Source organism: Mustela putorius, unplaced genomic scaffold (genome assembly GCF_011764305.1).
Source record: "Mustela putorius furo isolate JIRA1106 unplaced genomic scaffold, ASM1176430v1.1 tig00000077_pilon_pilon_pilon, whole genome shotgun sequence".
Taxonomy (NCBI): Eukaryota; Metazoa; Chordata; class Mammalia; order Carnivora; family Mustelidae; genus Mustela; species Mustela putorius.
Window position 1 is genome coordinate 1 of NW_025421269.1, and position 66,283 is coordinate 66,283.

The following is a 66,283-nucleotide window of genomic DNA, read 5'->3' on the forward strand; positions in this document are numbered from 1 at the left end:
CAGGTCACAGGCCACCTACATCCAGGCAGAGAAATCTCTCATGAGAGAAATCAAGGAATTCTCCTCTTTTGCTTTTTCACTTCTCTTGCACATGTATTGACCACCTTTTACTTTTCATACCTGACTTCGGCGGGCCTAAGTTATAGAAATCCTCAGAAGAGCCTTTCAGGGGAGTGGGGGACATTTTTCCCAGGAGTAGGGGCTCCATGCATATCATGCAAGTTTTTTGCCCTTTGATACACAGAAGCAATAAAGGATGCCAAACGCCGAGGAGCCCGGGAAGCGCGAGGAACGGTTTTTGTCCATGATGTGACCAAGTACGCGGGCCTACAACACCTTCCCACCACTGCGAGCAATGCCAGCCAGTACAATGGGACTTCACCTCTGCCTCCCAGGTGCTGGCCCCTTGTCCTTGCCTGGTCGCCCAACGTGGATCTTGTGAGTCAGGACTGAAAAATACGGCTCCCAGTCTGGGGGGGGCCGTATTGATTTATAGACTGGGGCCGAGATGGAGCCGCTCATTTGTGAACAGAATGTGGGAAGCATTTAAATTAACATTCCTGTGAGCTTATTAGGATGGTGGGGCAGGGGGAGAAGAGGGAGAGAAAGAAGCTTGAGTTTTAGCCTCTGAAGTCATTTCCATGGAAATGTTTCCATGTGTCCCGTTGAGGTTAGCTGTTATCTGTGATCCTGAAAAGATTGGTTGAGAGGGTTGTTGACAAAAAAAATGGTGCTCTTACCTAACAAGTCCACAGGGTGTGCCCTTTGAGCTGGGAACAGGTCTGCTGATCTGCACGGACAAGTCATATCCTGACTCCATGTGGAGTGATTTTGATCACTAGGCATACAGGAGGAGTCAATATTTATCTTTTATTGAGGGAGGTAGAACCACAGAAGATGAGCCAATACTCCATAGTCTTTGGCTTCTTCTTGGCCAGAGCATCTATATAAACACAAAAGGTGGGAAAGGCAGCAAATGACAGTAGTCCAGAGCCCATGTGGGGGGATAAGTTCTATGTTCCTTTCTCCCACTTTACGTTCTGATTTTTATGGCTTGGTTCTGAATGCCTAGAGAAGCTCTTCCCTCCCATAGGACATGCTGATGAGACTTCCCCCAAATTTGCTTCTGGTCTGAAGGATCAGGTCTTTACCTTTTTCCCAAAAGTGCTAGAAGGGATATACTGAAAAACTGGATTGATCATTCTGCTCTTCTGATACAAGTTACCTTTTATGTCCATTAGGACATTGTCTCCCATTGGATGTCCCATTGGGCATCCCATTTTATGTCCCATTGTTTTCTTGGTGTTCTTGAAAACTTTGGTGGGCTGGTTTATAATCAACTCACAATGCTTTACAGAATAAAGAAGATTCAAGGCCCCAGTCTATCTAAATCATAGTTTTTAGAAAATTATTAAAAATCCTCCATCTGTGTAGTTAGTTTCCATGATTGTAGTAGTACTCACTAAGTAGTTATATTCCCACACTTGTGAAGCAGAAATGAACTAGAAATTTAAGGAAAGAATTACAATACTTTTTTCCTATGAAATGTAATATTTAGGTTAAAACTCTTGGGAAATCTACCTGATTTCTAGCTGCTGCTGAAAACCGATGCTGTCGTTTCATGAAGCCCAAATACTGTCATAAAGACCTTTATGTAATTATTCACTAAGATTGGGTTACTGAGAGAGTATGTGAACTTTATTCTTTTTTTTAAAGATGTATTTTATTTATTTTCAGAGGGGGGAGGGGCGCAACAGGAGAGGGTAAGACAGAATCCCAAGCAGACTCCATGCTGAGCAAACACCCCAAAGAGGGGCTCGCTCCCACAACCCTGAGATCACGACCTGAGCCAAAATCAAGAGTCTGATGTTTATCTGACTAAACTACCCGGCATCCCGAGCATTTTGAACTTTGAAGCAAAAAATAATTTATTTTTTTAACTCTACACTCAAATTGGGGGACTCGGACGCATGGCCCCAAAATCAAGAGTCACAAGCCATACTGACTGAGCCAGCCCAGGTGCCCCAACTTTCTGGCGGTTTAAAAAATAAATCAGATTTATATGTGGTCTTTTCCTGGAACCCAGAGTTCTAGGCTAAGTGACTATTCAAACTTCGTCAGCTTCTACTATAGCTAGGAAAGATGGGGTCACAGAGGCATTTTTAGTGATGTTGGCCCTAATGTTTTTACCTAGAAAAAATGTTATTTTATTTAACCTGACTCACATAAATGAAAGTGATTTTCCCCCTATAACTGGGCACCTTTGAAAATGTTCAGAGAGCAGGACATCCCATGGGGATATCTAACCTCTGCATAAAACCGAGTGGTAGCGGTTCTAAGAACATGAGGAATGCAAAGACGGTGCCAAGCAACAGAAGAAACTTCTCCACCTCAGGGAGGCTGGTTGTAGGCGGGGCAAGACGCTTGGATCTCACGTCACTGATAGTGACTAAAAGATGAAGCAGTTGCCTTTCCTGCTCTTCTGATCGTGTGGGCACCACCAGCTCTGGTGGCCTAGAGAAGATCAGCTCAGTTTGCCTCTCTTAAAAACAACCTTAATGACTGGTCTAGGAAGTTTGCAAACCATGAGCTCACATCCCTCTCTTCCTTCTTTACAACAACAACAGATGTCTGACTCCACTCTTCACGCATTCACGTTCTCTTCCTCTATGCTGGGAGAAGAGGTGCAGCTCTATTTCATCATTCCCAAGTCCAAAGAGAGTCATTTTGTCTTCAGCAAGCAGGGTAAACACCTGGAGAGCATGCGGCTGCCCCTGGTGTCAGACAAGGTGGGTGACGGTGTCTGGATGCCAATGTTGCTCTCAGACCAACAGATCCAACATACTAGACTGGGTTCTCCAAACTTCTTAAATCTAAGGGTTTTAATTTCCCTTTTTGGTCTCTGGTTCTTTTTTTTTTTTTTTTTTTCCTTTCAACAGAATTTAAATGCAGTCAAGAGCCCTATTTTCACTCCTTCCAGTGGTCGCCATGAGCACGGACTCCTAAACCTCTTTCATGCCATGGAGGGCATCAGCCACCTGCACCTTCTGGTGGTCAAAGAATACGAGATGCCTCTGTACCGCAAGTACTGGCCCAACCACATCATGCTGGTGCTCCCTGGGATGTTCAATAACGCAGGCGTGGGTAAGGGGCCCCCGGGGTGCGGAGAGGGACTGCAAGATCGAGGGACCTCCGTTCTCCGCACGGGAGACTTCCAGAGGTTCCCCAGCCTCTAGAAAGAATCCTATCCGCCGGACCAAAGGACTTTTGATTCTCCTTTAAAGTTGAGTTTTCCTTTCCCTTTATCTTCAGTTTAGCAGAATTTTAACTTCCAGGGGCTAGTAGCTGAAGAAGTCACTGCTAGATTGAGTGTTCCGGGAAGGGCTTGGGATTCTTCCCAGAGTCGGTTGCCAATCTTCCAGGACTGAGGCCCTTGTGGCAGGAGTGGAACAGTGAGGAGGAGGGGAGCTAGCACCTCACTACGGTCCGGAGGGATCTGGAGGTGTCCCCGAGTCATTGCTAATCATTTTAAAGGCACGTGGCAAGTTCTAAGAGGGGGTCCTGTACAACCAGAAATTGGAAGCATCATTACTGTGTATGGCAGTCATCTTCAAAGTACCTGGACAAAGTCCTTCCCACTTTTCCCCATGGAGTTTAAGAGCAATGGGCTGAGTCATCAAAGGAGCACATGGTTATCTGAGCGCGTGACCGAGCTGTGGAGGGAGGAGACCTCCAGTTGGATTCAGAGCTGTGTGTCTGGTCACTTCCTGCATCGTAGTTCTTAGCCGTATTCCCCATCCGCTCCTGTGAATGTCTGCAGTCTCCGTAGGACTGAAGACCAACAGTTGCTCATTGACACTTTAGAGGGATGTAGGAACATCCTGCCCAGAAACAGAGAATACAGAGGAGGCCTGAGTAGTTTCTCTAAATCTCTAAATCTACGCACCTCTCCTCTCCAGGTTCTCATCTTCTCTCGTCCCCGTGCCCGGCACCACCACCGCCCCTGCCCCACCCACCGTCTCTCCCTCCCCTGATCTGTCCACCTCTCTCCCTTCCTTCTTAAGTCTCGTCTCTTGTTCCCCCTTCCATCCCTTTTCATTTCCTTAAAGTTTAGCCTTAATATGGGATTAAAATATTTTCAAAAACTAGTTTTGAATATGATTCTGTTTTCCATTTTTTTGACCTTATATCAAGTGGATTAAGGTTTTTACATATTCCTGGTCATCTGTCCTCTCCAAAAGCACAAATCCACAAACTAACTCGAATATTTCTCCATATGAATATGATCCTCAAATTAACCCACCCCCTTCTGTGCCTTACCAGTCTTTAGGTGAATTTCCTCATCCCAGATCTGAATGAATTTGCTTAATGCCAGTTTTGCCATTTTTGCAATAATTTGAGGAGAAACTAACATATATGCCAATGACATACATGCAAACTATTTTTAATTTTTAATTTTTTATTTAGAAAAAAAGCATAAAATTTACCATCTTAGCCATTTTTAAGGGTCCAGTTCAGTAGCATTCACCATATTCATATTGTTTTGCAACTAATCTCCAGAACTCTGGTCAGCTCACAAAACTCAAACTCTGTATCACGGAAGATTAACTCCTTATTTCCCCCTTTCCTGGCAGCCACCATTCTATTTTGTGTCTGTAAATTTGCCTACTTGAAGTATGTCATGTAAGCTTGATCATACAATATTTGTTCTTTTTTAATTTAATTTTAAATATTTTATTTATTTGACAGAGAGAGATCACAAGTAGGCAGAGGCAGGCAGAGAGAGGGGGGAAGCAGGCTCCCCACTGAGCAGAGAGCCTGATGCAGGGCTTGAACCCAGGACCCTGAGACTAAGACCCGAGCCGAAGGCAGAGGCCCAACCCACTGAGCCACCCAGGCGCCCCTTTATAATATTTGTTCTTTTGTGTCTGAGTTATTCCCCTTAGCAAAATGTTCTTTTTTAATTATTAACATTAATACATTATTTGCTTCAGGGGTACAGTTCTGTGAATCATCAGTCTTACACAATTCATAGCACCCACCATAGGACATACCCTCCCCAATGTCCATCACCCAGCCATCCTATCCCTCCCCACCTCCAGCAACCCTGTTTGTTTCCTGAGATTAAGGGTCTCTTATGGTATGTCTCCCTCCCTGGTTTCATCTTTTCATCTTTTTCCTTCTGTACCCCCTATGACCCCCCTGCCTTGCCTCTCAAATTCCTCCTATCAGAGAGATGATAATTGTCTTTCTCTGATTGACTTATTTCACTCAGCATAATACACTCTAGTTCCATCCACATCATTGCAAATGGCAAGATTTCATTTCTTTTTATGGCTGCATAGTATTCCATTGTGTAGGTGTGTGTATGTATGTATACATACACATATATATGGCATATACATATATATGGTATATATATATATATACACACACACACCACAGCTTCTTTATCCATTCATCTGTTGATGGACATCTAAGTTCGTTCCATAGTTTGCCTATTGTGGACAGTTCTGCTATAAACATTCAGGTGCATGTGCCCCTTCGGATCACTACATTTGTATCTTTGGGGTAAATACCCAGTAGGTGATTGCTGGGTCGTAGGGTAGCTCTATTTTTAACTTTCTGAGGAATTTCCATGCTGTTTTCCAGAGTGGCTGCACCAGCTTGCATTCCCACCAACAGTGTAGGAGGGTTCCCCTTTATCCACATCCTCTCCAACATTTGTCATTTCCTGACTTATTAATTTTAGCCATTCTGATTGGTGTGAGGTGTCACATTGTTGTTTTGATTTTCATTTCCCTGATGCTGAGTGATGCTGAGCACTTTTTCATGTGTCTGTTGGCCATTTGGATGTATTCTTTGAAGAAATGTCTGTTCATGTCTTCTGCCCATTTCTTGATTGGATTATTTGTTCTTTGGGTGTTGAGATGGATAAGCTCTTTATAGATTTTGGATACCAGCCCTTTATCTGATATGTCATTTGCAAATATCTTCTCCCATTCTGTCAGTTGTCCTTTGGTTTTGTTGACTATTTCCTTTGCTCTGCAAAAGCTTTTGATCTTGATGAAGTCCCAATAGTTTATTTTTGCCCTTGCTTCCCTTGCCTTTGGCGATGTTTCTAGGAAGAAGTTGCTGTGGCTGAGGTCAAAGAGATTGCTGTCTGTGTTCTCCTCAAGATTTTGATGGATTCTTGTCTCACATTGAGGTCTTTCATCCATTTTGAGTCTCTTCTTGCATGTGGTGTAAGGAAATGGTCATTTCATTCTTCTGAATGTGGCTGTCCAATCTTCCCAACACCATTTGTTGAAGAGACTGTCTTTTTTCCATTGGACATTCTTCCTTGCTTTATCAAAGATTAGTTGACCATAGAGTTGAGGGTCCATTTCTGGGCTTTCTATTCCATTCTGTTTATCTATGTGTCTGTTTTTGTGCCAGTACCATACTGTCTTGATGATGACAGCTTTGTAATAGAGCTTGCAGTCCGGGACTGTGATCCCACCAGCTTTGGCTTTCTATTTCAACATTCCTTTCACTACTTGGGGACTTTTCTGGTTCCATATAACTTTTAGGATTATTTGTTCCCATTCTGTGAAAAGAAGTAGATGGTATTTTGATAGGGATTGCATTGAGTGTGTAGATTGCTCTGGAAAGCATCGACATTTTTTTATCATTATTTTTTAAAAATTTTATTTATTTGACACAGAGAGATCACAAGTAGGCAGAGAGGCAGGCAGAGAGAGAGATGGAGAAGCAGGCTCTCTCAGGCTGAGCAGAGAGCCTGATGCGGGGCTCGATCCCAGGACCCCAAGATCATGACCTGAGCCGAAGGCAGAGGCTTAACCCACTGAGCAACCCGGGTACCCCAGCATCAACATTTTAATAATGTTTGCTCTTCCAATCCATGGGCATGGAACATTTTTCCATTTCTTTGTGCCTTCCTCAATTCCTTTCATGAGTGTTCTGTAGTTGTCTGAGTATAGATCCTTTGCCTCTTTGGTTAGGTTTATTCCTAGGCATCTTATGGTTTGGGGTACAATTATAAGTGGGATCAACTCCTTAATTTCCCTTTCTTCTCTCCTTGTTGGTGTATAGGAATGTAACTGATTTCTGTGCATTGATTTTATATCCTGCCACTTTGCTGAAATCCTGTATGAGTTCTAGCAACTTTGGGGTGGAGTCTTTTGGGTTTTCCACGTAGAGTGTCATGCCATCTGCAAACAATGAGAGTTTGACTCCTTCGTTGCCAATTAGAATGTATTTTATTACTTTATGTTGTCTGATTGCTGAGGCTAGGACTTCTACTACTATGTTGAACAGCAGTGGTGATAGTGGACATCCCTGCCATGTTCCTGATCTTAAGGGAAAAGCTCTCAGTTTTTCCCCATTGAGGATGATATTTGCTGTGAGCTTTTCAATATGGCTTTTATGATACTGGGATGTTCCTTCTATCTCTACACTATGAAGAGTTTCGAACAAGAAAGGATGCTGTACTTTGTCAAATGCTTTTTCTACATCAGAGGATCATATGGTTCTTGTCCTTTTACTTATGTAGTATATCATATTGATTGATTTGCTGATGTTGAACTTGCAGCCTAGGAATAAATCCCACTTGGTCATGGTGAATAATCCTTTTAATGTACTATTGGATTTTATTGGTTAGTATTTTGGTTAGAATTTTTGCATCCATGTTCATCAGGGATATTGGTCTGTAATTCTCTTTTTTGGTGGGGTCTCTGTATGGTTTTGGGACCAAGGTAATGCTGGCTTTGTAGAGTTTGGAAGTTTCCCTTCCATTTCTACTTTTTGAAACAGCTTCAGAAGAATAGGAATTATTTCTTCTTTACATGTTTGGTAGAATTCCCATGGAAAGGCATCTGGCCCTGGGCTCTTTGTCTGTTGGGAGATTTTTGATTACTGCTTCTTCAATTTCCTTGCTGGTTATGGGTGCTCAGATATTTTAAATCTTGATGCAGTCCAACTATACGTTTTCTTCTTCCATTGGCTATGCTTTTGGTGTCCTATCCAACAAATCATTGCTACATACAACAGCAAGATTTTCACCTGTTTTCTTTTAACAGTTTTATAGTTTTAGCTCTTATAGTTAGATCTTTGATCCATTTTAGTTTTATATAGTCTATGGTAACGGTCCAGCTTCATTCTTTTGCATGGGAATATCAGTTTTTCTAATACCATCTGCTGAAGAAATTGTCCTTTTCCCATTGAATGGTCTTGGCACCTTTGTCAAAAATCATTTGACTGTACAGGTCCTTAGGGCTGGGCCCTTACTGCTGGGCTCTGCATTCTTATCCTCCTGGCCTATATGTCTTTCTTTATGTCACTACCATATTTTTTTGATTACTATCATTTTACAGTAAGTTTTGAAATCAGCCAACTATGAGATTTCCAACTTTGTTCTTTTTTCAACATTATTTTGGCTATTGAAGGTCCCTTAAGATTCCACATTAATTTAAGGATGGATTCTTTTTAAATTTCTGTACACACATAAATCATTAAGATTTTGATAGGGATTGCATTAAATCTGTGGATCACTTTGAATAATATTGACATCTCAACAATATTACATCTCCCCATCCATGACCATGGATGTCTTTCCATTTACCCATGTCATGTTTACTTTTTTTCAGCAATGTTTTGTACTTTTTTATGTACATATCTTTCACATGCTTGGTTAAACATATATTCCTAAGTATTTTATTCTTTTTGATGCCATTGTAAATGGAATTGTTTTCTTAATTTCCCTTTTAGATTATTGTTAGTGTATTGAGACACAACTGATTTTTTGTTTTGTATCTGCAACTTTGCTGAATTCATGTTTATTATTTCTAACAGCTTGTATGTGTGTGTGGAATATTTATGGCTTTCTACATGTAAAGTTGTGTGCCTACAAACAGATAATTTTACTTCTTCCTTTCCAACCTCAGTGCCTTTTCTTTTTCTTGCCTAATCACTCTGGCTAGGATTTCTAGTACTGTGTTAAATACAAGTGGCAGTGGTACAATGGAATAATCCTTGTCTTGTTCTATCCTAGAGGAAAAGCTTTCAGTCTTTTACCATTACAATGTTAGTTGTGGGCTTTTCATATATGGTCCTTACTACATTGAGAATACTGAGAATACAAAGTATTACACAAATGTTCTTGGAAGGTAGATTTTCCTTAATCTCTAGTAGTACCCTTGATCTGTTCAAACTGTTTGTCTGGTTCCTCCATAGATGTAATAGCTTTGTTTAATCTCTTCATTTCATTACCTACATTTTCATTTTCAGGTAGCCCACTCATATAAAATTTGGCTGTGATGAGTATCATCTTCTTAATTTTTTTAAATTCTAATTCCAGTATAGTTAGCATATGGTGTTATGTTTTAGATGTACAATATAGTGATTCACCAATTCCATATATTATTCAGTGTTCATCAAGGTAAGTGTACTCTTAATGCACTTCACCTATTTCACCCAACCTCTACCCCTTTTCCCTGTAACCATCTGTTCTCTATAGGTAACTGTTTTTTTTTTTTTTTTGGTTTGTCTTTTTTTCTTTTTTTCTTCATTCATTTTGTTTCTTAAATTCTACCTATGAGTACAATCATGTGGTATTTGCTTTCTCTGACTGGCTTGAGTTACCATTATTTATAATAGCCAAATTACAGAAGCAACCTAAGTGTCCATTGATACGTGAAAAAGGATAACAATGTGGCATATATACACAATGGAATATCATTCAGTCATAGAAAGAATGAAATCTTGCCATTTGCAACAACATGGGTGGATCTGATGATCATCATCTTCTTAATAATCTCTAATACTAAGTACTTACCACATGTTAGACACTGTCGTGAACACCATACAACAATCCTGTGAAGTGGACATTATCATTGCCTTCTTATAGATGGAAAAGCCAAGGCATTAGGGGATTTAACTTTTTCACTGTCACACGGCTAGAAAGTGGTGGAACCAGGATTAAATGTGTTACTAGCTTGGCTCCAGTCTTTTACTATACCATACCACCTCTTGCAAAAAGCCCATCTAGGGAAAGGATGCCAGTTTCCAGAATCTTCTTCAAAGAACACTGCTGTCGATCTCCTAAAGCAGGGGATACATTAGTATAAGCAGCATACCCACTCACCGCAACCCTGGCTACTCGCTAGAGCAGGACATGCAAGTGGCTGCTTCTAGGACTGAGAGCGCATCTTATAGCTTTAAAAGGAACTAACCAGTTATACGTGTTTTTCCTCTACATGGTATCCTTTTTCCCATCAGGGAAACTGGATTCTTGTAGTACCCCTTAAAGTGTAGTGCATGAATCATCTGCATCATCAAAGACTGCTCTGGTTTTTGGCCTTTTATCAGACTTAAAGTGCAACTCTGGTGATAGGTTCCAGAATCAGCATTTTAAACAGACTCCTCCTTATTTTTACTCATTTGAGAACCACTGCTCTGAACAATTCGTTGACCCTCCCACCCTGCAGGCTCACCACTTGAACAGGCATGCCTTGGAAAGAAGGTTGTCTGGGGTGGTGGGGGCGGTGGGGGGGTGTTGGGTCAAGCCTGAGTGAAAGAGGTACAGCTGTGGTTATGTTGCCTTCCAGGTGCTGCCAGGTTTCTCATTAAGGAGCTGTCCTACCACAATCTGGAACTGGAGAGGAACCGCCTGGAAGAACTGGGAGTTAAACGCCAGTGTGTCTGGCCTTTCATCGTTGTGATGGATGACTCGTGTGTTCTGTGGAACATTCACAGTGTTCAGGATCAGAGCAGGTAGTAGTACTTGCCAAGCCGTTCTAGGGAAGTATTATCTAATGCTGTGAAGATCCTTTCCTTGGCTATAGTCATGCATGGAAGTAAATGAGAGAGGTGCAGCTTTCCAGAGCAACAATGATTCAGGAGACTACCCTCACTAGCACTCTCTTCAATTCATAGAGATTCAGTGTGCCATTACACTCCTGGGCTATTTCTGCATCATGGCTTTGGTCTGCTATAAAGTTTTATAAAGTCTACTGGCTCCTGAGTCAGACCTGCTTTTTAACCCCAGCTCTGCTCTGTAACTACCTGGATGAAAAGGGAAAGTCCTTCTCACTTCTGAAATTAGGGTTGAGCCAAAATCAGTGATTCTCCTTCCTAGGACAGTGGTGAAAATGGGTCCATGAGGACCAGGAAATGCTAAACCTGGAGAAGTCCTAAGCAATAAATGGCCCCAAAATATAAGCAGCTCCCCCGACCCCACCCCGAAACACTTCCAGGTGACCTTTAGGCCCTTCTGGCTCACACATTGTGTCTGTTTCCACTTGCGGGTATGAAGCCAGTGATGTTTTCAAATATTCCTTTGTTACACCATAATTACCAGAAGTATACTACGTGCTTCTAACCTTCAAAATGTGCTTCATTTTGAGATGGGATGGCTTTCTTTCTCTGCCTTAACATGGTAGGCCCTACCCCCAAGACAGCTCCCTTAAGTTAGCAGTAACAGGCAGCATGAAAGCTAGGATTGACCTTCTTTTCTATCCCAGTCTAATATAAAGTAAACCAGCTCATTTTATCCTTTACAGATATTAATACTGTATAGTAGTGTTAGCCCTTAATAAACAACCCTCAGTAATATTTACTGATCTTGTATTTAAACCAATTTTACATTTCATAGCCAGCCCATGGAAGCAGGAGTTTCCAGTAAGAATGTGTCCTTGAAGAGTGTCTTGCAGCATATTGAAGCAACACCAAAAATCATCCACTATGCAATCCTGGGCATACAGAAATGGAGCAGCAAGTTGAATTCTCAGAGCCTGAAAGCCCCATTTTCTAGGTGCCATGTGCATGACTTCATTCTCCTTAACATAGACTTGACTCAGAATGTACAGTATGACTTCAACAGGTAAGTCAGGCCTCCTGGAGGAAAGTAATCCTGGCACCTACTGGTTGCTTCGGTCCAACTCTGACACCTATAATGGGTCTACTCCTTTGATTTGGTCTTTGAAAAACCAAGAATCTCCTTTTATGGACAAGGAGGGGGAGTGGATCACAAGCCCCAAAGTGCCCCTTCATAATCCCTCAAACTGACCCAGACCCTTAAAAAAACAGGAATTTCAACATGAAGTGCTTACAAAACCTACTTTAGCTATCCCATTATTCAACAAGAACTAAAACAGGGGAGAAAACTACTATTACATCAACACAAATCAGTGTGTGGACCCATAATCCATTGAAGGTGAACTCTTTCATCCTCAGAACTTGGAAGTTAATCCTCTTCCCTAAATGTTAGTAAAATCCAGAGATTTGGATCCTTCAGGGAAGGGCCAACAGGCCGGAATCAGCAGGCTAGCCCTGGTCTTGCCTCCTGAATAAGTAACATCCCCATCCTAGAAAATCCAAGATGGCCAAGTGAGGAATGTCAGGGATCATTTAGTCCCTCTTAGGTCAGCCACCACCTCTGTAACTATTAGAATATGCTGGAGCTGTTTCATGTTGTTTGCAGCCAGGATTTTTAAACTGGGAGCATGTCTGTGTTCATTTCCCACAGGAGTATATAGAACGTGCAGTCCTGTTTCAGTTCAGGAATGCCTAAGGCCCCTTTGGCATCTTGGCCCCTTTATCTGGGCCAAAGCCATCTCACTTTCTCCTCCTTTTAATGACTGCAGTGCCCAATTTAGGGGGTTCACAGGCCAGTGCTAAGAGGACCAGCCAGCTCCAGAAGGCAAGGCTGATTCTGAGTCTGTCTCCTAACAGCTATGATGCATCTGTGTGTGGTGAACATGGCTGGGATGTGACAGATAGTCAAAGACCTATCCCTGTGATTATGATTCAGGTATTTCTGTGAAGATGTTGACTTTAACCTGAGAACAAACAGTAGTGGCCTGCTCATCTGCCGCTTTAATAACTTCAGTCTCATGAAGAAACATGTTCAGGTTGGAGGGCAACGGGACTTTATCATTAAACCAAAGATCATGGTAAGTTTGCAAGCTTGATTCTACTGTTGAAAGTTAAGACAGTTTCTTACCAGTACTTATGTGGCACTGGCATTAAGCCCTTGGCACTTGACTGGAAAGTGAGATAACATAAGGGAATCAGTTCTTTAAACCACTGAGCCACCCAGGCTCCCCCAGGGAACCAGTTCTTAATGCCAAGTTTGCAGTCTCATTCCCCTTATTGAGGATTCACCCAGAGCAAAATGGAACATGTGAAGTCAACAGATCTCCCTTTCTTTAGACTTAAGGCTTACCAATTCCATCAAATCTCGAGTTTCAAACTTAACATTTTCTCTTCATAAACTAGCAAAATTAACATCTTTATATTCTTTAATACATAAGTGAAATGTAAATTAAGATGCTTGTCTGTTCCTTTGCCATTTTCTAAGAAAGTAATACCAATCAGCACCTGTTGAGAGTAAATTCCATGGACCTAACCAATTCTTCTAAGAGATTTACTGGTATCTTATCATTTATAATATGTGATTTCCCCCAGTGGAGCTTAGAAACCTCTTTGCTTTTATTTTTTGGATCTGATGGGATGGGATTTAACCCGTCCACGTCCAGCAGCACTGAGAAAGGCGTCCTGTGGGCCTTCACAATGTTGCTAAATGCAGTAACCTTCAAAGAACCCTACATTTCTCCTTCCCTTGCTGTGTGTTGTTAGACCCAACCTATTCCCAAGGGGAAAGAACTTTCTCAGAACCTAGAATGACACACTTATGTTTAGCCCTACCATCTGTCACTGTGCTACTGCTCTTATTTGGGGACTGTTAGTATGCAATGCAGGTTTTCCTTGCCTGTTTCATCCAGTGACAGACATATTTCCCATGATAATCTTGGCTCTGATTTCAGGTGTCAGAGAGCTTAGCACCCATCTTGCCCCTTCAGTATGTCTGTGCTCCCGACAGTGAACATACACTACTGGCAGCCCCTGCGCAGTTTCTCCTGGAGAAGTTCCTTCAGCACGCTTCCTACAAACTCTTCCCCAAAGCCATCCATAACTTCAAGAGTCCTGTGTTGGCCATTGACTGCTACCTTAACATTGGACCAGAGGTAAAGGGAAGAGGGCTGGTACTGTGCTTTTATCTACTTCCATCCATCTCTCTCTCTCTTTTTAAGATTTTATTTGAAAGAGAGAGAGAGGGAGAAATCACAAGTAGGCAGAGAGCGAGCTGAGCAGAGAGCCTGATGCAGGGCTCAGTCTCAGAACCGTGAGTTCATGACCTGAGCCAAAGGCAGAGGCTTGACCCACTGAGCCACCCAGGCACCCCAACTTCTATTTCTTTCCCATTTTAAATTCTAAGTGGAGACAAAAAAGGAGGCTGTGACCTACTGCAAAGGCTCACACAAGATGTGATGGCAACTGTCCCTCCCCATCCCTCACTAGCTCCACAGTGAGCTAGTGAAGACGCACAGCTTAGCTCAAAGGTCAGTTCCACTGAGCAGCCTACCCATGACTTTGGACAGAAGCAGTTATCAGACCATCTTATAATCACATGATGTTTCTCCACAAGACACAGTTCTTCAGAGGTACACAGTGTCTTAGCCACTGTTTTAAGCAGAAGAGGAGCTCCGTGACTGTTGAACAACTTAGGGGATCACAGGAGACCTTTAGAGCTGTCACTTCACTACTTTCTATTCCTGAATTTTTCTTTTCCATTGTTTCCTCATTTTCCACTCTTTTTCTTGTCTATCTCAAGTTCTCCATCAGTTTTAGTTTTTTTAAAAATCTGTCGCTTACACCTTTAGACCACCGATGGCCTTTGGAACTTTAAGGACTTCCACCACTAAGCTTTCCTCTATGACTATTAGTATTGTTTTAAAAGTATTTTATTCTATTCATTAACATAATATACTCTTTGTAAGGAATTTTTTTTTAAAAAATGAAAGGTATAAAGGAAAAAAATCACTTGTAATGGGAACAGTAATATTTTGGTAGACTATTATTTCCTCTTTGGCTTTTTTGGTGCGTGTATTGACATACACAATTTTTCAAACTGAAATACAACTGTATTCAATTCTGAAAACATTTTTTTTGAAGATTTTTTTTAATTTTAAATTTTATTTTATTTTTTTATTTTTTATAATGTATTTTTATCCCCAGGGGTACAGGTCTGTGAATCCCCAGGTTTACACACTTCACAGCACTCACCATAGCACATACCCTCCCCAGTGTCCATAACCCCACCCCCCTCTCCTAACCGCCCCCCTCCCCCCAGCAACCCTCAGTTTGTTTTGTGTGGTTAAGAGTCACTTATGGTTTGTCTCCTGAGGATTTTTTTTATTCATTTGAGAGAGAGCATAAGTTGAGGGCAGGGGAAGCAGGGAGAAACAGGCTCCCTGCTGGGCAGGGAGCCTAACGTGGAGTTCAATCCCAGGACCCTAGGATCATGACCTAAGCCAACGGCAGAAGCTTAACTGAGCCACCCAGGCATCCCCTGTGAACTGATTTTTTTTTTTTTAAGATTTTATTTATTTGACAGAGAGAGATCACAAGTAGACAGAGAGGCAGGCAGAGAGAGAGAGGGAAGCAGGCTCCCCACTGAGAAGAGAGCCCGATGCGGGACTCAATTCCAGGACCCTGAGATCATGACCTGAGCCGAAGGTAGCAGCTTAACCCACTGAGCCACCCAGGTGCCCCCGTGTGAACTGATTTTGAATTCAAATAGCATAAACACTTTACATTCTTATTCTTATGAAATTTCAGTAATCTACACTGTGGGTTGGACCATGAATTGTAGAATTTTAGAGGCAGGAGGAACCTTAAAAACCATCAGGTGTAATAGTGCCTTTAATGGTATCTCCAAAATCCTCTACCCCAGGGTCCAGGGCTCTAGATGTTATTACGTATTAAAGACTGCGTTGTGTAACAACAGCTAACACTCACTGAATACCTACTTAACATCTTAACAGTATTTATTCCACAAAACAGTCCTATGAAACAGGTACTACTGTTCTCTCCCCAGACAAGGGACTGACGTATGGTAAATGAAGGAAGCTGCTCAAGGTCTCCTACTAGCTACGAAGCAGTGAAACCTGTATTTGGAGCCAAATGGTCAGGTCCACATATTAAGCCATTTCATTGTTCTCAAGGTCTCCCCAACTATCTTATTAACCCTGTAATTTCTGTAAAGTTATATTCTGTACATGCAAGCCATACTGAACTAAATTTTAAATATCACCTACCCAGGGGCACCTGGTGGCTCAGTTAAGCATCTGTCTTTGGATCAAGTCATGGTCCTAGGGTCCTGGGATTGAGCCCCACATTGGTTCCTCCTCTCCCTCTGCCTGCCGCTCCCCCTACTTGTGCTCTCTCTCTCTCGCTGTCTCTCCCAAATAAATAAAAAATTATGCACTCTTGGGGGTGCCTGGGTGGCTCAGTCAGTTAGGCATCCAAGTCTTGATTTCAGCTCAGGTCTTGATCTCAGGGTTTTGAGTTCAAGCCCCACACTGGGATCCACACTAGGTGTGGAGCCTACTTAAAATCATGTACCATTTGAAGCTTCTGTCTGATTGAAAATTGAAGTTCATGTAAATGAAAAGCTGATTACCTTATTGATGAGAATAAACAATTTCTAATCAAAACATTTAAATCTTAAGTATGTCTTTGTGTGGAAGGCAGTTAACATGGAGAGGCCTGTTTTGTTTCTTACTACTAATCCTAACTGTCCTTCATTAAGAGAAACAAGACTTAAATAGATTAAAACTTGGCACATTAAATAAAAGAGCTACAGAGTTTAAATAACCAATCTATTTAAATTTCAATAAAAGAATTTACCTCCTTTACCTTACCCTGAAATAGCTAAAACGGAAGGTACTGGCTCACTCAGCTAAAGCATAGATGTTTTGCTTGCTTTTTGAAATGCCCATGCTATGTCTGCTTGATGATTCCAGGTGGCCATATGCTACGTCAGCTCCAGGCCCCACTCCAGCAATGTCAGCTGTGAAGGGGTGTTTTTCAGTGGACTTCTCTTGTACCTCTGTGACTCTTTTGTAGGTGCTGATCTTCTGAAGAAATTTAAGTTTCTAAAAGGTAAGTCAAATTTAGTGCCTTTTGCTTATGAATGCCATTGTTCCCCCAGAAGAAACAGGGAGGTGAAACATATAAAAAAGCACATTCACAATAATTTTTGCCACCTTGCTTTTAAACCAGGGCCACAATTTTCTTACCTGGGGCAGGGGTGGAATCAAGTTGTGGTTAAGTCAGGGCAAAAACGCAGACACAAAGCCAGAAATGTGACCACATTAAGTGGTTTTTACCACTATTAATTTCAGAAAGGAATGATGCGATGTAAGCAGAAATAATGCTTCTCAAATCACCTAAATTTAATAAAAATTAGGGTAATGAGTTGTAATTCTGGTATAGAAGCTAAAGTTGCTTCAACAGGTGTGTACAATACAAAAGAGATCTGCCTAAGAACAAACTGCAGATTAAGCACCACAAATAATCATGACAGGATGACCTCTGAGGTCAGTGAAGAAAGTTAAGACCCAGAATACTGTGCACAGGCCAATGTGGAAAAACAGTTTAGAGTTTCCTCAAAAACTGAAGACAGGATTAAACATATATCCATTAATTCCAGTACTGGGTACTCCCCCAAAGAAAATGAAAACATTACCTCAAAAAGATACATGCACCCCAATGTTTATTGCAGCATTACTCACAACAGGTAATATATGTAAGCAACCCAAGCATCCCACCATAGATGAATGAATAAGGAAGATGTATTTATATACAATGGGTTAACTCCACCATAAAAAAGGGATCTTGCCATCTGCAGCAGCATGAGTGGGCCTACAGGGTATATAATGCTAAGTGAAATAAGTCAGAGAAGAGACAAATACTGTATGATTTTACTCTTATGTACAATTTCAGAACAGAGGATATTGTGTATGTATGCATAAAATGTGCCTGGAGCAGTGTGGGGCAAGGGGGCTGCCTCCCAGGGGACATCTGGCAACAGTGGGACACATTTTAGGTTGCCGCACTGGAGGGCGCTGCTGACATCTAGTGAGTAGAGCCAAGGATGCTGCTAGACCACCCTACAGGAACAGAACAGCATCCCCCCACCCCCCCCACCCCCCCACCCCCGTAACAAGATTACCCAGTGTTGCTAAGGCAGAGAAGCGCTACACTAGAGACACAGTACACTAGTTTTACCATTGGTTACCAGAGGGCAAGGATTTTTCACTTTACACTCTTAAACTGAATTTGTAATACTACTTACTCAAATGGAAAATAAAATTATTATGAATGATTGTGATAGGCCACTTACCTACATGTTGGTTCTCAGATGTGTTAGCTTAGAGGATATAATCAGGAAAAAATGGTAGGTTCTTTATATTTCAATCCCTGAGCCTAACATGCATTTCTGCGTTTCTTCTGAAGGTGCTACCCTATGTGTCATCTGCCAAGACAGAAGCTCCTTACGCCAAACAATTGTCCGCTTAGAGCTAGAGGATGAGTGGCAGTTCCGCCTCCGGGACGAGTTTCAAACCGCTAACAGCAGTGATGACAAGCCCCTCTACTTTCTTACTGGCCGCCACGTATGACCTTTTGAAGAGACCAAACACAGCAAAGGGATGCCTAGGTGGGGTGGGGCAGAAACAATTACTTGGGATTTTTTTCCTTTAAGGTACAATCACTGTGGAGCAAAGTGCAACGTATTTGTTCTCCAAAGAAATCCACCCCTCCAACCCCAATCTGACCCAGGTCTTTGGGGCTATCATTCTCTTTCAGTTCCACTGTCAGGACCTTAAATTCAGGTTAACTCCACCCTAGGCAGTTATGCAATTACTTAAGACATGGTCTGCCATGGGAGCCTGAGGAGGACGTACTTGGAGAATGAACATGGAGTTTGCATTGTTTTTTCTACTACACTATGTTAGGGGGAAAACAGACTCTCGGCATTAGCTAGTCTGAATGTGTTACGAGACTCACACCGTTGGTGTGGAATTAATTGAAGATTAACGTTTGAGGCCTGAACCCTCAGTTTCTCTTCAGATCTGTACTTTGGTACAGTATTACTCAGGGGTCTGAAATGATAGAATGTAGAAGATATTTGTATTTTAAAAAAAAAAAAGAAGTAGCTTTGTCTTTCTCTGTGCAGTGTTAGTTTAAGATTTATAATCTTATATGTATTGAAACTTTTGGCAAAATTTCCACAGGAGTTAAAAGTTTACTATTTAAACTGAACAAACAAATCAGTAAATGCAGAGTAGGCGCTGTATACATTTATGCAGCTTCTCCTTGCTGAAATTCCTTTGCTTTTTACATTCTTTAAAAATGTTTCCCGTCTCTAAGCACAGTATGTCTATGAGAATATGGACCAGCGTTTAATCTTGAACAAGGAGAACCTAATTCAGTAGTTGAGCTGTTCAGTGGTCACCCCATCCCCACCGTTTGGCTGGAACGAAGTAGCCAGCACCAGGAAAGCTACACGTCAGGCTGCGGTTCTGTGTGGAGTAGAAGTAGTTCGTTTCCTTTCAGGGCCTCAACCAAAGCTTCCTTTAAAAGACACTGAATGATTATCACCTACCTTATACCGACAACACCACAAAAATTGATGAAATGGGAAACAGAGCCAGAGAGAGAGAGACATAACCAGTTTTAATCCTACCAGTGATTCTCTTGAAAGAAGAAAGAAAGATTCCATTACATAATGTCTCTGACTCCGCTAAAATCAGCAGGGGGTGTTTGTTCAATATCAGCAGTGTAAGTTTCTACAGATTTCTCACCAATATATTTTAATCAAAAACAGACTTTAAGAAAATGTCCTAGAACCAACGAAGTCTATTAGAAGTTTATGCTTAAATTACAGTTATCATTAAACAATCTCCTTCACATTTTTCTTATTAGCCCGTATATACCACTTAAAATGGCCATTTTTACTTGAATTGATGTCTTATCTGTGGCCTGAAACTACTGAAAGGGGGCTGACTAAGCCTGCATTTACTTAAAACAAATGATGTTAACTGACCAGCTTTATTAGCTTATGATAACAAGGAGTTTACAGTAGTGAAAAGATGGAATGTACTAATCTGAAAATGGTTTGCAGATCTCTTGATTTTAATATAGCTACTTATGATGCTTTAAATGTATTTTGAAATGAACAATTCCTTTAAACCCCATTTTTAAAATTGTCCTTCAAAGAGAATCTGCCTTATGTATTCTTTAAAAATACTCCTTAATTTTCGTACAGCAGAATTTTTGGTGAAGAGGTACGTTTTGAAGCAGGTTGCTTTAGAAATGAATGTATTTCAATTGTTCCTGTTTTGCTGAAAGGGCCTAATGCAGATGATATCAAGAAACCCACTGTTTGTGCAATATTCCAATAACATTTACTATATAGAGCAAATAAGATACTTGAAATAATTCCAAAACAGTGGTACCTGGGGCAGATGGCTTCTCAGGGTTTCTTCTGGCTTTAGGGCTTCAAAGTCTAAAGTGTGTTTTTTAAAGTAGTAACTTTAGATGCAGGTACTCCATGGTACTCTGAAAAATCAAGTAACTAATCTCTTAAATACTACTTAACCCTATGGAAGAGAAATGCCAGAAAAAAGCCAAAGGACCATCACCCCAATGATGAAGAATTCCAACTGACCTCCCTATTCTTTCCAATGCCTGTAATCCTAAGGTCGGGATCTTTAAAAATCACCTTAACAGTATAATTCTTTAGAAATGTTAGGTCCTTCTCCTTTAAGGATAAAATTGCACAAGCACAGGACACCATGATTTGTTAATACATACCTTGGTGTGTTCAGCTTCAAGCCTTGCCATCCTTTAGAACATTGTGGTATGAGTGTGTTTGCTAGGCCTGCATAATAACTAATCTATAAACCTGTTGAACTTTGTCATGTAAGATAGTTCACACAGGTTAATACTGAATGTAAACTAAAATTAGAATGAGAATTGTATTCAGTTATTTTGGCTGTAACTTATGCAATTGCTTTTTGTGATTTTTAGAAAAGGAGGCACCTGTGTTACTTTATTACTGTAAAGTTTTCTCAACCAAAATTTGGTGAATTTCACTAGTTGGTCTACCTCACATTTTGTTTATGATTCTAAATTGTCTTAAGTTGTGTCTACAGTATGTTGTCCTTTTGTTTAATTTGGTGAATGTATTAAAATTCTCTCCCATCCCCCTCCCCCCGCCCCCCGCAAAAAAAGAAAAAGTTTGTTTTCTTTACACTAATTCTCTGGTATGTTCAAAACTGGAATGAGCTCCCTACCACTGGCAATGTCCAAAACAGATACGAAGTCCACATATCACAAGTTGGATAACTCGAAGATTTGACAATTCTGGCCTAAGAGTTTAAGAAAAGTTTTAAATATATGTTGAATGAAAATCTGTAGCTTATACAAAGAAGATATACACACACACACATATGAAGTATCTACATACCATACCCATTTGCAGAGTCCCACATTAGGTAAGGATGACAAACATATTAGCAATACTCAGAGTTGCGGGGCGCCTGGGTGGCTCAGTGGGTTAAAGCATCTGCTTTCAGCTCAGGTCATGATCTCAGAGCCCTGGGATCGAGGCCTGAGTCAGGCTCTGCTCAGCAGGGATGCTGCTTCCCCCTCTCTCTCTGCCTGCCTCTTTACTTGTGATCTGTTAAATTAATAAATCTTTTTTAAGTGTTTTTTTTTAAAAAAAGAAAATAGAGTAGATCCACAATCTTTTATAAATGGCAACTACACTCATTCTGGTGTCCTCAGAACTTTGTGTTGCAAACTATGTAGTATGACAGGGTTAATCTCCAATTTACTTCCCAACTGCCTACTTTTAAGAATAACTTCATTATTCCAGAAAAATGCCTTTCAGTTCTATTATGTAAAGAGTGCTCAGTACAGTAGACTTTGATAAAGAACCATGAAAACACTCTTCTAGGCCAAGGACCCCTGGCCATTTACCTCAGGAGGGGGGATAAACATTTGTTAAGTGTGGTGACACATTCAGGAGCAAGCAGAAACTGCTCCTGATATATAGTGTTCCACTATATATTCCAAAGCAGCTGGTCCACTGGAAGGACCAAAAGGCCGTGAAACTCTGACTGCTGTACCTCTGAATTCAACTACCTAATGCTGGAACAACATCTAGGCAACAAATATTCCTCAGGTCTCTCTTTCGTCATGGAAACGAACCTGTGTGCTTTCTCTACAAGAACACTGCTCTAACACCAAACCCCTGGTTTTACTGAAAGAAAACATCACCCAATGTGATTTCAGAAGGGTCACTGAGGCCAAGGTTTAAAGCCAGTCACACAGTAAATTCCTTCTGCTCTTTACTGTCAAGTACTGAGCTAAGCAAAGCATCCACTTCAGAGACTATGACAGCAGATGGAGTAAGTTCTAAGAGAGAGAAAGCAAAGTAAGTTTTCTGACCACTTTTTTGTTCTGTAAGTAGTCCAGTGTATCTTATTTTTATAAGAATGGTGTGGCAGGAGGAGGGGTTATTATAAGACAGTATCCTCCCTTTATATGCCAAAAGGCCTAAGGGCCATGAGAATAGGTAGAAGACAAACTATGTCTGCAGTCACTCTCCAGAAACCAGCTCAGCAATCGTTTAAATCCTGGTGAAAATATGGCCAGATAGGACTAGATATCTGGGGCAGCCATGCGATCTAAGCAAGAACAATTAAAATGTCACTGCATGTCTACCGTACTTATTGTCCTTATGATAGTCATGCTTCACTTGTAAAATCATGATTTCTTTATAATTCTTGCAATATATAATAAAACCAATGCATGTCCATGTAGAAAAGGGCGTAACTCATAAAACCTTGTGGTTCCTATCTATACTTCTATTTCTTATGTCTATATACTATATACTAATCATTTTTTTAAAGCTTTTATTTATTTATTTGACAGATCACAAGCAGTCAGAGAGGCAGGCAGAGAGAGATGGGGGGGAAGCAGACTCCCCACTGAGCAGAGAGCCCGATGCGGGGCTCGATCCCAGTACCCTGGGATCATGACCTGAGCTGAAGGCAGAGGTTTTAACCCACTGAGCCACCCAGGCGCTCTTATATACTAATCATTTTTTTTAAAATATTTATTTTTGAGAGAGAAGGAGTGAGAGTGCATGCATGCAAATATGAGAGGGAGAGAATATCAAGCAGACTCCCCCACTAAGTGTGGGGCCCGACACAGGGCTCAATCTAACAACCCTGAGATCATGACCTGAGCCAAAATCAAGAGTCAGATGCTCAATTGACTGAGCCACCCAGGAGATCCAGACATTTTTAGAATGAACTAACAACTATTCAAGGGCAGCTGACAAATTCACAGACATCTTTATTCAATCACAATTACAGAATCACTTCTTTTGAAGTCTGACTGTGGCCATTAGTGTATACTCACTGCATCCATCACTGCCTCCACCACTCCGAAAAGATCGCTCCTTTCTTTTCTAGGGTCTTTCTTCAGCCTTCAATTGTGATGCGACAGTGCTGATCATTCTTACTATCAAACACTTCTTCTGGTATATACCACTCTCTTCTGACCCTCTTACCTCTTCTCAGGTAGTCTTCTTTGAGGCTCCTAAATGACGGTGTTCCTCACAACTCTCTCCTATCCTGTAATTTTACAAAGCCTACAGTGGGAACATCTCTTCTAAACTTCTGAATAACTATATTAATACATTTCCTTAGTTCAAACTTCTCTCAAATTCTGGATCAACATATCCAATTTCACACCAAACACTTGGAGATTCTGCAATGACCTCAAAATCTTTACCAAACGTGCACTCATCCTTTCTGGTCCAATCCTCCCAACATAATTCTCCAGAATTCCCCTTTCAGTCAATCCATCTATCCAGTTACCCAAATCAAAATTCCAAATTACCCTAGATTCTCTGCCATGATCCTTCTTCAGTTGGTTATCAACTCTTTCAATTCTTCAATTGTATCTTCTCCAAAGTTAACTGTCTCTTCCTCTTCATCAACACATCACAGCTTTAGTTCTGTGTTTCAGCATTTTTCACACTGACTGCTATAGCAGTCTTTTAAGCTTCTAAGTTCCAGATTCCTTACTTGAGTTGTCAGATAATAAAATAATCCAGCACTATACAGGTGTGACACATAGAAAACACTCAAAAGTTAGAAGTCATTAATACTACTCTTTGAGAAATACCTAGACTATAAAAGTTATTTTAGGGGCTGTGTCTTCAATATAAATGTGAAAATAATGGTTTTCCTAATAACTGTAACATTTAAACTAACCAATCAATGTATATTCTCTACTCCCAGATCCCCTTGAAACCACCAAGTTTTGCTCCACAAAGAAGCATACTATGGCTTCTGTGGAAATTGGATCTGTATTATGAAATTAAAAGTTACCAGAGCATCTATAATGTACCTGAAAATGTCATCCTCCTTTTAAAAAGTTACATTCCCTGTGGGGCACCTGGGTGGCTCAGTGGGTTAAGCCGCTGCCTTCGGCTCAGGTCATTATCTCAAGGTCCTGGGATAGAACCCCGTGTTGGGGGGGGGGGGTCGTCTCTGCTCAGCAGGGAGCCTGCTTCCCTTCCTCTCTCTCTGCCTGCCTCTTGGCCTACTTGTGATTTCTCTTTGTCAAATAAATAAATAAAATTAAAAAAAAAAAAAAGTTACACTCCCTGTCAGGCAAATGAGGACACCAGGGATGACTAGAATAGTTTCAAGTCCAAAGGGAAAGGGAGTATCAAAAGTCAGAATATCATAATGAGTCAGAGGGAAATATTTACACCCCTACAAACAGAGTACAGAGCTTTACATGGCTCTGAAAGTTTAAAAAGCATTTATCTATAGGGGGATAAAATACACATCTGCTAATTTAAAGTCCTAACTTTTAGCTGGATATGATTATTTTAGCTCATAAAAATAATCTATGTTAAAGGATAGTGGTGCTTCATTCTTGGGCTACGGCCCTTTCTTTCTGTGAAAGACCAGAAAAATTCTCATGTTAGGTAGGATTTTGCCTTTTGAAGACCAAGTTCAGAGTTGCTACAGACATACTGGTCCTTTGGCAAACTGGTGAAACTTGTAAAAAGCCGGTGTTTTAACTGTTTTAAGATATCAAACAACTCCCTGAAAAGCACAAATGACAACACACTATCATCACATTTATCACTTAGAAAAAGCTATCAAGTATTTTATTATTTTATTCTACATTATATACAGGTCATAAAAGGCCACAGCAGTTTTTCAACATATAAACCCTTTAAAAGTAGAGGGCACTATGAAGGATAGACAAGTATCAAAATGAAGTCCAGTAACGTGGGCATATACTCAGTGTAGTATTTCTGAGGAATAACAAAGCAGATACCAAGTCATCCATAGTTAGCTTACAACTATTCCACAGGTTTTTATAAACCTCTTTGGAATTTGTTAATAGCCTAAGTGTGCCCAGGTGCCATTTATTTTAAGAAATAAAACCAGAATGAAAGAATAATAAATTTTAGAGGGTATTTTCTAATTCTAGTCACTTTATAGCTCTCCAAGAAGAAAAGCCTCAATTCTTTACCACCTTCCACTTCTTCCTGCTTCAAGAATAGGAAAGAAAGAAATGGAAGAAAAAGCTCCCAAATTCTTCCTGCTAATTTGGAACTTTGCCTTTTTGCAAGGGTGCCTTCAGAATGTATTTCAGGCCATTTAAGAATTAGCTCTGAATTCCTTAACGTGCAATATTGCCCCCTCCTTGGATAAGAACCCAAAACATTGGTTTCTGCTCTGTAAAAATACAATCTTTAAAACTATAACTGGTATCAGCAGATCAATATAAAAAAATACAGTACCAAGCTACACTGGTATATTTCCATATTAAGAACTTCAAAATATACTTATCACTGAGACCATAGTCCTTGCATTAGTTTTCAGTCCACTATGAACAATTATCTGCTGCATGTAAACATGTCTAAATAACTATAGATAAAATACATCAATCATAAATTTCTGTAAAAGATAATAAAATATCTTCTTTAAAAAACAAAACAATAATAAGCTATTACTGCATTGTTTCCAATTTTATGAAAATGGAACAACCTTATGGTTGTTGCCAGTCCTGAGTTCATTGTAATAAAAATGGCCCTAGTTCCTGGTTAAAGTCAGCAACCAATCCATTCTCTTCAGTAGATGTCTTCTAGTACTGCAGGCACAAATTTGTTTTAGGTGCTATTTTGTCCATTAATAAAATTATATACCAGAAACTGACCAGTGCCACAGTACTGTGTTGCAAATAGTTTTCCATCAGGAGTGGGATCTGAGAACGCAATTTCTTCTTTACTCAAATATGAGCCATATATAAAGTTACTCCTATTCAAAAAAGAGGGGGTTGTGGAAGGGTAAAAGAAAAAGAAAAGAAATTAGTATTTTTATCATTAAAACTGGAAAAACCTATCAAGTAAAATTTGACCAGTAAAACTTTTAGGTAATGTTATATGTTCTAAAAATTGCTAAAAATAATCGCTCCTCTAGGTTATTAATAATCTAAGGTAGAAAAGTATTTATGAAAGGAACAATGGTCTTATAAACCATTTACCCAACACCCTTTCATGATAAAAATATTTAACAATTCTCAGTAGAAGGAATTTCCTCAACCAGATAAAGAGTATCAGAGAACATCAAAGTTAATGTGAAAGACTGAAAACTGTTTCCCAAAGATCAGGAACAAGGTAAGCTCTCTGTTTATACCTCTTCTATTTAACAGTCTACTTACTTACTGCAGGCTCTAGCCAGAATAGACAAGGAAAAGAAATTAAAAAGCAGATTAGGAAGGAAGAAATAAAACTACCTCTTTCTGGATGACCTTATATATACACACACAAAAATCCTAAGGAATTCACAAAAAAACTATTAGATCTAATTAAAAAAATGAGTTCAGCAAGGCTGCAGAATACAAGAGCAATATTTAAAAATTAACTGAATTTCTATATACTTGAAATTAACAATCGAAAATGAAATTTTAAAAACAATTCCATTTATAATAACATCAGGAGAATACTCAAGATTAATAAAAGAAGTGCAAGATCCAGAAACTTAGATAAATACAAAGACATGCCATGTTTATGAATCAAAAGAACTACAGCTGGCTTTCCAGAAATTAGCAAGGTGGTCCTAAATCTCATATGAAATTGGAAGAGTCACCAACAGTCAAACGAATCTTGAAAAAGAATAAAACTTAAGAACTCACACTTCCTTATTTTGCAACATACTACAAAGCTACAGAACTAAAAACAGTGTGCTATGGCATAAGAATAGACTGATGGAATAGAACTGAAGAGTCCAGATATAAATCCTCACAATCAATGATTTTTGACATGGATGCCAAGACCACTCAATGGAAAAGAACAGTCAGCTTAATAAATGGCACAGGGACGATTGGAATGAAAAAGAGAAAGTTGTTGGATCCAATCCCACATCATACACAAAAATTAACTTAAAATGGTCAAAGACCTAAATGTAAGAACTAAAATTATGAACTCCTGGAAGAAAATACAGGTATAAATCTTTGTAGCCTTGCATTAGGAAATGGCTTCTTAGGACACCAAAAACACAAGTGACAAAAGAAAAAGATACGTAATTTGGAGTTCAGAATTAAAGAACTTTGTGCGTTCAAGGACACCAAGAAGATGAAAAGACAGCTATGAAAAGGTAGAAAATATCTGCAGATCTTATATCTGATAAGGGACTTCTCTCCAGAATATATAAAAAACTATTAAAATAAGAAAAAGATAAACTAGTTTAACAACGGACATGGGATTTGAATAGGCAGTCTCCAAAGAATATCCATAAATGGCCAATAAGCACATGAAAAGATGCTCATTAGCCATTAGGAAAATGTAAATCAAACCCAAAATGAAATACCACTTCATATTCACTAGGATGACTAAAATTAAGAAGACAGACAATAACAAGTGCTAGTGAGGATGTGGAGAAATTAGAACCCTCATATATTGCTGGTGTGACTGTAAAATAGTATAGCTGCTTTGAAAAGCAGTTTGGCAGCTCCTCAAAATGTTATACATACATTTACTATATGGCCCAACAATTCTACTCCTAGGTATATACCAAGAGAAATAAAACATGCAAATGCGGGGTGCCTGGGTGGCTCAATGGGTTAAGCCTCTGCCTTCGGCTTGGGTCATGATCTCAGGGTCCTGGGATCGAGCCCCCCTCTGTCTGCCTGCTTCTTCTGCCTACTATGTGATCTCTATCAAATAAATAAATAAAATCTTTTAAAAAATGCAAATATTTCTCTACTTACAGAGGGAAATAAAAATAAACAAAAATTTGTACATGAAATGTTTACAGATTATTCCTAACAGCCAAAGAAGTGTAACCACCCCACCCCACATTCATCAACTGATGAATGGATAAATGAAATGCACATCCACACAGCAGGATTTTATCTGGCAATAAAAAAAGGGATGAAGCACACAAACACATGCTACAGCACGGATGAGCTCTGAAGCATGCTAAGAAGGAAAGAAACCAGTGACAAAGGTCATATATTACAGGAATTCGTTGTATGAAATGTTCAGAACAGGAAAATCCATTCAGACTGAAAGTAGATTCGTGACCGCCAAAAAGTAAGGGAGAGGGAAATGGGGAATGACTGCTAATGAGTGTGGGTTTGGGGGGGGGGGCAGCGATGGAAATGTTCTGGAATTAGACAGTGGTGATGGCTGCACAGCCTTGTGAATACATTAAAACCCACTGAATTATATAATTTAAAGAGATAAATCTTATGCTATGTAATTATATCAATAAAGCTGCTATTTAAAAACAATTTTTTAATTTAGCCAAGATACAGACTATTAGAATTTTCACACTGTAATCTTAACAAAGTGAGCTAGGTACATAAGAACAATAAATGAAAAAAGTAGAAACTCTGTATGAGTTTTAACAGGAAGCTTATGGGGGCATCGCATTATCGCACAGAACAAAGGCAATGGCTATCCTGTTTAACGTTTTTATAAACTTAGGATTGTCATAAGACCTAAATTTACAAGATTTAAAGGAGGAGCAATACCCTCATATATCGGACAATTATTTAAACAGCTGCATTTTCCAGGTTTAGTTCTGAAAGAGCTAAAATAAGACCCGCCTCTTGTCATGACAAGAGTGAGTAGACCTGAGCCCTCCTGGATCACTACCTATAATAAAATAAGAAGGAAAAACCAAACACATTAAGGTTCTAAGATTCCTAGAGCCTTAGTTAGGAACTTCCAACAATGATGGATTACTTTGAAAGCTGTATCTACAGATAATAGACAGGGATTCTAGGAATAAAACGTCATCTGCATTAATATGAACCTCCATTAACCCTTTGGCAAAGGTGCTTGAAAGAACAGAAAACAAAACGTGCGATTTATCTGAGTCTTCCTCTATACATTTAATTTAAAATCAAGCAACAAAAGCAAAAAGAAAAAAAACTAGTAGGAGACTTAGATAATTTACAAATGATATTCTTAATTTAAGACAAATTTTTGTAAAAGCAAATTTTTTTTTAATTCCAAAAAAACCTTCCCACATTTATTTGGTTATCTTTAAAATTCTCCAATACTGAACAGTTTGAAATAAGTGGATTATTTTGGCCTAATACCATTAGTGACAAGTAAGTAAAAATAGTTTAATAGGATTTAACTGATAGTGCTTGCGCCCCCCCCCCCCCCAGATTAAATTCACATAAAAAACAAAGATCCAATATACTGACAATCTTATGCAAATTTTGAATTAAAATAGAAGTTATACATTTAAGATTAAATGCCAATCTTGATATGAAAAATCCACTTAAATCTTAAAACTACAGAAAAGGACTTGAAGAATGACATTCAGTTACCTCAGGCATTCAATCATGCGAGAAGCAATTTTCTTCCGACGCATCATGCTGAACACCCATATCCGACTGATCCCACAGATTGCAGGCTCTGGTAATGTTGAGCAGCACCAGGCTTTCTGCCTTTCAAATCTGACTTTTTCTTCTTCTGACCTGATAACTGGATGCTTCTCTTCTATAACTCTGTACCCCTAAGGTATCAAAATTAAAGACAGAAAAATTTTAAAGTGAGAATATGAATTAGCAACTGTCTAGTACTGACCTTAGTGCAGAGGCTGCTACATTTGTCCGGCTTAACAAACTATGGGGGCCACTTATGCTTTCCTTCTTACTTCAGGAAACAGACCTGACTCTACATTCTATTCTAATTCACTTACTAGTTTTGACCACAAAAGCAGTCAACAAATTAAGATTTGGGTTCCTTATCTATAAACTAGAGATATCTACCACTTCTCTCAGAAAATTGTAGAGAAATTAAAATAAGGTAATACATACAAAATACCCTGCCCAGCAGGGCTGGTCCTTTTTTTTCTCTACCTCCCACATTCTAAGGACAAGCAAAAGTACACATCAAGAACTCAGCAATCATAACAACTGTTTCTGTGATCGCTGCCATAGTTCTAGGGGTCACAGCTGTGCAGAATTACGAGGAGGGATGGCAGAAGAATCAATTTAAAAAGCTGCTTTCCCCACACTCCCATCTCTTTAAAAAAACAAAACAAACAAACGAAAAAAAAAAAACAAAGAAAACTAAAGTGCTATAAAAAACATAGCATCTCCTCTATCAGTCTAGTTGGACCACCGCCAACCTTCTGATGGAACATGGTACAAATCTTAAAACAATGAGACAACACGATGAAGAATTAACGAACATTACATAACTATCCTCTAAACACTGCAAATAGAACTTGGGAGAATAGAAATTTAAAAAAACACAAGGGTATACACTATGTAAAATTAACTCAATTTCAATATGGCAAACTCTACAAGTCATTTTATATCAAATTTATATCCACAAATTACCTTATCACAGCTATTCATGTAAATCAATTTTTAAAATATAAACAGCAAGATTCATAAAGCTACACAACTTAAGACTGATTTTTAAAAATTAACACATAGAAACTCACTCAAAGACTTGTTCTGACATTTTGTAAGAAAATTTTGATAAAACATGTTTTCAGGAAATTATTAATGTCCAGAAAGATACCAACTGAACAAAAGTCAAATCCAATGTGCACTGAATTCACAAACAAGAACTCAGCTGAAAAAAGAATTCAAATGAGGTATTCCTCAAAATGAGCATGATTAGAGGGTCTAGAATCTTCTGTTCTCTTAAGTTGGTCTGTAACTTACCCAATGTGAATATACCCCTTACTGTGATTCTTTTTTGTACAATTTGGCTCCTAAATACAAGTCAACTTCTCACCTAAAGCTCAAAGAAGTGGTAATCTATTCTGGGGATGGGCAACTTTTTATAAAGAACTGGACAGATAGTATTTTAGCTAGGCTTTGAAGACCACCAGGTTTCTATTGCAACTACTCAACTCAGTCTAGTGTAAGTCAGCCAGAAACAGCATGTAAGCAAATGGGCATTGCTTAATATTATATTGTATATATATTATATTGTAATTATATTATAATTTTAATTTATAAAAATAGGCTGGATTTTGCCCTCAGGTAATAGTTTGCCAACCTCTGCTTTACTCCAGTGCTTAAGGAATGAGACAAACATTACATTAATACCCAACATGGAAACTTCCTAAACAAAATATAACAGTACTTTTTGATTTACAGAATTTTTATTTTATATACTGACTTGAGAAACTAATTCCCATGCAAGATACAACTCTGCTTAGTCAAAACCTACACATGGCAATTCCAACATTCACATTCACATACATAAAATGTTGTAAATTTACCATGACTTTTACTCAAGATTACACAGTCAACTCGTCAGACACTGAATTACATACGAACACTCTTTAAAAAAGTCACTTAACTTACCCACTGGATATGTTCCGCAATTAGGCAGCCAACTACTTTTTTGTCATTAGAAATAAAGAGAAGTGTTTTAGTTCTGGAATAGCACATTAGTGGGGCCTGCTGGAAACCTAAATCATTATCAACCATCTCTCTAATCTCGTCAACCTGCCAAATAAAAAACAGTATTTTTTTGTAACAATGAAAGAAAGCATTGTATACATGTTAAGACATACTATTTCAGTTCAGTAAGTTGAGTATTTTATTCCAAGCAGGATACTGCCTAAAGAAGAGTTCTTCCCAATGATTATGTTAACCAATAATGGTTTCAAGGCCTGTGGAACAATGTGCAAAATGGGGAAAGAACTGGACAGTAATGTCAAGCCTTGCAGTCTAATTAACAAGAAAACTGAGAGCTCCTACAATAGAGAATAAGAACATTAGAGCATTGGAAGCATCATGGGTTTGTGAATTGGAGAACTTCACTGGAATCTTAGCCAGGCAAGGCACTTTTCTTCCCAAGCCTTAGTTAGTACTCTCATCAGTAAAATGGAAGTGGGCACAGAGGAAGAAGAAACACACATTTACTTCTTAACAAACCACTGGCCAGATACTATGTACTTTATAAATATTATCTTACTTAAATCCAACATCTCTTGGTCTACGGTCCCTTGCAAATGTATATGCAAGAAAGTAAGTTCGAAAGTAACTCTCCTATGTCAGATACTGGACATCAAGAAAAAAACCAGGGAACAGAGCTTTGAATCCATAATGCTAATATGGCATCAAACTGTGCTTCTTCTAGTCTACCTCCTAGAATTACAGTCAAAGTCAAATATGATAAACTCGAGCTTCTGAAGGGTCAAAGGTTTTTGTAGGTACTCAATTATTAGTTCCTTCCCCAATTAAAAAATAAAATGCAAATATTCAGTCCAACATTCACTTGTGTTACTACTAAGTTTAAAATGAAAATAAACCCTCGGAGGGTTAAGTATTCATACCTCTGACATGATGAAAACTCCAGTCCTCCTAATACTGGAATAGTATCCCATAACACAACTCACAATTCAGTTCCTGAAGGCAAATGACTCACAATTCCTTAGATTTTAATTTTTAACCCATTATGGATTACTAAGTAGTAACATACTACATTGCTACTAATATTTTGTCCTGAGAAACTAAAATGAGGAAATTAGCATTTCCTGAAGATTCTTAGTCAAGAAAAGTCTGATGCCACATATGGTGGTGTAGCAAAGTTCCCACTATTCATTTCCAATGGTAATAGTTGAAATTCCAAAAATTACATGATTTAATTTTCATTGAGTCAATCACTAATCCAAAATTAATTAACAAAATTTCTTTCTGTGACAAGGATCAACATTTCAAATACAAGGCAAGTGGCATGGTTACGTGTCATTCTAAATGTTACTGTCTATATTATTAGGCAGTGGTAGTATGAGGACTTATTTGGTTATCAGGGATTGTCCAGTCATACATAATAAAAGATACGTGAAAAGTCATAAAACACAATATAAAGTAGAATGTTAGTTATATTTTCAAATATTAGGCTCACCCTTTCAAGTGATGTTTTACTAAATTTAAAGAGGTCCAATAGTTAAGCTTAAAAAAAAGAATAAAACATTTTCCTTGTGTTTTCTAGACACTTTGGACATACTCCAGTGAAACTAAGTTTTTCAAAAAATACTGCTTTACATTATAAGGTACTTCAGAAAAAGCAAATGGAGGATGAAAAAACATTTGAGCATATTATTTCAAAATGTAATTAATATTAACTCATTTCATGGGTGCCTGAGTGGCTTAGTGGGTTAAACCTCTGCCTTCAGCTCATGATCTCGGGGTCCTGGGATCAAGCCCCACATCAGGCTCTCTGCTCAGCAGGGAGCCTTCTTCCCCCTCTCCCTCTCTGCTTGTCTTTCTGCCTACTTGTGATCTGTCAAATTAAAAAAAAAAATCTTAAAAAAAAATATTAACTCATTTTAAAATAAGTTTATCCTATGGTTTCTTGCCTCTTAAGATACACAAAATAATAAAATGATTCCAGAATCTTCAAAGTATGGAACTCTAAATTTGGACTAAGCCTGGCTCAACACCAGCTAAGAGAACTTCTTTAAATTTTCTACCTTATAACTATAAATCAGATATCTTTTTTTCTGAACATTATATGTTTATCTCATGTTTAATTTCAGAACTTCTATAACTTTAAAAATTTATTTATGAAAATGAAGAGCAGTGGGGGGAGGGGCAGAAGGAGAAACAGTGTTATGCAGACACTCAGCAGAATCCATCATGGGACATGATCTCATGACCCTGAGATCACGACCTGAGCCAACACCAAAAGTCAGATTCTTAACTGACTGTGTCACCCAGGTGAACCTCTATGACCTATTATTCTATCTTCTTCTACAATAAGCTTTTGTTTAAAAATTTACTCTCAATATAAAACTTTACAATTGCTAATTTTTTGTTGTCAAAATTTAATTATAATTCTAATTTTTTAAAGGAAAGTAATACATTTTTCAAATTTTTAATTAATAGATTTATTTATTTATTTTAGAGGGAAGAGAGCCAAAGCAGGGGGAGGGGCACAGAGAGAGGGAGGGAGAATGCCAAGCAGATTCTACACTGAGCAGGGAGTCCAATGTGGGGCTCAATGCAGGGCTTGTTCTCACAACCCTGAGATCATGCATGACCTGAGACAAAATCAAGAGTCAGATGCTTAACTGACTGAGCCGCCCAGGCACACCCCTAAGTTTTTTTTGTTTTTGGGGGTTTTTGTTGTTGTTGTTGTCATTGTTGTTTTTTGTTTTTTGGGGTTTTTGTTGTTGTTGTTGTTGTTTAATTTTATTTATTTATTTATTTATTTGTCAGAGACAGAAGGAGAGAGAGCGAGCAAGCACAGGCAGACAGAGAGGCAGGCAGAAGCAGAGGGAGAAGCAGGCTCCCCACCGAGCAAGGAACCCGATGTGGGACTCGATCCCAGGACCCTGGGATCATGACCTGAGCCGAAGGCAGCGGCTTAACCAACTGAGCCACCCAGGCGTTTGCTGTTTTTAAAGATTTAATTTGTTTATTTGACAGAGAGAGAAATCATAAGTAGGCAGAGAGGCAGGTGGTGGAAGGGGTGGGGGGGAAGCAGGCTCCCCGCTGAGCAGAGAGCCCGATGCGGGGCTCGATCCCAGGACCCCAGGATCATAACCTGAGCTGACAGCAGAGGCTTAATCCACTAAGCCACCCAGGCACCCCAGCCCTTAATTTTTTATTTAAGTTATCTCTGATCTCTACACCCCATGTGGGACTCGAACTCACAACCCTAAGATCAACAATCACACAGTCTTGCAACCGAACCAGCCAGGTACCCTTGTAATTCTGAAGTCACTTATGTGGCATTATAAACTAGCACGCCTTTTATTCCATCACTCAAATTACTGATAACATGGGACACTAACCAATTCACTAAAAATCTGTTTCAAAATCCTAGACCCATTATAAGTTTAAGCATAATTTTTAAGTATATTCTTTAAATGTTTATTCTTTATTTCTAGAGCTGGTGTTTGAACGTGCTATGCCAGTAATACATCACCCTCTTAAACTAACTACAAAATTACATTATCCAGAGGCACCTGGGTGGCTTGGTTAAGCATCTACTTTAGGTTTGGGTCGTGATTCCAAGGTCCTGGGATTGAGCCCCTTGTCAGGCTTCCTGCACAGTGGCGAGCCTGCTTCTCCCTCTCCCTCTGTTCCTCCCCTGCTCTCTCAAATAAAAAATTAGACATTATCCATTCTACATGAAATTTCACTAGACATTTACCTTTTTCAGAGCATACTTTGGGTCTTCAGGAAGAACCATTATTATCCTGCCATCAGGATATTCAGCCAAAATTCTTTCCTTTTTCCAACCCTAGATATAAAACATATGAATTAATTTTATGTTATCATATTTCATTTATCAGATTCACATAGAAGAAAAATATATTGATGTATCTAAAAACTGCAAGTATGGAAAAATATTCTCAATGTTTAACTAATAAGATATGAATCAGCTATTTTGTTAAGCATACAGTAGGTACAATGCAAACTAGTTTCTCTATACTACTCATTCAGAAATCTAATACCATATAATATTCTTATCATTTCCCATGTTAAATTAATTTTGAAAATCACACACCAAAAACAAGCCCCTTAAAGTCAGTGATTCCCAGAGCCTAAAAGATAACTCTCCCAGTTTCCTGAGAAAAGAATTTAACTCATAAATTTCTTTGGAACATGGTTACCTCCGCAAACACACACTCATGGTTTTATGTCTGGCATGCCAAAGACCTCCAGGAGGTTTTAAATGAACTGATTTGCATGCAATAGCCCAATATGTAGTAAGGAATAGTTTTTATTCTTATTGATCACAACTATCAAAGTCACAAGAAGGAGACTAGAAAAATATAACTACCTTCTAAGAATCTAATAGGGAAGGAGAAGCTACGTTGTGTGTATCTGAAGTTAACATACTCAAAAAAAGAGAGGTAATAAACTCTTCTTCAGATCCACACTCGTGGTGATTAATGAGCAGAACCTGCATGAAAAAAAAAACAAAACAAAAGCCACTTAAATCTAGTAAGATGGGACTGAACCAGAGGTTAAAACTAGGAGCTTTGAAGTTCATAATAAGTACAGAAGGAATGAGCTTAACTGGTTGTTTCATTTGTCTTACCCAACCAACTCTACATTAAAAAAAAGAAAAGAAAAAAGGCCTTTCAAGAAGCAATACGTACTTCTACTAGAGAAAACCATGATCCTGAGATCTTTTAAGACTATGAAAGCTCAATAAAACCAAGAAAAAAGTAACTACATTTTTAAAAAATATTAAAGCAAGTCAGAGAAGAAGCTGATTTTCTTAAACAATTTTGAGTGATTTTTTTGAGGAAAGGGGTAGGGATCTTGGGGACAAAAAGTCTAGTAATATGCTTGGTAAATGTAACAAAACAATCTGAAGTATTTAAAATGAGAATTTTTTTTAAAACATAGAGCACCCAAAGATAAAGTAAACTTCAGGTGATTATGATTGGTTAAAAAGTTCTCAAGATCTGGGACGCCTGGGTGGCTCAGTTGGTTAAGCCGCTGCCTTCGGCTCAGGTCATGATTCCAAGGTCCTGGGATCGAGTCCCACATCGGGCTCCTTGCTCAGCGGGGAACCTGCTTCTCTCGCTGCCTCTGCCTGCCTCTCTGCCTGCTTGTGTGTACTCTCTCTCTCTCTCTCTCTGGCAAATAAATAAAATCTTAAAAAAAAAAAAAAAGTTCTCAAGATCTGAAAAGGAGCAGAAACAATAGCCACAGAAGTAATTTCTTTACAAATTAGAAATTAAATATGAATTTAAGTAAACAAGTTTTAAAACATAAAGAAGGTATCACCTCTTAAAAAACAAATTTATATTACTATGTTAATTTGGGAAATGCTTCTAAAATAAACCCATTTTCAATAAAATGAAAAAGGAGACTTCTCATTTCAAAAGTTGAACTACAAATTCAATGAGGAACTGGAAATTTTAAGTAACCTCCACTTTTAAGAAAGTCTTAAGTGCCTGGGTGGCTCAGTCAGTTAAGCGTCTCCCTTTGGCTCAGGTCACGATCCCATGATCTAGCCCCGCGCTGGGCTCCCTACTCAGTGGGGAGCCTGATTCTCCCTCTCCCAGTCCCCCTGCTTGTGTTCTCTCTCTCTCAAATAAGTAAATAAAATCTTTAAAAAATTTTAAAAAAGTGATAGTTCCTGAGCTGAATTATTAAAACAAAATAAGAAGAAAGAGAGACTCCTGAGTGGCTCAGTCAGTTAAGCTTCTGCCTTTGGCTCAGATCATGTTCCCAAAGTCCTGGGATCAAGTTCTGCTCAGTGGGGAGCCTGCTTCTCCTTCTGCCTCCTACTCCCTGTTTTGTGCGTGCGCACTCTCTCTGACAAATAAAATCTTTAAAAAAACAAACCAAAACAGTTCTGGGGTAAAAATTCAGGGTTTAAGGGTGCGTGGGTGGCTCAGTCAGCTGAGCAACTGCCTTCAGCTCAGGTCATGATCCCAGGATCCTGGGATAGAGCCCCGAGTCAGACACCCTGCTCAACAGGAAGCCTGCTTCTACCACTCCCTCTGCCTGCCATTCTGCCTGCTTATGGTCTCTGTCAAATAAATAAATAAAAACTTAAAAAAAATTTTTCAGGGTTTAAAGCCTTGTTTTGTTGTTACTAGCTATACGACCTTGCGCAAATCACAAACTCTGTTTCCTCATCTAGGCTATGTACAAAATAGCTGTCATCACCTCCATCACTTAGTTTTTAAGAGGGTTGTATTTAAAATAATTTCTCAGGGCTCCTGGGTGGCTCAGTGGGTTAGGCCTCTGCCTTTGGCTCAGGTCATGGTCTCAAGAGTCCTGGGATAGAGTCCCACATGGGGGCTCTCTGCTCGATGGGGAGAATGCTTCCGCTCCCCCCGCCCTCTGCCTGCCTCTCTGCTTGTGATCTGTCAAATAAATAAATCAAATCTTTAAAAAATAATAATAATAATTTCTTACACAGAGTAGTCACTCAGGAACTTCCATTCTACCTTCCTAATGATACCAAACTAAGATCAGCACACTACTCTAAGAAAGCACAGGTTAATCAATAAAGTTCCCTAAGTTAAATACAACATCATGGACAGATGAAAGAAGCATGTTGGCCATGCCTGGCAAATAACATACTCAAGACATTTATAGGCCTCAACTGTGGTTATCTCTTTCTTGGAGTTAATAACCACACAATCCTCCTGACTTTAAAAGGTTTAGATAAGGGGTGCCTGGGTGGCTCAGTGGGTTAAGCCTCTGCCTTCAGCTTGGGTCATGATCTCAGGGTCCCAGGATCGAGCCTCATGTCAGGCTCTCTGCTCAGCTGGGAGCCTGCTTCCCCCTCTCTCTCTGCCTGCCCCTCTGCCTACTTGTGATCTCTCTCTCTGTCAAATAAATAAATAAATTTTTTAAAAAAATGTTTAGAGGAGACTATCTGCTGCTTGAAACTGAGGCAGAGGGAAAGATTGTAGGGGAAGGGTACATACAATTTAGAGGAATAATCAAACAGTGATAGCTTTCTGCAAAAATATAAATTCCAATGCAGTGCATTTAAACTTCTCACCTTTAGCTCTAACATGTTACAAACATCCCTCTGCTAATGAGTGTATTTTCCAAACCCCAAATTTTCTTAATTCACCCATCTGGCTGTGAAAGCTTTATATTCCTAATAGCAATCAATGATTATTTGTTGTTCCTTTGCCACTGTACTTACTCGAAACTTAAGAATCTAAAGAATGGAAAGGATTTCTCCTCTTTTCCCATTTAAAAAATATATTAATCAAAAACAAAACACATTAAGTGGCAGATACACTGATGTATACAATTGTCAAAATTCACCAAACATTTAATTTCTGTGCATTTAACTGTATGCAAATTACACCCCAATTTCATACTAATCACTTCAATACTAACTTTATACTAAAAACTTTAAATACTGAAGTTCATACTAATCACTTTAATAAAAGGCTGAACAAGAATACCCATGGAAGAATACCCTGAGAAATAAAACCAACAACCAGCTTTTTTTTTTTTTTTAAAGATTTTATTTATTTATTTGACAGAGAGAGATGACAAGTAGATGGAGAGAGAGGCAGGCAGAGAGAGAGAGAGGGAAGCAGGCTCCCCGCTGAGCAGAGAGCCCGATATGGGACTTGATCCCAGGACCCTGAGATCGTGACCTGAGCCAAAGGCAGCGGCTTAAACCACTGAGCCACCCAGGCGCCCCCAACAACCAGCTTTTTAAAAAATTACCAATATTTTAAGAAAAAAGACATAGAGGGAAAACTTTTAAATTAAGAGAGACCTAAGAGATATACCAACAAACGCAATATATGGATCTTAATTCAAACAAATGAACAGTACAGAAATTGTACTTGGAGAGCTTTGAACTCTAAGGAAACATCTGATATTAAGGAATTAACTGATTTTTCTTAAGGCGTGGTTATATTCTTTAAATAACTTTTATGTAAAAAACAGTAATCTTTTCATCTTTTAAATGAGTGATTTAGTTTTTTTCCTTTTAGCTTGTCTATATTTCCTAGTTATTCTACTTTTGTAAAATGGTGTAATAAAGGTATTAATATACTTAACTATCCCAAGCAGCTGGTTTTAAGTGCGTGTATGGACCTGTGTGTGTGTGTGTGTGTTTGTGTGAAAATAATCATATATTATCAGCATTACTGATAGAGATATGTTTCTACTCGGTGTGACCTTCACTGAACTATGAAGTATGAAGTCAAATAATTAAATGGCAATTAGGTGAAAAAAATTCAGTCAATTCAAGAAATATGTACTGAACACCTACCATGTGTGCACACCACTGATCTAGGGAGCACCAAAAAGAGATAAAGACTTTAAAAATCAGTGATACCAAGATTCAAGTCCAGACTCTGCTATTTACTAGCTGTGTTGCCTTGGGCCAATTACTTAACCTCTCTAAACCCTCATTTCCTTGCCTATAAAATGTATATAAAAACTGTAATACAGGGGCACCTGGGTGGCTCAGTGGGTTAAGCCTCTGCCTTCGGCTCAGGTCATGATCTCAGGGTCCTGGGATTGAGCCGCATCGGGCTCTCTGCTCAGCGGGGAGCCTGCTTCCTCCTCCTCTCTCTCTCTCTCTGCCTGCCTCTCTACTTGTGATCTCTCTGTCAAATAAATAAATAAAATCTTTAAAAACTAAAAAAAATTTTTTTAAAAACTGTAATACAAATTTTTTGAGAAGCTGAAAAAACATGATAAAATACTAAGCACAGTGCCTAACACAAATAATAAACACCCAATAAATAATATTACTATCATTATGGTAACAGCATTTTCTTGTAGGTTTTTTCATCTGTGATACTCTTTTCTTTTTTTTTTAAAGATTTTATTTATTTGAGAGCAAGCGAGTGAGCGAGCAAGCCCATGAGCAAGGGGAGGGAAAAAGGGACAGGGAGAAGCAGACTCCCTACTGAGCAGGGAGCTGGACATGGCACTTGATCCCAGGACTCTGGGATCGTGACCTGAGCTGAAGGCAGATGCTTAACCAACTGAGCCAACTCAGGTGCCCTTATCTGCGATACCTTCACCAGATCATTTCTGATCTAGCTCCTCATCTACCTCTTCAAGCTCCCTCTCTTGAAGCTTTCCTAACACATGACCCAGTTATGGGTCATAATACTTAAAATATCCCAACTTTTACACCCATTATTCTTCTAGTCCAATACCTCTGCTCTACACTCTCCTGGACACAAAGGACTCCTAACTTGTCCTTTCCGACTCTACTTAAGTATTAACCTCACTTTTCCAACCTTTGTTGGATATCCTTAGGATCTATCTTCAGACAGTACCCTGTATGTATTACTACTGTAGCACTTTCCGTATGATTTAGATATGTTTACTTATCTGTCTCTTGTGCTGCCTGTAATCCTACATAATGGAAAAAATGATCTTTTTAATAGTAATTTTTAAAATTTAATAATAATTTTAATAATAACTTTTTAAAAATATTTTATTTATTTATTTGACAGACGGAGATCACAGAGAAGCAGGCAGGGAGAGAGGAGGAAGCAGGCTCCCCGCTGAGCAGAGAGCCCGATGCGGGGCTCGATCCCAGTACCCTGGGATCATGACCTGAGCCGAAGGCAGAGGCTTTAACCCACTGAGCCACCCAGGCGCCCCTTAATAATAACTTTTTATTTTAAGATTTTATTTATTTACTTGAAAGACAGAGATCACAAGCAGGCAGAGAGGCAGGCAGAGAGAGAGAAGGAAGCAGGCTCCCTGTTGAGCAGAGAGCCCGATGTGGGGCTCGATCTCAGGACCCTGAGATCACGACCTGAGCCAAAGGCAGAGGCTCAACCCACTGAGCCACCCAGGTGCCCCTTAATAATAACTTTTAAACTATGGAATATAGTAATGAAGTTTGAATAACAAATAGCGTAAAAAATTACCTCATAACTTTTTTAAACTTTTTACAGATTTAAAAAAAAAAAAAAAAGTGAAAAAGGTTTAGTTAACTTGCTATGGTCACATAACTAGTAAGAGGCTCACTAGAAAACCACATCTTTCTAATGTAATTAAAGCTCACTATTTTGCCGCACTGATCTCAAGAATCTTAAAAACTGAATAGGAAAAATACATAATACAATTATCTGTAACAGAAGGTGCAATCCATATACTTCTATGGTTGAAAGGAAGTTTTCCTTGATTCAAACTCAACTTTTTATGTTTCTGAATCCAGAATTAGTCTTACAACCAATATGCATATTTAATACATTTCTTAATTCTAAAAAACAGAAGTTAACAAATTGAAGCATGAACTTCCAAGAGAAAGCAAGTATTTTAAAAAAACGATTTTGAGCCAAGAAAAACCCTTTTGGGCTTAAAGAGAAACCCAAAAATGTTTCACAGAAGGGATGGTATTTCCCCTTGAAGAGTATGATGAGAATGGGAAGGCATTCCTGGTAGAAGAATGTACAAACTAAAAACTAGAGGTGGAAAAATTAAAGCAATGCAAAAGACGATGAGTGTATCAATTTTGCTAGAGAAGAGAATTTATAAGGAAATGAGAAATACATTTACAAGGGCAGACAAGAACCAATAATGCTGGCTGGGCCATGAATGCCTAGTAGAAATAGGGAGAAATCAAGAAAGATTTTAGATAAGCAAAAGTCATGACTGTACTTGAACCAAATGAAGATGAATTTGGCAGCTGTATATAACAGGCAGGATGGACAACAGCAAAAACAAAAATATATATACGTCATAACATGGATGCCAATTTCGTATTATAAAGAAATGTGTCTTGTCACTTAAAACCTTTGTGTTTTTAAAAATTTGAAAGAATACAGAAGATCATCTGAGCGGACTTTAGTTTAAAACTGGGGTCAACTGATTTCTCTGAGCTAAATTATAATCATATACACAATATATTTTGTTGGAGTTCAAATAAAAAAAGCAAAAACCTACAGTCTACTATAAAAGGACTCTAGAGCTAATTTCATTACTTTGTACCTATGTGATGTTAGGCAAATACATATCCTTCTTTCTGCGTTATTTCCTCATTTATAAATTAACTGTAACTACTTCATGATTTGCTAAAAAAAATAAGGAGTTCTATATAAGTAAAAAGTTGGATCAGCCACTGGTAGACAGGAAGCCTTTAATTAATGTCATTTGTGTTGTGTTATTGTTATTATTGTATCTCCTACATATAAAATAATTTATATAGGAATTTAAGTTTCACATTGGGAAAATCTGACTCTATTCTAAAGACACTTTATGGACTTTTCATTTTTTAGATATATTACGACAGCAAGATTTTTCTGGTTTCCTATAATATTTAAGCTGAATGAGTAAAAGCTAGAACCCCTGAAAACTTCTAGTCCTCCAGTAGAATTATTTGTTTTGGTAAATCCTGTATTCTAGAACCAATTCTCTTTGATCTAGGAATGATAGAAGCTACAGGGATCTGGAGTTTTAGGATGCCTAGGTTGTCGAGGTTTTATAATGAAAAACACCATATGGACCATAAACTACAAAAGGACCAAGACCTCATTTGACACACCACTACATCCCAAGCTCAGAGCACAGTAAATCAAGTACATTATAAATATTTATTTTTGAAAGGATGGTACATGCTTGAAGAATCAAAGCCTCTCTTTATGAAAGCAAAAGCTTAATCCTTCTGTGCCTGTTTTGCAATCCGTAAGAGAGGAATGAAAACTACTTCAATGGTTAACAGTGAATTAATTTAATACTTACAGAATACCTACAATAATTAACTACAACTGAGAAACTGGAAGGTTGAGAGGGGAATAATAGAAGCATCAAGGAGTCAAATGTTTATAAATACTAAAATTAAAAGCAGGGACACCTGGGTGGTTCAGTTGGTTAAGCCACTGCCTTAGGTCATGATCCCAGGGTCCTGGGATCGAGCCCCGCACCAGGCTCCTTGATCAGTGGGGAGCCTGTTTCTCCCTCTCCCTCTGCCTGCCACTGTGCCTGCTTGAGTGCAAGCACGTGCTCTCTCTCTCTCTCTCTCTGACAAATAAATAAATAAATAAATAAGATCTTTTAAAAAATAGAATTAAAGGCAACTGACAGAACTTAAAAATAATAAAAATTGGAAGAAAAGATTTTACCCACACATTTATATACAGCTTCCTAAATATAAACTATACATACATAGCTTGATTTATTTCAGTTACACTGTAAACACTCAGACAAAAGTGCTTTATCACTGGAGAATGGGACCAGAAAGAGAGAAGAGGTAAGGAGGCTTTCACTTTTCATTTTCTATCTAGTAATTATTAGTAACATTTTCATTTCCAAGTATATATACTGCTTTTCAAAAATTTTTAATAAGTTGAAGAATAAAAAATTTGAAGGCCACTCTTTCATTTACCTAAATTATAATTTTTTTAAGGAAAAGAATATGAAAAGAAAATTTTCTCCACAGAAAAAGTTTGAAGAACAAGTGCCCTTAAAAGAACAAAGTATTTAATTTTTTTTTTTTAAGATTTTATTTATTTGACAGAGAGAGACAGTGAGAGAGGGAACACAAGCAGGGGGAGTGGGAGAGGGAGGAGCAGGCTTCTCGCCAAGCAGAGAGCCCGACATGAGACCCAATCCCAGGACCCTGGGGATTAGGACCCGAGCTGAAGGCAGACGCCCAACGACTGAGCCACCCAGGCGTCCCTAAGTGTTTTTTTCTTGTGGGTAATACAATGATAATATATAATTTAAAAATTTCACAATAATGCCTTTTCATAATTAAAGACCATATGAAACTGAAATGCAACTTTAAAAATTATTTTGGAGGCACCTGGGTGGCTCTGTCAGTTAAGTGTCTGACTCTTGGTTTTGGCTCATATCATGATCTCAGGGTCATGGGCTCTGCCCTCAGCAGGAAGTCTGCTTCAGATGCTCCCCTTCTGCCCCCATGCTGGCACATGCATGCACATTCTCTCTCTAAAATAAACGAATCTTGGGGCACCTGGATGTCTCAGTGGGTTAAAGTCTGTGTCTTTGGCTCAGGTAATGATCTCAGGGTCCTAGGATCAAGCCTCTCTGCTCAGCAGGGAGCCTGCTTCCTCCTTTCTCTCTGCCTACTTGTGATCTCTGTCTGTCAAATAAATAAATAAAATCTTTTAAAAAAATAAAAATAAAATAAATGAATCTTTAAAAAAAAAAAACACATTTTGAAAAGAACCCAAAGATTTAGAGAGGAACATCTATTTTTTAAGTTACTTCCCATTTCTCAAACATCCTGTTATGTACATTTTTTATTAATAATAAATTTGTCTCAGGGAATGGTGAAAATGAAGTCCTAAGAAAAAGGTTTTCATGAGAGATGCTTTATTATGTTCTAAACAGCATAACATTTTCCCAGATAAAATAACAGGGTATTTTACTATATGGTGGTAACTTTCTTAACTGATCTCCACTTAAGTAACTTGCTGGATTAACTAATACTCACTTTTCCCTAGGTAAAAGAAACTAATACCTGGAGCACATGGACAGACTCACAACGAGTAAACTACCTTGTTATTCCACACCTGAGTGAGACAGGATTACCAAGTATCATTTGTTCCTAAACTTATTTATTCCAATTTATTATTTTTTTAAAGATTTTATTTATTTATTTGAGAGAGAACACGCACAAAGGGAGAGTGAGAGGGAAAAGCAGACTCCCCAGGGAGCAGGGAGCCCTACAGTAGGGCTCAATCCCAGGGCCCTAGGATCATACCTTAGTCAAAGACAGATGCTTAACCAATTGAGCCACCCAGGCACCCCTATTTATTATTTTTACTATAAAATGTAATCAAGTATTAACTAAATAGTAGAAAGATAGTTGTTTTAATGAGCATCAATAGACCATGCTGGCAAAAAGCAAAATAGGCCAAGTGTCTTTTAAAAATCAAAAATATAACAAGAATAATTCTATACCCAGATTCTCAGATTGCTTTGCAATGTTAAGCTCTTGCTCTATTTTTTTTTTTTTAAAGATTTTATTTATTTATTTGACAGAGAGAGACACAGCAAGAGAGGGAACACAAGCAGGGGTTGTTGGAGAGAAAGAAGCAGGCTCCCTACTGAGCAGGGAGCCCGATGCAGGGCTCAATCCCAAGACCCCAGGATCACGACCTGAGCCAAAGGCAGACGCTTAACAGGTAAGCCAACCAGGTACCCCACCGACTAACATTCTTGCTTTAAATTTGAACCTGGTACCTGGACTACAGCTGTCTACTTTAAGGACCAAGAAGTGGTCCTGAAGCCAGAAAGTCAATATCTTAGGAGTGGCAAGCACTGACTGAGAAATAGCCAGCACTCATGATATGGCTAAACTGCTGGATGGAACAACCCTGTAACTACACACCTCCAGACTTCTTAATATATAGCCTTATGATAAATCATAAAAGCTGCTATTTGGGTATTCTAATATCAAGGGTCCACCTGAATCAGCTTTTCTGATTAAATGACCTAATTCTCCCAATTCTGTCAGTTAAAAAAACTTCTATTGTAATTACAATATCAAAATCTACTACGATAGGAGTGTTTCTCATAAGAAATCCTTGGGTCACACCTCATACAAAGTCAAACTAGAGGAATTATGAGTCTCTCTTCTCTCCTATCATTCTCAAACACCACGGAATCCTATATCGGTCTTTATTAGGCCTGACCTATTTAGTTAAGCACTTTTTAACATATGTAATAACTTTCCAGAATGTAAGAAATATTTTATTTGATGTAAATCTTACCTCAAGATTATGTGGGGCTTAGGGCACAAGTATACTGACCTCCTCAATATTGGTCATAATTTTTTAAAACTCATGGTCCAAACTCCCCTCACTCCTATACCCAAATATAAATGGAGCCTCCATTATCAAAAAATGTTCTCAAAATGTACAGCTGTGGGAATTACATTCCCAACTAGGATAAAGCAGGTCACAGTAGATCATTGTTCCTCTTTTAATAAGAAAATAAGCAATAAACTCAAAGTTACGTTTTCTTTAAAAGCATTGAAGAACTATGGATTGACTTCTAGGGATGAACTAACCCTTCCTAGGTGAGCAGAGACCAGCAGCTATTTTTATCCTAAGACACTGACCACACCTGCAAGCATGAGCAGGAAAGAAAGAACTGCCATAGGCAGAGGAAAAGGAGAAGAGTATCCTGCTGGGAAAGAAAAAACAAAATTTTAATGGCTAAGTGAGTTAACATGGTTATCTGAAATATGGAGGAGCTTCAAACACAGAAAATTCTCTACCAGTTCTCTCACAGGGACATCTGCTGAGTTGAATTGGAAGGTGTAATGAGTTAGGTTTAGTGTAGTGAAGTTTAGATAAAGTTTAGATCCTCGATTTCTTCTGAAGAGAGGCACCTGATCCCAACCTCAAAACATTAAAAACCAAAATGTATGGGAAAACAAACTAAAATTTCATCCCAATTCCATTTTTTTTTTTTTTTTTTAAGTAAGCTCTATGCCCAACATGGGTTTTGAATTCACAACTGTGAGATCAAGAGTCACATACTTGGGGTGCCTGGCTGGCCCAGTCCATAAAGCATGGGACTCTTGATCTTGGGGTCATGAGTTCAGGCCACCTGTTGGGGGTAGAATTTACTTTAAAAAATAAAATAAAAAAGTTACATGTGGGGCGCCTGGGTGGCTCAGTGGGTTAAAGTCTCTGCCTTCGTCTCAGGTCATGATCCCAGGGTCCTGGGATGAAGCCCTGCCTAAGGTTTTCTGCTTCAATCTTTTAAAAAAAAAAAAAAAAAAGCAATTGCAATGCGACAGAGACAAGACAGTTTTCAACAAGTGTTGCTGAAACTGGACACCCACATACAAAAAAAAGTTAATTTAGGTATAGACTTCACACCCTTCACAAAAATTAACTCAAAATGAATCATAGAACTAAATGTAAAAAGCAAAACTATAAAACTCCTGGATAATAACAAAGAAGAAATCCACATAACCTTCAGTGTGGCAATGACTTTTTATTTTTTTTAATTTTTTAATTTTTAAGATTTTATTTATTTGACAGAGGAAAAGAGATCACAAGTATGCAGAGAGGCAGGCAGAGAGATGAAGGGAAGCAGACTCCCTGCTGAGCAGAGAGCCCAATGTGGGGCTTAATCCCAGGACCCGGGAATCATAATCTGAGGCCAAGGCAGAGGCTTAACCCACTAAGCCACCCAGGTGCCCCGGCAATGACTTTTTAGATATAACACCAATGGCACTGCACTTCATTAAAATTAAAAAGTTCTACTCAGGGCACCTGGGTGGCTCAGTGGGTTAAAGCCTCTGCCTTCAGCTCAGGTCATGATTCCAGGATCCTGGGATCGAATCCTGCATGGGGGAGTTCTTTGCTCAGCGGGGAGCATGCTTCCCCCTCCCTCTGCCTGCCTCTCTGCCTTCTGTGATCTCTGTCAAATAGATAAATAAAAATCTTAAAAAAAAAAAAAAGTTCTACTCTACAAAAGACACCATCAAGAACATGAGAAGATAAGCTGCAGGCTAGGAAAAAATATTTATAAGAGACAGTTGATAAGGGCTATTACCTGAAAGATATGAAGAATTCTTAAAACTCAACAATAAGAAAACAACCAACCAAACTAAAAAGTGGGCCAAAGACCCATACAAACACATCACTAGAGAAGATATACAGATTGCAAATAAGCATATGAAAAATATTCCCCATCATAGGTCATCAGGGAAATACAAATTAAAATGAGATACCACCACACGCCCATTAGAACAGCCAAAATCCAAAACAATGACAACACCACAGGCTGGCAAGGAGGTGGAACAAGAGGAAATCTCATTCACTGCCGGTGAGAATACCAAATGATAGAGCCACTAAGGAACAGTTTGGCAGTTTCTCATATAACTATATTTACTCCTAACATACAACCCAGCAATCACATTCCTCAGTATTTATAAAAAGGAGTTCAAAATTTATCTCCACACAAAAGCCTGGACCTGCACATGGCTGTTCATAGCAACTTTATTCCTAATTGCCACAACTTGGAAGCAATCAACAAGATATTCTTCAATAGGTGAATAGATAAATGAAATATAGAATATGAATTAAATAGATAAATGAATAACAGAATATTATTCAGCACTAAAAAGAAATGAGCTATCAAGCCATCAAAAGATACGGAGTAATTTTCTTTTTTTTTTTTTAAGATTTTATTTATTTATTTGATAGAGATCACAAGCAGGGGATAGGCAGGCAGAGACAGAGAGCCTGATATGGGGCTCGATCCCAGGACCCTGGGATCATGACCTGAACCGAGGGCAAAAGCTTTAATCCACTGAGCCACCCAGGCGCCCCAAGATACGGAGTAACTTTAATTGCATATTACTAAGTGAAAGAACTCAATTATGAAGAAAACTATACACTGTATGATTCCAACCATATAGCATTCTGGAAAAGGTAAAAATAGGCAGACAGTATAAAAGATCAATTATTTTCCAGGAGTTAGTAGGAAGGCAGGGGTAAACAGGAAGAGAACAGAGGATTTTAAGGGCAGTGAAACTTTTTGTATGATACTAGTATGGACACGTGTCATTATAAATTTTTCAGACCCCATGGAACAACACCGAGTGGACCCTAATAAAAACTATGTACTCTGAATAATAATGGTGTGTCAGTATAGGTTCATCAATTTTAATAAATGTATTGGTATGAGGAAACTGAACATGTGTGTGACGGGGAAAAAAGTAATATATGGGAAGTCTCTGTACTTTCTACTTAATTTTGCTATGAACCTCTATTAAGGGGCACCTGGGGGGCTTAGTCAGTTAAGTGTCTGCCTGCCTTTGGCTCAAGTCACGATCCCAGAGTTCTAGGATCAGGCCCTGCGTTGCACTCCCTGCTCAGCGGGGAGCCTGATTCTCCCTCTCTTTCTCCCCCTCCCCAGCCCCCACTTGTGCTCTCTCTCATGCTCTCTCAAATAAATAAATACTTTTTTTTTTTTTTAAGCCTATTACCAGAGGGGAAGGGAGGGAAAATGAAATCAGAAGAAATCAGAGATGGAAACAAACCATGGACTCTGGGACCCAAACTGAGGGTTACAGTGGGAGATGGGAAACCAGGTGATGGGTATTAATAAGGAGGGCACATGTGGTAATGGGCCCTGGGTGTTATATGCAACTAATGATTCACTGAACACTGTATCAAAAACTAATGATGTACTATATGCTGGCTAACTGAACATAGTAATAAAAAATTGTTTTTATCAGCACAGAAAAAAACAATAAATAATAAGTCTATTAAAAATAAAACTTAATGAGGGGCGCCTGGGTGGCTCAGAGGGTTAAGGCCTCTGCCTTCGGCTCAGGTCATGATCTCAGGGTCCTGAGATCGAGCCCTGCATCGGGCTCTCTGCTCAGCAGGGAGCCTGCTTCCCTTCCTCTCTCTCTGCCTGCCTCTCTGCCTACTTGTGATCTCTGTCTGTCAAATAAATAAATAAAATCTTTAAAAAAAAAAAAAAAAAACTTAATGAGACCATGGACAGAACTGGGAAATTATGATCCAAGATCAAAAAAAAAGTCAATAGAAACAGGCCCAGTGAAACTCACATGTTTGAATCAGCAGAAAAGAACTTGAAAATTTCTGTAATAAATGTTAAAGATTTTAAAGGACAAGATGCACAAACCACGGGCACCTGGGTGGCTCAGTCAGTTAAGTGTCTATCTTTGGCTTAGGTCATGATCTCAGGGTCCTGCGATCAGGCCCTGCATTGGGAGCCTGCTTTTCCCTCTCCATGCTGCTCCTCCTGCTTGTGCTCTGTCAAATAAATAAATAAAATCTTAAAAAGAAAAAAAAAAAAGAAGATAAACGAACTATGTGAAAAGAATTTCCACAGAGAAACCGAAACTTCCAAAAATGTACATGCTGTACCAGAAAGATTAGACTTATTTTTATATATAAAGGAAAATAAATCTTATGTAAAATTTCAAAAAGAAACTAAAGAAAAACCACTGATATAAGATGATCTATAATAACCTTTTACATATAAGAAAAGTAGCTAAATTACTTTTACTACTTTTCTAATTGAGGAATGAACCATGTCAACACCTAAATTCAGTCAGGTATACAATTCTAAATGCAACATACTTAATAAAGCTTTAACTGCTAGTGAATTCAAATTTGGGCTGCTTTTAGTATTTCGAAGTATGTTAATAATAGTCTTATTTTGCCTAACTTCTATCAAATATACACAATATATTTAATGTCCCCTCAAAAGATATTTATAGTATCAATTCCCAGTCAATAAATATCAGAGTTGCCAAAGCCCAGAAAAATTTTCTGGTGTAGTATTATTTTTATACAAGATAACTGAGACTCGGGCGCCTGGGTGGCTCAGTGGGTTAAGCCGCTGCCTTCGGCTCAGGTCATGATCTCAGAGTCCTGGGATCGAGTCCCGCATCGGGCTCTCTGCTCAGCGGAGAGCCTGCTTCTCTCTCTCTCTCTCTGCCTGCCTCTCCATCTACTTGTGATTTCTCTCTGTCAAATAAATAAATAAAATCTTAAAAAAAAAAAAAAAAAAAGATAACTGAGACTCAAACACTCTTGTTGTGCAGCTTCCAATCAAATCTACTCATTTGTAGAGCGCCTACTGCACATTGGCAGGTGCTATTCAAGGACCCTTCTCTGACAAAGCTTCTACTCCAGTGGGAGAAATACCAAACAAATTTTCAGTGTGGAAAAGGATCAAAAGAAGACACTAATACTGCTGGAGTAGAGAGAGAGGGAGCCACTTTGTATTGGGTGTTCAGGGAGGGCATCTCTGAGATTTTAAGACCTAAATGAAGAGAGCTGGTGTAGAAGATCTGAGAGAAGAAAAGTCCAGGAAAAGGTAAAGTAAGTACAAACACACTAAGAATGAAATGTAGCTGGAGTGGTTCAGGAACAAAAGAAAGATATGTATGAATGCAATATAGCACATAATGGTAAGAGTGTTGAGATGAAATTAAGAGAAGCTGGAGTATATGAGGCCTTGATGCCACAGTAAACACCCTGGATTTTAGTCTGTGTGTGATGAGAATTTGCTGAAGAATTTTAAATAAAGGAAGGATATAATCTGATTTAAGTTTTTATGGCTGAGACAAAGACCATAATGGAAGCTGGGAAAGCAGTTAGGAGGCATAACTAGGCAGGAAATGATGACAGCTTGGTTTAGAGTAGAAGCAGTGGACATGATAGAAGTGGAAGGATCTGAAATCTATTCTGAAGGTGAGATTTACTAATGTTAAGTATAGGAGTATACTTTGAGTATACTTCTTTGAGTATATGGAGAGCAAAAAGAAAACTGAAGGATCATTCTGAAGTTTTCAGTCTGAGGAAATAGTTTAAATGGTGGCACCATTTCCAGAATGGGGAAAAACAGAGGAAGAACAGATTAAAAGAAGTTTTTTTACTTGCCACTAGATACATTATAGGTTTTCCCTCCCCTAGAGTTTGTAAACTCTTTTTAAAAATGTAAAAGCTTGGGGTGCTTGGGTGGCTCAGTGGGTTAAAGCCTCTGCCTTCTGCTCAGGTCGTGATCCCAGGGCCCTGGGATCGAGCCCTGCATTGGGCTCTCTGCTTGGCAGGGAGCCTGCTTCCCCCTCTCTCTCTGCTACCCTCTTTGCCTGCCTGTGATCTCTGTATGTCAAATAAATAAATAAAATCTTAAAAAAAAAATGTAAAAGCTTATTGCATATAACATTCATTCTAAAGGCATTTTTTCCTCCACTACGTGGCTCTCCATACCGAAGCAAGATTAATTTCTGACTAAGATCTGGAAGTGCTGCTCCCATTCTATATTTATTTACCACAATATTCTATGTCTTTAAGATACAACAAAGTAAAAAAATTAAAAATCAGGGTCAGGGAAAAGATAAAAACTTGAGAAATAAAATGTTTGGTAATTTTTCTTAAAATAATTTTTATGTAACAAATTTCTACCTGTTTCTAAAGACTATTTCTCAATTTTCAACACAGGGTATGACAGCCTTACCTTTAAGCAGAGAAACTAAAGGAAACTCAGACCATTCTCTGACCTGGCTCTCAGTCCCTCCTACTGATACCAGAGTACAGTTCTAAAGACCAATGCAACTTTGCTTCAGATTTCTTTCCCATTCCCAAGATTTTAAAATCTCTATTCCTGGAGCACCTGGGTGGGCTCAGATAGTTAAGTGTCTACCTTTTTAGGTCAGGTCATGATGGAGCCAGGTATCAAGCTCCCTGCTCACTGAGTGAGGAACAGTGCTTTTTCTGAGATATTTATCAGTATCTTTTATTTTTTACTGAAGTATAGTTGATACATAGTGTTTATTACTACTTTCACGTATACAACATAGTGATTCAACAAGTCTATACAACAATTCCATGCATTATGCAGGGCTCACAAGTGTAGCTATCACTGGTCACCATACACTATTACAATACCATTAATTATATTCCCTATGCTGTACCTTTCATCCCCAGGGGAGAAACAGCATTTTTACTTTGATGATTTAGTACTACGATACTAGAAGAGTATAGCTTAGCTCTACAGCCAATCAGAAATCTGTCAAATCTTTCTTCAGTTTTTATCATCAATTTCCCCTTTTCTACCAGTGCCATAGTAATCCAATACCACACACACCACTACATGTACTACCTTCTCCTTTTATGTCACTAAAATATTATTTCTCAGAGTGCCTGGGTGGCTCAATCAATAAAGCGTCCGACTCTTGGTTTCAGCTCAGGTCATGATCTCAGGGACATGAGACTGAGCCTAGCCAAGCACAGGGCTCTGAGATCAGCACAGAGCCTGCCTGAGATTCTTACCCATCCCTCCCCCTCCCCGTCCGCCCCCCCTCTAAAATAAATCTTTCAAAAAAATAAAATATAAAAAATTTTTAAATATTTTTCTCCCTACATTCCACCAAAATATCATTTTTAACATTATTTAAACTTAACTATATCATTCACAATGCTCAAATTTCAATGTCTAAAAGAAAAGAAAGAAAAAAGCCCAAACTGGCATCAAAACCAAATTATCACAATCCAATCTGATGCATTTTTCTGGTCTTATTATCTATAAAAATCTCTGATTCAACAAGAAAAAAAATTTACTCATTATTCCCCACAAAGATGTTAAGTTTTCTTATTAGCTATCAATAATAGATGACCTCCTAGTGTCTGTCCATTAAAAAAAAAAAATCAAATCTTAACTTTTCCTCACCCATGGAAACAAAACTTCTGATCACTGCTCTACCAAAGTAATTACCACTTCTAAATTGTAAAGCTAATTATAATTAAATTTAAATAATACTGACTTACTGCTTTAATAAATCTCTTATTGTTAACTTTTCATTTTTTTCGGGCTTTGCTCCTAACCTTGAAAGCAAGGGCATATCATACACCCTGAAGTAGAGCCCTCCACAGAGCCTTCATTCAGTCAGATGTTAATTAATTCAAAAGAGATTAGGAACAAGGAGGAAAAAAGGATTAAGTTAGAAATTTCTCTGCAAAGAACCCAAACATGATTCCTTGGCTACATTACTAAAAGTTCAAAATACAGCTGAATTGTGGATAGGCTCCAGGCTTGGCAACATTCCTCAGTGTTCTAGGGGGAGTTTTTCCTGCTTTCTCTTCAAACCCTTAGCACAGAGTATATCTCCAGCTGATCAAGGAAACTGAAGTGTTTATAGGTCAAAAGCAAAGTCCAGGCTTCTCCTGAAGCATTAACAAGCTCCTTCCTAAATAGCTTCTAGTAAGTTAGATAAAATGCACTTCCTCAAATGGCATCAATGAGGCAGACAGGGTACTATGAAAAATAGAGAGCATCATAACTTTCCCCTACCCCTACCAAAGAGGGTAAGAAAAGGAAAAAAAAACAAAAAAATTAGCCAGCCAAATAAAAGGCTCTGTGGGCATCAATTTCTACAGTGACTAAATATATTTATGATTTTAATCTTTAGAAAAGGTCTTTAATCATTTTTAGCTGTTAGAGATTATTACCATGTCTAAGGGAAAATTTTTACCCTAAAGAAAAGCTATTTATTTTCTTTAAAATGTTTGATTAAATTTAAAAAGTAAAACTCACTGGGATTTAATTTATTCTACTTTTAAATAGTTTTAAGTAGATCAAACCTTTATCTCCAGTCCTGGAACACTATTCACTTAAAATTAATTAAAACCAGAAGACCAGGGGTGCCTGGGTGGCTCAGTGGGTTAAGCCTCTGCCTTCGGCTCAGGTCATGATCTCAGAGTCCTAGGATGGAGCCCAGCATCGGGCTCTCTGCTCTGCGGGGAGCCTGCTTCCCCCTCCCTCTCTGCCTGCCTCTCTGCCATCTTGTGATCTCTCTCTCTGTCAAATAAATAAAATCTTAAAAAAAAAAAAACAGAACACCAAATGACTTCTTTTCTATGTGTTTCTTTCCAGGAAACAGAAAAAGACAAAACTCATATTTTAAAATTAGATGTTTTCTCAAACACCGTAAAAGTGCTTAAACTTTAATTATATAAATTTTTAAAAAGAAAGGGGGGAAAGTGCTTAATGCAAAAACACAATACTGCTCATTAAATGCACAAGAATGCAAAGCACATACTAGGTACCCAATAAATGTTTAATGTCCCAACCCCAAATCCAGAGCTCTGATCACAGCAGAACTTTAACATAACATTATGTATCTTTAACATAATACATATATTTTTATCCTCTCTCCATACACTAAAAAAGAATGCTACAATATTTTGGAGGAGTTTCTACTTTAGACTACATGTATATAACTACATTTGAAAACAGCAAAAGATATGGATATTGATCTTGATGTTAGCAAAGGATGGCCAACTGCTAAACTCAATTCCTTCTCTTGAGCTTATTTCAAAAACAATAAAATAACCCATAGCTCTGTCCCATCAAGGTCGGAGGGGGGGTGGTTAGAAGGAGGAATAGGGCTGGGGCAGGAATCAATCTTTCTGAAGTTAGTACACCGTTTTATAGCTTTGCAAGAGCCAGAATTTGTTTAAAAGGTGATGACTCCATCTCACTCCATAAACCAGCTTCCAATGATACTGTGGAAGCACAGAGTACATATTTCCTTATCATTTTCATTACTGTTACTCTAAGAAATTAAGAACTTCCCTTCAGATGAAGAATAAAGCCTTTTAAACCTAACACAAAAGTGATTACAAGAATCAAAAGATGTAAAATGAAAACTCATTTAAACTAACTTCTACCAGATTTATGTATAATAAATAAATGTTTTTGCCCCAAGTATTCTATTAACTTAGCTATCTGATAGGATTATTTGTTTTCAAGTTGTAGGGATATTAATATAGTGAAATTGGAAAAGTATAAATTCCAAACAATAAATCGGTATCTAGCTATAAATATTTAATGCCCAAACAGCTTGTACTGCATTTAGTTAAGTGACAGAAGGGGGTGTGTGTGGAAAAGACAGATGTAAAAAGGAGTATAAAGAATCACCACAGTAGAGAACCAAAAAAAAGAAAACCCTATATTGGGTAGAAATAACTAGATAAATGAAACAATAAATATGAACTCTTCAACCAAAAATAAAAATACAAATTTAAGTGAAGCCAATAAAGATCTTTAAACAATCCAACATCTGTTGCTTATGTAAAAGCCTATATGAAATGAATGGGTGATCTCAGTTCAGATATCCTGGAGGTCTTATTAATGTGAGTGTACAGTACTGAAGGTAACATGTTATAGAATAAAAACAGATTCCATTTCAGATATGGGGTAAACAGCAATTACATTAAATTACTATTTTCACAAGATATCTGAAATGGTTCAAAATTATTCAAAATTTTGCCATTTCCAGAAATAACTATTAAATAATACCCACTGTACCTCAAATGCACATATATTAATATATACTAAAACATATTAACTTTGTGGCATTTTTTTAAAGTATACAGCAAATTCTGAGATTTTAACCTTCAATAAATTTTTCTTTTTTAGTTTATCATGAAAAACTCTCATGATAGCAAAGAGAAGGTAAAGAAAAATTCCAAAACCATCTATTTGTATAATAGTGTATCACTATCAATTTTCAGAAAAAAAGTTATACTAAGCTATTATAAATATTAAACAGGCTTATCAACAGCTAATAATTAAAGAGAATTTTAAATACTCAAGTTGAATAGCATTAATTGTTAGAAGAGATGAGGTACAATAACTGCTTTAAAGACGTAACTTAAAAAAATCCCAAAATATAAACCAGGTAGAATTAAGTTAGCTGGTTTTATGTCTGGCTTTGTTTTAATATAAGCCAGTATACATACAAGGGCTTTGTATATATGATCATGTACTAAAAACAGAAATTTTTCAATGTCTTAAGTTTTGCAATTCATCTCTTTAAGATCCTGACCTATCTGATACTTCATTTTAGAAGTCATAAACTCCACTTACCACATATTTTACAGCACTTATAAACTGGTTATGGAAGAGCAGATGCTGTGTTTCATCTTCTGGATTTGAAGCTGTGTAAAGCATGCCACAAACATTACAGGAAACTGCTCCAAATCTTTTCTGTCCTGCATCCTATTTATAAAAAACAAACAAAAAGGTTTTTTTCCCTCCCAAAGGAATAATTCCAGAACTTCAGCCTCTAAAGCTATAATGGGAACATAATGTGAGAAATATTTAATCTGTAATAAAAATTATTCAGTGTTTGATTAAAAAAAGAAGACATTAATCTATGAAATCTAAGTATAATTTTAAGAACTGTTTCCATTTTTAAAAATCTGATCACTTGCTTCACAGCATTTAATAACTGAAAAAAAACTGAGAAATATCTTTTTTAACACTACAATCTCTGTTCTAAAGTGCCAAACAGGAAACATTTCTATAAATAAGAACATAGACACATTCTATATCTGCAATAATTACACTGTTTAAAGCTTAAAGGAAATAGTTTTTCACAGACCTGTATATTTTTAATGTCTTAAAAGTATGTTCTTTTTCATTGGGGAGGGTATGTGCTATGGTGACTGCTCTGAAGTGTGTGTAAACCTGGCGATTCACAGACCTGTACCCCTGGGGATTAAAAATATATTATATGTTTTTAAAAAAAAAAGTATGTTCTTTTTAATGGTTTTGTTCTAGCCTGTAGATACTAAAGAGTATTTTGATGTCACTAGAAACTCCGGAGAAAAGGTAGTATTAATTTTTTCTATTATCTTTATATTAAATAAGTACAAAGTACCATCATCTACTCTCCGGTAATTCATACTTGTGCTATAGAATACTAACTGTTTACAAAATGTTTTCTATTCTTGTTCTTATTCAAGAAGAAGTTTTCAGCAGTGTGATCTAAGTCTAAGAATAATGAGCTAATAGAGGTGCCTGGATGGTTAAAGCCAGTTAAGTGCCTGATTCTTGATTTTGGCTCATGTCATTATCTCAGGATCGTGAGACTAAACCCCACATTGCACTCCATGCTGGGCGTACAGCCTGCTTAAGATGCTCTCCCTCTCTCTCCCTCTGCCCCTCCACTAGTGCATTCTCTTTTTCTCTAAATAAATAAAAATAAACTTAAAAAAAAGAAAAAGGAATAAACTAGGGCACCCGGGTGGCTCAGTCAAATGTGTCTGCCTTTGGTTCAGGTCATGATCCCTGGGTCCTGGAATCGAGCCCATATCGGGCTCCCCTTTTCCTCTTCCTGTCCCCCTGCTTGTGCTCTTTGTCAAATAAATAAACTATTTTTTTTAAAGAATTGATTAATGATCCCTTTACTCTTTCTATTCTAAACTGTGCAATTTGAATTACTACAAAAAAAAAAAAAAACAAGATCTAAGACAACAGCATCTCTAGTGTCTCAGAATTAGGATCAAGTAGCAAAGAGAAGTCAAATGGTAAATAAAAAATTGTGTATAGAACTTAAGGGAAGTTCAGGCGCCTGGGTGGCTCAGTGGGTTTAAGCCTCTGCCTTCAACTCAGATCATGGTCCAGGGGTCCTGAGATGAAGCCCCACATCGGGCTATCTGCTCAGCAGGGAGCCTGCTTCCTCCTCTCTCCATGCCTGCTTCTCTGCCTACCTGTGATCTTTGTCTGTCAAATAAATGAATAAAATCTTTAAAAAAAAAAGAAAAAGAACTTAAGGGAAGTTCATTCTAAAGGATTCGAACTATTCACAAATTGTTACATGAAATTTCAGGCAGCTAGAATTTTTTTTTGTAATTGTGGTATGACATACATAATACTTACTATCTTAACGATTTTTAAGTGTACAGTTCAGTAGTGTTAAGTATATTCAAACTGTTGTGCAACCAATCTTCAGAATTATTTTCATTTTGCAAAACTGAAACTCTATACCCACTAAATAGGTTCCCAATCCACTTTCCTTCCCAGTTCCTAGAAACCACCATTTTACTTTGTCTCTAAATTTGACTACTCTAGGCACCTCACAGAACTGAAATCATACAGTATTTGTCTTCCTGTGACTGACTTATTTCACTTAGCATAATGTCCTTAAAGTTCAACCATGCTGTGGCATGCCAGAGTTTCTTCTTTTTTTAAGGCTGAATAATATTCCATTTTATGTGTACACCATATTTTGTTTATCCATTCATCCTTGATGGATACTTTGATTGCTTTCACCTTCTGGCTATTATGATTAATGAACACCAGTGTACAAATATCTCTATAAGCAGGCAATACTCATAGTAATGAATAAACATCTCTTCCTTGGTTTCTTAATTGGTACATGGGAAATAATAGTACCTACCTCATACTTTAAAAACTAAGGCTTAATTAAGTTAATATGAGTGGAATACATAAAATAATGTATTCAAAAAGTATTAGCTACTATCATCATGATCATTAACATCACCATCAACTCTTGACTAGAAGTACAATCCACAAATGTAATTTTAAATTTTCTAGTAGCCACGTTAAAGGATGCAAAAACAAATATGTGAATTTTAATATTTTGTTCAACAAAACATATCCCAAATATTATAATTCCAACATATACTAAATAGAAAAAAGAACTTATTAGTGAAATACTTTACAATCCCTTTTCTGTATTAGTCTTTAAAATGTAGTAAATAGGGGCGTCTGGGTGGCTCAGTGGGTTAAGCCGCTGCCTTCGGCTCAGGTCATGATCTCAGGGTCCTGGGATCGAGTCCCGCATCGGGCTCTCTGCTCAGCAGGGAGCCTGCTTCCTCCTCTCTCTCTCTCTGGCTGCCTCTCTGCCTACTTGTGATCTCTATCTGTCAAATAAATAAATAAAAATCTTTATAAAAAAAAAAACATGTAAAGGCACAAAAAAAGTAAAATAAAAACAGAACTTGTGACTATCACATTCTCTCTACAAGGAAAACTGAGGACTACTAGCACAAGTTTTTTTTTAGGGAAAAATACCCAAAACTTGAAAGGTATAAGCATTAAATCCTTAAGCTCTATTAAAAAACAAGACAACAGGTCCAAAATGGAATTCCTTATGCTAAGCTCCATATTACCAAACCTGGACTTAGTTTTAGTCCTTCAAGAAATGGAAACTTTAAACTAGTCAGTTAGGAATCACCTAACTAGCACTAGTTAGGTCAATTTTGCCTAAAAGACCTCTGCCATCTCTCCCAAAGGAAAGTAGTAACTTTGCAATAATCAACCCCCCCCACTTTTTTTGCCAGTTATAACTTCCTTATGCCACGCCTTTCTACTTGGAGATCTTTTCTATCTTGGAGCTCCTTTCTGATCTGTGAGACTGGATAATGCCCAAATTGAACTGACTTTTGTTCAAATAAACAAAAAATTGTAAAAGGCTCAGTTTATCTTCTAACGATTCTCATATTTATTTTTATATTAAACTAATGTCTTACCTGTTATCACTGGTCTTAGATGTTTGGTTGCTGAGTACAGTATGCTGTTTGGGAGCTGAACCTGTAATTTCCTAAAATCAAGAAAGTGAGTTACACACATTAAGCTTTTGTACTACTTCTCATCATCTAACAGCTGAAAAATCATTATAAAGAAAAAAGAGAACAATGCACTAAATGTTTTAATTTTAATAAAAACCATTTGATTAAATTAGAGTCCCTTTCTAGAAATCACTCCTTCAGAAAAAGGAGAATAAGGCCAAGGGCTCTACAGAGCCACTAAGAGATCCAATGGTAGATTAACAGTGTGTTTCTAGATTCTCCAATCACTAGCACTTGAATAATAAAGCAAACTGTGAAAACGCCTTTATCATTATATACACTCTAAATGGTAAATTTCCTAATGGAAATGGGAACATAGCTTGTTTAAAAAAAATTGTAGTCCACAAAGAAACAGTGAGTGTTGGTGAGGATGTGGAGAAAAAGGAACCCGCTTGCAGTGTTTGGTGGGAATGCAAATTGTAGAGCTATACTACTGGGGAAACAGTACACTGGTTCCTCAAAAAAAATTAAAAACAGAATTACCGTATGATCCAGTAATTTCACTGCTGGGTATTTACCCAAAGAATACAAAAAATACCAATCTCAAAAGATACATGCACCCTTATGTTTATTGGCACCATTATTTTTAAAATAGCCAAATTGTAGAAGCCAACCCAAGTGTCCATCAATAGATGAGTGGATTAAAAAAGAATGGTATATATACATACATATAATGGAAAATTACTCAGCCACAAAAAATGAAATGAAATCTGCCAGCTGCAACATGGATGGATTCAGAGGTTTGTAATGCTAAGTGAAGTAAGTCAGTTAGGGAAAGATAAATACCAGTGTGATTACACTCATCTGTAGGCGTTTAAGAAAAAAAACAAAAAAAAGAGACAAAGACTCTTAAATATAGAGAACAAATTGGTAGTTTACCACAGGGGAGGGTAGAGGAATGGGTGAAACAGGTGAAAGGGGAATTAAGAGTATCTTTATAATGGAACACTAAGTGTAGAATCTCATTGGAATCACTATTATTGCATACCTGAAACTAATTACAAAACTATGTTAATTATACTGAACATTTTTAAATTGTAGCTTCTAAAGTTTTAATCACTTAATAAATAATGCAATAATTCATTTTTTTTTCCAGTGCATAAATTGTACATTTATGCATATACTTCCCTTTCCTCAACTAGAGAAAAGTTTAATAACATGCAATGAAAGACATTATCTGACCTCAACATACTGCTCCATGTCTACCTTTTCCTGGTAACAGGGAGAAACAGGAATTAGGAAGTCCTTTTTCTGTATTACCTCAGGCTTCATCTGATAAAGGTGAGCAAAATCCCCATCCATACAGTTCAATGTATTGTCCAAAAAATTTTTACAAGGTCACACACAAAAAAGTCTTTGTATGGCATAACCTGCCCAAATTGCAGCCTTGTGTTTTTTGTGTTTTGTTTTGTTTTTTTTTTTAAGTAAGCGCTCAACGGAGCCAGCCAGTGCCCCTGCAGCATTTAAAAGTCCTTTCCAAGACAGAACCACTAACATGAGAAAGTGAGTAATCAAGGTTTTGTAAAAGATAAGGAATCTGAAGTGGAAAAAACACAAATAGTCTTTGTACTTGAAAAATAAGCTCCTACCATCAACTTTATGCAATTAATTAAGTAAAATACTTTCTCCAGAAAGTGTGTTGTTTCTAGATTCTCCAATCACTAGCACTGAATAATAAAGATAAAATATTCAAATAACAAAAGAACTTTTGGTAGTGAGTCAAAGAACCCTTAATTTATATTTTTTATTTACAATTTTATCAATCTATGTAAACTGTTACTTTATTTTTAATACTTCATTACCCAAAAAATGTTTTAGGAAAACATTTAAACACATAAACAATGGAATTTTCTTAGGAAAGCAGAAAAGTTAAAGTTATCCAAGTTAGTTTGACATTTGGCTAATGTGCTTTGTTTTTTGGTTTTGGACCCCAATTTTTATTGATCTCCAGGCCATTTTTATTTTTTATAATACCTAAGTTATTTAAAAAAACAAGCTAAGAAAGAAAAGCAATTCTACCCCCAAAGAATGGTAGAGTAAGATAAAACATGAAAAACAACAAAGAATGGTGATAATCCACACATTTTTTGAAAACACACACAATACCATAGCTCAGAAGGATTTATTCCCTGGCCTATATTGGTCGATCAGTACTGCTTTCTATCATGGTGACAAAAAATACTTCTGAACCCTGAGACCCTTCCCCAAAAAAAAATTATTTCCAAACTTTTACCTGGACATTTATTCTCCCCTGTATCAATTTTGCTTGGCTGAGCAGAGCCGAAACAGTACGAGGTATTTCCCACTGGATTGTTTTCAATCTTGGATTCCAAACACAACACTGAAATTCTAAATATACAAAATTCAAAACATTAATATTTCTTTCATATAAACCTTGGGGGACTTCATCCCAAGATACTTCCAATGAACCCTTAGCATACTAAAATTTAAGATAATTCTGCACAGTGGGAATAATTTCACATTGATCCCCCTTAAAAGTATTTTGATCTCCCGACATCTACTCTCTTCTTATCCAAACTCAACTCCACATTTTTTCACTTCATGCCTACATTGAAAGCCTTGCAAAATCCCATAGATATATTCTAGTAGTCATGCCTGTTTCAATCCTACTCTCTATCTGCACGCTCCCAATCCAGTACCCACACCTCATCTGACTTACTGATCACTTAAAAGGTCATTAGTATGACTGCTTTGAGACTATATGTTGTAACTATGACAAACACCGCAGATTTTTAAGACTTTAAAAATACAAGGAAAATATCTCACAATTTTAAAATTGCTTACATACCCTGAAAATAATAGATTTTTATATAATATATTAAATAAAAATAATATTCATTTTACCAGTGTATTATTCTTTTTAATGTGGCTAACCAGAAAATTTTAATAGTACATATGTGATAACCTTTACATTTTTTGTTAATGGAATAGTGCTGTATGGCTGTAGGACCGTTCCACTCCGTTATCTCATCAAACTCATACGTAAATATAACATTTTCCTGAAGTGTCTCTCCAGTTCCTATGCATCATTTTTGGGGCAATTTATTTTGGAATAATTCCTCCAATCTACTTTACTACTATAATCTCTTCGTCTTGTCCGTGATTACTACTTATCAAGTAGTTATTTTGTTGTGATTCATCTTCATAAACTATTTTTCTTAAGATTTTTTTTTTTTTAAGATGTTTATTTATGTTATGTGACAGACCAGACGAGGAGATCACAAGTAGGCCAGGGAGGCAGAGAGAGAGAAAGGGGGAAGTCAGGCTCCCTTCAAGGGACCCTGGGGGTATCTTGTCCCTAAGTGCTGAAGGCAGAGGCTTTAAACCACTGAGCCAACCAAGGAACCCCCATTTTTTTTAAAGATTTTTATTATTTTGAGGTGTGAGATGGAACATGATGGGAGGTTTTTGTAGTAGAGCGTCAGAGGGTATTATAGCAGATCATCCTCCCATGGAGCTGGGAGCCGTGTTATGTAGGACTTGATCCTGGGACTCTCGGGGATCATGACCGGAGCTGAAGACAGTTAGCTGTAATCTAACTGATTGCCATCCAGGTGCCCCTCATTATCTTCTGTAACTCTGTTGAGAGAAGATCATATTATATTTATCTCTGTATCCCAAGATTCCCTAAATCAGAACACAATGTCCAAAGCTGATACTCAGTAAACTACAAAAAAAAAAAAACAAAAGTCAAATAACCCAAAACAACAACATTACAAAGCACCCCACAAAAACTCAACTCTGTTATCAACATTGGCTGTATCTGTATTGGGACTTAGTTTTTACAGGTTGTTTTTCTAACATGTACCAGTTTTAAAGATTATTGAAATTGAATTAGTTGATTATGGTATTTTTTGGGTCATTGAAAATGCAGAAATAATTAATTAATAACATATGATTTCAGTGCGATGGTTGACCAATTAATCTCTCTCTACAGGGTTGTTAAATAACAGGACGGTAATCAGCAAATTACTGCTTTAAAAATATTAAAAATAATAAGATAATTGGTGGCTTGAAAATTCATAATAGTTCATAGTAATTTTTTTATAAAGATTCGTTATTTTAGAGAATAGATTAACGCCATTCTCGCCCCACACCCCCCGCATTTGCGTAAGAGCAGGATTTGAGAGAACGGAGAGTTATAAGATGGTTGATGTTTGTGGATGATGTGTTGATGAAGTCTTTCAAGCAACTCGCTCCCATAACCATTGAGCTTAAGAAGCGCTTGAGAAGGCGCTCAATTTCCTAGAACGTGTTGGGATCATGAACCTGAGGTCTCAAAGTCAAGAGTCAGTTCCGATTGGTCACTCGACTTTAGCCCCCTACATGCCCCTCCATGGTTCAATATAAGTTAAGAATTCAGTCCAAAGAATGAAAGATAGGGGTCTATCCAGTCCCCATCCTTCGTCTTCCATTGCATTATTATCGCTACCACCTAAAGTAAGCCAGCCCATGTTGGATTCGATGCGCATCCTATTCGCTTTGCATATCAGGGATTGTTTTTTCATTTTTTATGATAGATGTCTTTCTCTGCTTGAAGTTTATTTTCGCTTATTAGCATGATACGCTTTAGTTCCATGCCATTGTTTGTCGAACCAAATGATTGGGTTGGAGGGAGACAAACCAATTAGTGAATCTTACTCTCTCAAAACAAATGAGGGGTGCTTGTGGGGGAGGGGTTTCTGTGGTGTTGGGTGAGAAGGGGGTGGGATTTGGACATTTGGGGATGGGGTTTATAGGTATGTGCTTTGGTTTGATGGTGGTGTGAGTGTTGTAAACTCTGCGGATTCACACAGACACATGTTCACCCCCTGCGCTTGGATGTATAAAATATATGTGTATAAAACATAAATTTAAAAGTCGGAAATAATCATAAAATTATAAGTTAAATATGATAAGGAAAATTCGAAAATAAAATAAATAAATAAATATTAATTATTATGACTCTCTCCATTTGGTATTTCTTAAGGTAGAACTCATTGATTTCACCAGTGGTGCAACAGATATAATTAGGATGTATTTGTTATTGTTATTTGTTATTGTTCTTATTTTATTTTTATTGTTCTTATTTTAATAATAATTCATATTTATACTTAACATGTGTACTAGGTAGAGTTCTAAGAAGTTATATATGCTAACTCATCTCATCCTCACTAGATGCCCAGGATGCATTTTTATTAATCTACACTTTATTATTGAATAATGGAGGTTCCATGTAGATGTTTCTTATGTCTGAATTTCAAAGGCATTCTCAACCTCTTAGTTTGGTGCATAGATATTAAGAGGATTGTTGATAATTTTTACATGAACTACTCTTCTTTGCTTTTCTTAATTTATTTGTTTTCTGGTTCTGAAATACTTAAGAACATTTTAAAACTTTTTATGCTTTCACATTCAATGCTGGTAATGGTGATGATAGAGGTGTATGTGTGGATGTATGTCATTTATTGTGCAGGCATTTA

At 37.9% G+C, this 66,283-nt stretch overlaps 2 protein-coding genes across 2 annotated transcripts; one reads left to right on the top strand and one right to left on the bottom strand.

Moving 5' to 3' along the window:
* The first annotated feature begins 378 nt into the window (after positions 1 to 378).
* LOC123394736 (GREB1-like protein) lies at positions 379 to 21,163 on the top strand. Its single transcript, XM_045089422.1, has 9 exons — positions 379 to 395; positions 2,628 to 2,789; positions 2,940 to 3,144; positions 10,608 to 10,773; positions 11,654 to 11,881; positions 12,812 to 12,953; positions 13,827 to 14,027; positions 16,869 to 17,007; positions 18,364 to 21,163. The coding sequence occupies exons 2-9, from the start codon at positions 2,628 to 2,630 to the stop codon at positions 18,525 to 18,527; spliced, it is 1,407 nt and encodes a 468-aa protein (XP_044945357.1). The 5' UTR covers positions 379 to 395; the 3' UTR covers positions 18,528 to 21,163.
* Positions 21,164 to 25,084: 3,921 nt separating this feature from the next.
* LOC123386961 (N-acetyltransferase ESCO1) lies at positions 25,085 to 57,446 on the bottom strand. The gene is made up of 5 exons (XM_045089474.1): positions 57,289 to 57,446; positions 35,612 to 35,701; positions 31,807 to 31,950; positions 29,803 to 29,990; positions 25,085 to 26,273 (listed from the first exon to the last, which is right to left on the bottom strand). The coding sequence occupies exons 1-5, from the start codon at positions 57,370 to 57,372 to the stop codon at positions 26,126 to 26,128; spliced, it is 654 nt and encodes a 217-aa protein (XP_044945409.1). The 5' UTR covers positions 57,373 to 57,446; the 3' UTR covers positions 25,085 to 26,125.
* Positions 57,447 to 66,283: the final 8,837 nt, after the last annotated feature.

Coding starts and splice junctions, on each gene's coding strand:
- LOC123394736 (XM_045089422.1), top strand. CDS start 2,628: ATGTCTGACTCCACTCTTCACGCATTCACGTTCTCTTCCTCTATGCTG. Junction 10,774..11,653: donor AGTGTTCAGGATCAGAGCAG/GTAGTAGTACTT, acceptor TACATTTCATAG/CCAGCCCATGGAAGCAGGAG. Junction 14,028..16,868: donor ACCTTAACATTGGACCAGAG/GTAAAGGGAAGA, acceptor TGATGATTCCAG/GTGGCCATATGCTACGTCAG.
- LOC123386961 (XM_045089474.1), bottom strand. CDS start 57,372: ATGCTTTACACAGCTTCAAATCCAGAAGATGAAACACAGCATCTGCTC. Junction 31,951..35,611: donor CAAAGTATGCTCTGAAAAAG/GTAAATGTCTAG, acceptor TTTATTTGGCAG/GTTGACGAGATTAGAGAGAT. Junction 26,274..29,802: donor CGCATGATTGAATGCCTGAG/GTAACTGAATGT, acceptor TTTTTTGAATAG/GAGTAACTTTATATATGGCT.